Genomic DNA, 72,089 nt, shown 5'->3' with positions numbered 1-72,089 from the left:
AAGACAGTTTTGCAGTTACTTGTAAATCTTAACCTAAACCTCAGAATCCTGTTGTTATTGAATTGGATTTGTTCCATTGCCAAAATGCAGTGCATTAACTCTACAGTAAGTCTTTAAGTGTTACTTAAAGTGAAGTAGGTACAAGAATCTTAGACAAAGACAATAAAATTCTGTAGAACAATGTTCTGAGAACATTTTCTGTGTGCTTATGGTGAGCACATGTTTCATCATAAGTATGAGGAAGAACAGCTATTTATAGCTTGTTTAGCACTTTTATGCTCCTACAGCTGTCTTCTGCTAAGTGTGTTGCTGTGAGTGTGAGGATTGGATTATGTCACTGTTTTGTGCTGCACACAGCACCACCTCTTAAGACACATGAAAGAAAAAGAGAAAGCAAACGAGTTGTTAAGAGATGGATGTATCAATTAACTTGATTGTGGGAATCCTTTCACAATGTATATGTATATCAAATCATCACATTACAGACTTTAAATATATTACAATTGTATTTGTCAACTATACTTCAATAAAGCCAGAAAATTTTTTTTAGAAAGACACACCAATAAAAGTTGCTTAGAAAAGTCAAAGTTAAACACCTAATTCATACCAGTGTTATTTCAGTGAATGAAGAAATTCACCACTCCCTGCTGTTTGTAATACATTCCGAAAAAACACACATATATAAGACATTTCTAAGAGAGCCAGTTACATGCATGATTCAGGATAACATTATTTCTGAGTTGATGTCTACTCTTCCTCCTCTTAAGTGTGAAAAGCATTCACATGATTCACTAAGGTTGAGAAGTCCCAAGATCTGATGTTAACTGGAGATCCAGAGGAGCCAGTAGTGGAGTTTCAGTCTGAGTCTAAAGTCCTGAGAACCAGGAGAGCTGAAAGTTCCAATTTGAAAGACAGCAAGTTTGAGACCCAAAACCAGCTAATGTTTCAGTTCAAGTCTGAAGGCAGGAAAAGACCAATGTCCCAGCTAAGGTCTTCATTTGATTGGATGGGGACCACTCACATTAAGGAGGGCAATACTTTACTCAGTGTACTGTTTGGTTCATACATTAAGTTCATCCAGAACTATTCTCGCAGGCACACTCAGAATAATGTTTGACCCAATGTCTGAGCACCCTGTGGCCCAGCCAAGTTGACATATAAACTTAGCCAAAATGGGGGAAACAATGAATCCTCACTACACATTGACATAAAGATGGAATTTCTAACTCTTAAGCAGTCTACTGCATTAAACATTCTAAGCAATTTTTTTACATTATCAAATAAAAAAGATAAAATCTGCAGTAACTTTTATAAGGATTTAAATCATAAGAAACTAGATATGTATTGGAATGTTTGCACAGAATAGTAGAGAAATATATATAATTTTCTGGGAATTTGAATATTCAGTAATTTTCTGAGATTGTGAAATTCATGCAAAATTGGGCTCCTAAAGGGACCCATGAAAATAGACATGGATTATTTCTCTCCATTAAACATATATAGCAACCCAAACAGTAATGAGTTCATCAATTTACTTCTAATGTATGTAGAAATATTCATCTTTGCAAAAAATACCGTTATATTGATTTTATTTTATTTAACTATATAAATATATATCCTATTCTCTTTCCAGACATTGAGGTAGCTGAATCCAAGCAGAAATTCATTTTCTTATTACTAAATAAGATTCTTAGTTGCAAAAATCTAATAATATGTAGCTGAAGTAACATGGCCACTTCAGAGCCATAATCTCACAAGTTAGAATTTTTGAAAGCTATGTTAACCTTTCTAAGCCTCAAATGTATCATTCAGTATAATGAGTGTTAATTTCCTAAATAATATCCAAGTGGCTTAAAAGAGCACAACTTCTGAAAGGGTTGCTTAGTCTCCCTCGTATAGTTTACTTATTAGCAAAATATAGTAAATAATGTCACAAACTTACATTTTAGGGTAGAACACAATTGTTGCAATTACATTTTTGATTGTTTTTACTAAATAATCCTCAAAGGAATGTATTTCTGATAATGTAGTAAAATTTACATGTGATATGCAATATTAAAAGAATATTTTCCATTTTCATAAGTTTTACCAATAATCTTTATGTTCATCCACAAGCCAATTTTAAGAGTACTTTTAGGATATGAATGGGTATCAGTAAGAAAAGGCCATTCAGGGCAAATTTCTTTAGTGCACATGGAATGATAATTTTCATCATCTCCTATTGCTCTCTGAGACTTTTTTCAGTTCTGCAAACTAATATTTTGTTGTTTTAAACCTTGAAAAACAAATGAAACATATTATTTAGTCCAATGAAATTATATGGAGGCAAAATCCTACTTGTCTTGCATAAACAGCTTCTTTAGCTTTCTTAAAGAAAATATTCCTGTACAAGTCATTCTTTGCACAATAAAGAAATATTTGCTTTATTTGATTGATAGGCAAATCATATTTGAATAAACGCCATGTTGTTCCCATAATAGCACACAGTAGGAACACTAGGAATATTTTACTTGGTTTGACAATGACCATAACCTCTATTACAAGATTTGGAGTAACAAGTTTACATTTAGTAATTCTATTTAGTAATAGAAAACTATTTTTTTCCTATAGAGCCAAGGCTATTTCTTTTAGTCACTCTGCATTGGAAAACTTTGTATTTCTACTTTAATAGTTTCAGGTTTTAACTAGATAAATCTTTGAACAGGGACAAGTTTAATAATAATGAACAAAGGCAGGATTTCTTCTGCACTTGGGGAAAATTTTGGATGGGATAAAATTTCTATATTGGAGGAAATTCTATATTTTGGATTATTTGACATGAGAAATTTAATATGACTAGGATACAAACAACACAAAGAATGAATATAATTATACACATGAGATGACACATCTATTACATGTATACACAGAGACAAAGAAAAATTAATATAATAATGATGATGAATATTTATTGAAAATTCTGTGTTCAAAATTATGCTAAGGATTTTACATGTATTGTTTTATTGCATTATTAAAACAGCCTATGAAACCAGTACAATACAAACCCATTCTGTAGCTGTAGAAACTGAGACTTAGAGACATCAACTGACTTGCCTGCCATAACACAGCTAAAAGCTGGGGTGAATAATTGATTGGAAGCAATACAAAAATAAGTACAGTTTACAATATGTGTTAGTCCATGTGATGACTCATGTATCATTTTTCTTGCTTTCTATCACAAACTAAGATAATGACCTATATTTGAGATATTTTTCATCAGATCTCAACTTAGTGCTACCAAGTTTTATTTTAGTTATTGTAATATTAGATTACTGTAATGTGCAAATGAATTTTAATTTCTCTGTGGCTTACCATGGAAAATAACTTAATTCCTAATAATGAAAAATTCAAATAAGCAGTGACTCCCCTTAATGCAATGGGGGACATTTGGCTTCCAGTATGAGGTGGTAGAAGAAAAGAAAGATGGAAGAAGATGATTAGCTTTTATATGCCTTGGCCTGAATCAGAAATACATCACTTCCAGTCTCATTCCTTTGACCTGAAGTATTTGCATGACTTCAATCCAACTGCAAGGGGGAATGTAAAATGCCAGGTAATACATGCATATCTGGTGAGTGCAGTATCTGTCGAGTGTTTACACCAATTTGTAAATCTTACATGCATTTTATATTATATGTTATTGTTAGACTGGTTTCCCCTTAAAACAAGGAATCAAACATATATACTTAATCCAGTCAGAGAACCCAGGAAACATTGGTAGAGGAATGGGGAATTTGAGCAATAATAGACAGAAGTCAGTAAAGGTTAGACTATAATACAAGTTACAACTGTGGAATAGCTTACTTTTGCTGGGAACTCTGAGAGTAAGGGGACTCACAGTCATCAACAGAGAAGTGAGGAAGGTGGAATGTGTATTCACTATCATCCATCCATCACTGGTAGGATGATATTGTAAGAATGAAGGTTCTAGTTGTAAGAGAAAGCCCTTTGGTAAAGAGATCTAGATATTGCTGTTGGTAGTCATGAAAAAGGGGAATGTGGGTGGGATGTTTATTATAAATACACATACTGTGTGTGTGTGTGTGTGTGTGTGTTTGAAATGCTCCTTAATTTATTTATATAGGTACATACATAGATAAAATGTATATCAATGACTATCACATATATAATTTTATATACTAATAATATACATAATATATAATAATAAAGAAAATTTTTATTAAAGGAATCATTTCCTTTTGGACCAAAAAAAAAAATCTGCAAGTAAGATAAATTCAGTTTCTCTGACTGTCCCAGCAGAAAGCAAAGTTATACTTAATGCTTGCACTCCGTGAAGATAAGGAAATACATGGTTTGACTTGCACACAATCCAGTTCTCACATCGTATATACTGCTACAGGATTTTAAGCTGAACATTTGAGAACTAAGGTTTCTGGGTGAGAAAAAACACTCTGTATGATATGAGTTGCCTGAGATGTGCTATATTCTCGGATCTGTGAACTGAGGATATAGTTGTGATATTACCTTTACCTCTCCTTTTTAACTTATTTTCCTTCAAATAACAACATAATGTATAATTTACATTACTCAGTGATGGATAAAGAATACACTGGTAATTGTGGGTTGAACAAAATATTTACCATTTTATTAAAAGAGTAAAGCATTTATAAACTATTAATCTCTCTTAACCTTAAAACCATGCAATTATAAACTGCTGTTCATGTTATATTCTTAAACAAGATTTAGTTCATCAATTCTAAATGTACACTACATTACCAAATGCATTTTATTCTTTTTTATGCTGTGATTTGAGAAGTTTTGACTCTTTAATTAGTGAATATTCTGTATATCAGAGTTTCAAAGCAGATATAGCCTCAAATTTATATATCTAGAAGAAAGAGAAGTGTTTCTTCTAAAGACCTAATTTCCTCATTTCCAGCTCTAAGTTTCTCACCATTTTCGTCAAAGTCCTACATGATTTGGGACCCAAATGACTCTCCAGTATCGTGTCATACCTCTTTATCCATAGCTTATTTCCCCTTACTTGACCACTTTCATTCCTTCATATACATCAAGAATGTACTGAGCCTTCAATTTTGCTGTTTTCACTGAAATTCTCTCTTACCAGTCATGTGCATTATTCTCTCAATATATTCAGATCTCTGCTAAAAGGTCAGATCATCAAATAGGACTTCCCAGATCATCCTACCTAACATTCAACCCCGATTTATTCTGTCCCTATCCCTGCTTTATTTTCTCACTAAGGTGTATTACTCCTGAGAACATTCGTATGTTCAGTTGCTTATGAATGTGTGGTTTTCTCCTCAATTAGTATGTAATCTCCATGATGGCAGGGACCTTTACCTTAGTCACTCTAAAATCCCTGGTGCCTAGAACATTGTCTGAAATACAGGACACATTCAAAAAATGTATTTAATCAATATAAATTAATAAATGGATGAATTAGTTTTAAAGAGAAGATGATTGAAACATAAAGGGATTGTCTCACAATATGAAATAATTATCTTCAACACAAGTCATGTCAACTATAATACTATATAAATCAAGATTTTTTGATTGTCGTACTTGAATTAATTTATTTATTCCTTTCTACAGCCCTAAGAATTGGATTTTATTATTATTCCTGCATTATTGAGGTAAAATAGTAGCTAAGATCCAGATTCAGTCTGTATAAACAGATAGTTACCATTTCATCATACATTTGTGTGGACTGATTTGGTGCAATTGTTAACTAGCAATTTTTTTTTCTTTTTTTATGAAACCAAACAGGAATTTCTCAACAATAGAAGAGAATTTATATTTTTTGTTTGTTGGTTTTTTGTTTTGTTTTGTTTTGTTTTATGGGGTTGCTTAGTGACTGTGGTGGAGTTACTGATTTAGGACATAATAAAAGGTACAATTATCATATTATATCAATCAGATGCAGCAAAAATGATTCATAATATGGTATTTAGGATATTAGAAAACCATGGGATAATGAGGAATAAGAAAAATACTGAAGGAATTTATCATTCTGAAGGGGTATATAAAGCACTGAGTTTAAGCTTATCAACATCTGGGAGGAGAATGTCTAATCCTCTTAAAATCCTTGGATGGGTAGTGTCTCCTGTAGCAATCCTGTTAAGCTGTTTAACTTGTATGTGCCTAGACTACCTGCTTCTCTAGGTAGGACCAAAGGCCAAGTTTTGTTTTATTAAGCATGATAATGAAGGAAGAATAATCTAAATCAGAAATATACATTATCAAGTACACATCATCCCCAAACCAGTTTCACATCAGCCACATTAGGTTCTCTTCCATTTCTTTGTGAGAGGTTAATGTGTAGTTTGGACATTCTGTTACTTATATTTCCCCATGGATTTACAAAAATATTAAGTCCTGATAAGTGGGGTTCATTGGAGAGTACATCTGTGTTTTGAGTGTGTGTGTTTGTGTGCAGTTTCCTAGAATCAGGGATCAAATTGCTCAATATAAGAAAAAAAGATGCTTGAAATACAAGGGAGATTCTGGAGATGGGAAAACAAAACATTGACAATAAACACTTTATATAGATGCTAAAGAAAAAGAAAAAAAAACAGGTTGTCAATGATAGCAAAGGAACACAGGTTCACTATTACCTTTGTTGGTAGATACGTAATGCAATTCTTCCCTTTCTCTCAGTCTTTCCCCCGTTAGTGTTCTCTCAGGGCAAAATCAGACCTCTATTCATCTGGGATATATACATAGCACATGTCTAAAGAGGTGAGTTTAGGGAAAAAATAGGGCTAGAACAAATCAGTGGTTCTGGATCTCATATCTTCATTACAATTTTTTTGTGGGGAAAACTTTAAAAAAGTATGTCTTTAAATTAGGTCTTTAAAAAAGTATAGATTCCTGAGTTTCATTCTCAGAACTACTAATTTAGAATGGGGAAGGTTGAATGGTATAAATCAATACATTTAAAACACATCCTAGGTTGTTAGAATTATCAGTCAGGATGGGAACAACTTCAGTCATTGACTCTGACATTTCCTCCTGTTCTGAGAGTCTAAGATGCTAAACTCTCCCTCCACATTCTCCTTCTTTTCTCCAGTGGCTACAGTGAGAATGAAATAACAACACTCCATTGGCATTGATGTCACCTATGTGAGCATCTATAGCCTGAAAGACTTATGGGTTCCCAGCACTCTCTGTTCCATAACTGGAGACTGCAAAATATGAACTATGTTTAGAGCTTTTGCTAAACAAGTCACCTTAATCTGAAAACAACCAGGTGCATTTTACCTGCAGTTTTCCTGGCATGCTGAGGATGTACTGCATTGTTTTAAATTGCATTTCAGAGTATCTTGGAATGTCTTTGCTGATCACTCTGCCTTTAGTCTGCCCACTAAATTCTATCTTATTGACATGTACACACTACTATATTTAAGATAGATAACCAACAGGGACCTACTGTAAAGCACAGGTAACTCTGTGCTTTAAGATAGATAACCAACAGGGACCTACTGTAAAGCACAGGTAACTCTGCTCAATATTCTGTAATAACATAAATGGGAAAAAAAAATTGAAAAAGAATAGATACATGTATATGTAAAAATATATATATTTTTAAAACTGCTTTAAGAAATTTTAACAGTTGAGCCTCAGCTGTGTGATTAGTATCAATGCATGTATTTAGTATGTGACATTGGCAGATTAATTCTGTTCTACATCTTGGTGTTACTGATTCTGTCTTTTTTTTTAATTTAATTTTAACTTTTTATACAGCAGGTTCTTATTAGTTATCTATTTTGTATGTATTAGTGTATACATGTCAACTCAAATCTCCCAATTCATCACACCACCACTGCCTCCCACCCCTGGCTTTCCCCCCTTGGTGTCCATATGTTTGTTCTCTACATCTGTGTCTTTATTTCTGCCTTGCAAACTGATTCATCTGTACCATTTTTCTAGATTCCACATATATACGTTAATATATGATATTTGTTTTTCTCTTTCTGACTTACTTCACTCTGTATGAGAGTCTCTAGGTCCATCCACGTTTCTACAGATGATCCAATTTCATTCCTACTGATTCTGTCTTAATGTCATATACTTTGCATAGATTATAATGATGGTGATAAAATGGCACCAAAAAATTTAAAAAGCCAGATTGCAGTAGCTATGAGTCTTAGAACTTGAGTGTTATCATTAATATATATAATAATGTATATTATATATAACATATAATGAATATATTCTTAATATATAATGGAATATTATATTATCAATGTATAATTTATATGTAATAACTATTATATAATATATAGTAAATATTATATAATAAATGTTTTATATAAATAAAGTAATAAATAATTATACATGCTATATATATAATATAAATAAATATATAAAAATATATATATATACTTGATTTAAATGAGAATTCAATAGCATATCTGTACCACAAAATTTACTTATATCTCAGAAGACACTGTAGCATTCTTGATATGGTTTACTTCTTTTTAGAGTTAAATATATTTTCATAAGAGAGGGAAAAGCATTCAGTGATTATTTTAAGATAATAATTTCACGTGAAAATTACATTTTTGTGTTCTATTTTCCCTTTGCTGATTGGTGACATCAAACTTATTTCACATGGTTATCCAAAGCATAGCACTGAATCTGTAAATTAATTCAGAGCTATTGTAATTTTCTTGTGCAACTGTCTTATTTTTTTCTGTTATGTAAATGATCCAGATGGCAACAAGATCTTAAAAGATAAACAATGTAACATAATTTGGGCAAAATTATACCTGATTATGTCTGATAATGGGAAAATAAACGTAGTATGATGTCTTCAACTTTAGGAAATATAATTTCTTTTTCCAAGTTTGAATTATTGCTCTGTCTATTGCTTTGTTGTTGTTGTTGAGCAAGTTTTTGGATCTGGATTTCAGATCTAGATTGTCATTGATAATATAGGGAAAATAAGAGTGATATTTCAAGAGTGTTTTAAGTCCTAGAGAAAATATTTGTAAAATGTCTGTATCACAACTTATACTCAATTAATTCAAGTTATTTTTATTGTAGTCTCAAAGTCAAAAAATAAGGTAATCACACTAATCATATATATATAACTGGATTGTATATACAATATACTTATAATTGGATATATTGGATATACATAATCATATATAATTGGATGTATAATTTGATTACAAATTATAATCAAAATTACATAAGTTCTTCAGGTTTGGGAAGAAAATAGATTTTCTTATACATATTTTCTAGAAATGTGACCTATTGCTTCATCATGACCACAGGTATAACCCTCTCCTTACCCTTGTGTTTAGAGTTTGCACGGTATAATTCTAAGGTTGTGGACATTTTCTTTCTCTTAGGTATTTCTCTGCCCATAAGTTAAGTTCCTGCTGGCCTTGATCTTCAGCAACTCTGGTTAATATAACTTCCTGTGTCCTGAATTCTTTGTTGTAAACACTGCCTTAGTTATCATTTGTAATCCACGTTATGAACAATATCCACTACCACATGTGACAAAGGTCTGTCAGGCCATCTACAAATGTCACCTGTACTTGAATCTTAAAATGCTTCCTTCAGCCAAGTCTGACTGCTATGTATACACATTCACTCTATGATAAGGAGAAAACAACTTTCAATTCCAGTAAGGTAGCAATCAATTTATTTATATCTCTAAAGAAAAACTCCAATCACAGTCCATAATGGCTGTTCTTTAGGTTAGTTCAGTTACAGAATGTGAAAGAACTGGTCAATAAGAGGTCACCCTAAAGTGTTCTTGAATCTGTTTGCTGAGCTTTGCTGCCTCATCTCTCTGTTAGTCCTGCAGGAAGAATTACTGGAGTAGTTTATACAGTGCCTGTGTGTTCACTATGTGTGACTGCTCTCACGCATTTGTTTCACTTGAAATCACAACTATTGCTGTTTACACATCCCTGTTTCTGGCTATCATTATAAGACACATAACAAGGATATTTACTTTAAAAGATGACAAAAATTGATCAGTGGATGAAATGGAAGTATGCACTTTGGAGTGGAAATATAACTAAGTCAGTGATTTTTAAAGGATCAATTCAGATTGTATTACAGAGTGTTTAAAGAAACAAAAACTGCAACATTCACATTGGCAGTATGGATTGTTATACTGATGCTTAGAAGTTAGAGACAAATCTTTACCAAATTCAGACAAATGCATGCAGAATGAACGAATGATTTTTACAAACATTGAGTTAGTTTGACAGGAATGTGTAAAATTAAACTTTACTTACATTGGTAATGTAGGTGACAAAATACTAAGTAGATTAATCAAAAAATTACCATTTTGTTCACATATGCAGATAGGTACACATAAGCCCTCATGGGGCAAGCTTCTTCATAAATATCTAGCTAATGAATTCATTAAGTCAACATATACTACTGTGTTCTAGGCACTAGGACTCACAGGAAATATAACAAGGAATAAGTTCATCTTGAGGAGATATACAAGTTAATCAGTTAATGTATAGAAGTATGTTCTGAGGAACATACCACAACCTTAAAACTTCTTATTTCTGGAAAGACACACACATACACATACATGCACAACTTACATATGCACAAGTATATTTTGTATACTCCCTGAAGAATTTGGAATTTGCACATAAGTCAAGAGCAAAAAAAAAAAAAAAAAAAAATCAACTTTCGAGGAAGGACTTAGGTAAAAATATTAAAGATTAGAACTTTGAACAGGATATATATAAATCTTATATAGAAGTGGTCTGGAATACATTTGTTCTTTGGTTTCAGGAAGAAGGTGTAATGTTTTTAATTCTGATCCAGGTCATGTGGAACACAGTAACACGCACAAGTGTGCTTGAACACATACATATGCATGTGAACACACACACATCTGCTTTTGATCCTCTTGTGTGTCTTCCTCATCTGAGTACTTAGCAGTGACAACCAACTTCAAGGCTAGGCAAAAAACAAAAAAACAACCAAGAAAAGAACATGTTTGTTTTATTAATCTTGCCCCCAACCGTCATCCTCCACTCCCTGAATACTTCACTCTTCTCTGTGGATCCTCTAAACACTCACACACCATTTTAAGTAGTCTGTTCATTAAATTTCTCAACATCCTCAACATGAGTGTAACATTTGTTTAATGATGGGATCTGACTGATTTAGAAGAAAATGTTCAATTTTATAGACTCAAGACTAAACTCATCCTCATCAACATCCCTTAAAAAACATTTCTTCTAATGTTATTTTGGTTCAAGACATTCTCCTTCATGTAGGTCAGTAAGCTAGAATCTTAGCAACATGTGTTATTTTGTCTTTTTCCTCAATCTCAGTGGCTGAATATGTCTTTCCAAATCAGCTTGAAATTCTTAACTCACCAACTTCCTGTTTCTTCTCATCTGCTTTGGATACATTGTTTTCTCTTTCCTATTGCTCCTGATTCAAGAATATTCCTCACCATAATGAAGACTTTGGGGGCTCTTTCCTCAATATCTTCAACTAGGGACCAACCATATCTATAACTCCTACACAACCTTAGCTCTCTAGTCTGGGGAGACCCATCTCTTACACAGCCTGTGCACAAACTTTTAGTCTGGAAAATAATTCAGCCTCTGTGTTTTTAAGAGTATATTTCATTCATGAAATTCTGAGCCTATTCTATGAGGAACCATCATGGTGATCCTGATAAACATGTCCTATAGCTCAACTGCACTTAATTATTAAAAATAACTGCTTATTCTCCCAGTCAGTTAAGATAAAAGGATTAAAGGCTTCAACTCTAGTCAATTCAGACTCATTGATGGAACCTCTTCTAAAGTGACTGAATGATGATTAGTGGCTAACAATGAACTCCTGAGCTTCCTTAGCTATCATCACACCCAGAGACAGACACAAGATCATCTTCCAATGACAATCAATCAAATGACTTGAGGAGACTCTAAGCTGAGATCCAAAACACCTACATCAAAAAGCAACATAGTTGCTCATTCCAGATGCTACAGTATCAAAAACAGTGATGCTGGGAACTTACATTTTTTTCTATTGCAGATCATCTTCTTACAGACCTGTCGGGAACCAGCTGCAAGCTGACACAGTCCTTGCAGCTTAAAGCATGCCGAAGTTCTGCTTAATTCTTGACAAGACCCGAAAGAGTTATTAGAGAAGATATGAGTCTTAGCCTGTGAGGTTGCTTGCGATTTCTCTAACAATAGTTTGTACTCAGTATGTTTCGGTAGTCACAGTCTGTTCTCATGCATGTTTATATCCTGGTTCGCAGAATGTTTTGCACTATAATTTCAACATTAAGGAAATACTGTCTGATGATTCGGTTTGGTGATTTTAACAAAAACATGTTTGATGAGAAATAAAGTGTGTGTGTTTGTACACCACCCTCCTGACCCCATCTCTTCTTAATCCCCTCACCTGCTCTCAGAACTTGTTCCTCAGTCTAACAGTGACTGACACAGACCATCCTAACCTCCAGATTAATAGGGATGATTCCGCATGTTACTGGAAGTCATCATGGAAGTGTAAGTATTGTCCAGTTTGGGAAGGTGGTCTTTAACCATCAGCATTCCTCTGCTGGCTTCTGCTAAGTTGAAGCTCATATTGTTCTGTCCAAATCATTCTGGAAAATCATACACTGGAATCAGAGTCTGAAATCCATGGTCCTGTCATGGCCTCCATTCTCCTGGACCATGTGCTCTGCAGCCTCTTCCACTTGACCCAAGCATCCTCAGGCTTTTTTCTTTTTCTTTTTTTTAAACTCCTGACCATTGGACTGCTCAGCTGAACTCTGCTGAGGTGCACAGGTCTCTGTGAGGCTACTATATGGCATTTTTGTGTCTACTTCTAACTTCACTATTACTCATAAAATAAAAATAATTGACAATGGGATTGAACATTTTGCTAAGTGTGCAGTCACTCCACTTATTCTTGGGGGATGTAAACACAAAGTCTTCTCTTCTTGAAAATCCTTACTCCTTCCTTTTTGCCAAATTTCTTCCCCTCTCTAGTTTTTCAAATGTGTATTTCTTTTCCCTGTGGAAGAAAATCTAGTTTTTGCATAATTTTCCATTGTTCCCCACTCTATAGTTTTCATGGTGTAAACTCTAGGCTATGAGCCCTTTAGTCTCTGGGCATTGTTGGGTTAAAATTCATCTCTAAAACAGCCTAGCTTTCATACTAATAAAGGTGTTTCTGCTTTAAGACTAGTATCTCTTGTAAACATGAAACATAATTTATTTAGAAATCTGCCATTCTCCCTGAAGCAATGAATGCCACTTATTGACATTACATTCATTTTAGGGTATTTTTGCCTGTAAGCAACAGAATTTTGTCTCAAGTTGGTTTAATCAATAATGAAATATATGTTCCAACATGAAGGCAGTCGAGAGTTGTATAGTCTTCAGGGGTGGTTGTTTCAGCAGTTCAGTAGCATTTTAAAAATCCGAACTCTTTCTATCCTGCTTCTCCTGTGTTAGTTCATTCTCAGGCTGGTAGTAAGATAGCTATATCCATTCTAATTTTCACAGCCCCGTGCACATTCACATCAAGAGGAAAATGAGAATCCTATCTCTTCTTGTAGTTTCTCTTTGAAATGAGAAAACTCCCTGAAGTTTCTGAGTCCAGTGCTACCAGTCATGATAGTAGAATTGTAGTCCACTCCTTCACCAGTCTCTGGCAAGATATTGAGGATTACCCCAAGATTGATTACACCACAGGATTCAGCTTCCCCTGAGGCATGATGGAGGTAGAGAGAACAGGTATGTATCTTCAACAAATGGGTTCTATTAGGAAGGATAATGGCATAAATATTTATTGGGTAGGCAGATGGTGAAGTCTGCAGTAATCTTAAAACAATACTTTTCCACAAAAATATACATGTGAGGAATTTAAAGATGTCTTTGTTTCAAATGCTAAAGATTTTAGATTTATCCTATAAAAAAGGGCACCATCAAGGGTTTCTGAGCAGAGGTATAAGATGACCATATTTGCATTAAAGGCTGAACTTAGAAAATGTGTGGGGAAATGGAGTTATGATGTATGTGTCGACTAAAAATAATGTACAACATGAGAGTTGTAAGTTAAGTTCTGTTTGGGGCAAAACAAAGACTAGCCCGAGAGACAGCATTTCCGATAGTTCTGAGAAACAACTTCAAAGAGGTAGTGGGGAAAGGTCAGGATATATGTAATTTTGGTGAAGGGAGAGTACAGGCAATCAAGCACATATTTTTTGCAGAAGGTTGCTGCTATTCTTGTGAAAGTTACTGCTAGTCACAAGGAGCAGACGTCACCATGAAGGATTTTACTGCTTTTCTAGATACCAGGAGATGCAGGAATTTGGCTCATAAAATCTTCTCCTGAACAATCTAACTATCTGAAGACTTGTTCTGCCAATTTGTCCTAGAGCACAGAGTGCCTTATTCCTGATTTCCACCCTGAACTCCTTTCAGGGGTTGTTGAACATCAGCAGCTGCAGCTGTTCATAATTTGATCCTTGTAGAAATAGATGTAAAGTGCCAATTTGGAGGAGACATATGTGTGTAGATTTTGGGGGTGGAGAGGAAGCTACATGCAAAATTCCAGAAAGCCCCAAAAGCTGTTTATAAAGTGAAGTTGCTCAAACAAAAAGAGTGAAGAGGGAAAAGAGAGGTTTTTATATTACTACTTTTCCCACTGTCCCTTCTTCCAAAACAGTTTCTGCCTGGATTTGCCTCTTCAGAGACAAACTTCCATATGAAAGTGGATTGGATAGGCCACCCCTCTAACTGGAGAATGGAGAAGGTAAAAATAAAGTGTATGTTTCATAGAGCATGAACATGAAGTGCAAAGAGGAGGACCAAACACCATATCAACTTAGGCAGGGAGAAAGCAAAAAGTGGATTTAAAAAGAAGATTCAACAATGACAACAAATTGAATGAAACTCTAAGAGAGGAATGTTTGGCATTGATAAGGAAACCAAACTGGTTTAGATCACATACATTTTTTTTAACATCTTTATTGGAGTATAATTGCTTTACAATAGTGTGTTAGTTTCTGCTTTATAACAAAGTGAGTCAGCTATATATATATACATATATCCCCATATCTCTTCCCTCTTGCATCTCCCTCCCTATCTCACCCCTCTAGGTGCTCACAAAGCACCCGAGCTGATCTCCCTGTGCTATGCGGCTGCTTCCCGCTAGCTATCAATTTCACATTTGGTATTGTACACATGTCCATGCCACTCTCTCACTTCGTCCCAGCTTACCCTTCCCCTTCCCTGTGTACTCAAGTCCGTTCTCTAGTAGGTCTGTGTCTTTATTCCTGTCTTGCCCTTAGGTTCTTCATAAACATTTTTTTTTTTTTTTTTTAGATTCCATATATATAGATCACATACATTTTTAGATCCAATTTTTGGCTTTCATTTGAGGATGGTAGGAAACCTAGACTTTGTGATCAGACAGATCTGTGTTTACAACTTGTCATTGGCAATTAAAAGCTAGGACACCCTCTGTTATCTTGGAGGATGTTTTCGGCACAAACTTGGGCTGGAACCCTATCTCTGTGCCTGCTAGTGTGTTACACATAGTGATTCAGGCCATGGATACTGGAGAAACACTGCCAGGGTTTTATTCCAGTTTCACTGTCAAGTGGTTATAGCCATGAGCAAGATGTTAGACTCCTCTGTATACTTTAGCTGTCTCATCTGTAAAATGGAAATAATTACAGTATCTATAACATAATATTGCATGGATTAAATACCAGGTATATTTTTACTTGTGTTTGTTTATACTTCATGATTTTGTTTTCCTTTTTTAATTTTAAAGTTGTCTCCTGGTTAGTGTAGAAAGATAATCATACATTTCATACTCTATTTAAAAATTCTGACAGTTAAAAAAATGAAAACATTAGCCTCCCTATAATAATTTAGATATTATGAGATTTTTAATGCCTTACTTTTGGTTCACCTATATTCCATGCCACTACATTAAATTACTGTGGATGTGTGGCCTTGTCATATGAGTTCTTATAAAGTATGAGAAGAGACTATTAGCTTGTGATATATATACAGTGGATTATGCTCAGTGATCTATGAGTATGACTTGAAGTAAGTTGAAGGTTTGAAGGATATTTAACTTTTTTTTGAGGTCTCTTCTTAAAATCGAGTAGGATAAAATAGCAGCAATATATAAATGCATACATGCACCACTTAAAATGTGCTGCGTGTTAGTAGTGCTAGTGTATCATTAATTTAGCAATACTTTTGCATATATTCTTTTATTACTTTTCTTTGTAGAAAATAATGTATCTATATATTTCTTTTTTCATGGTCTGTTCATAGTAAAGAATACAAGAGAAATGAAGGTCTATGTCTCCACCACTTGGATTAGGAAATAGATTCTTTGTCACCCCTCACGTGGTCTTCCTGATTTCCCCATGTGCAATGTCCAAAGTTCATGTTCAACTCTGTAGATATTGCTAAGTAATCTGAAGTGATGGTACCAATGACTCTCTAACAAGTGATAGATAAAAATCCTAGTTTCTACAAATCCTTAGCAATATTTGCTATTAATAGATTTTAATTTAATTTTTTGCCAAACTTTTAATTATGAAATTGCATTTCTTTGGATTTCAGTTGTTATTTTCCTAATTTTAATGAGTTTGAGCATATTTTCATATGTTTATGGACAGTTTGTATTTCTATTCTGTAAAAGGCCTCTTCATATCATTTAACCATTTTACCATCTTATTGTTTGACCTATGGTAATGACTGATAGGACTTCTTTATATTCTGATGAAAAATTCTTTGTTGAATCAGTATTATCCTGACATAAGGATTTTTTTCTCTTTAATGTATGTTTTCTTTGAAATTTTATATAGTTCATGTTATTAATCACTTCCATTAGAGTTTGCATTTATTTTCTTGCTAGAGCAACCCCTCTCTATGCAGAATATAAAGGTATTCTTCTATATTATCTTCTAAAAGCTTTATAAGCTTTCTCTTTCAAATTATTTCATGCAAATAAAATTGAGTCTTATACATGCTATGAGGTAGGTATCTGGTTTCAGTTTCAGAACTAAAATTGTCCCAAATGCACTTACTGTCTTTATATATATATTTTTTACGGTAAACAATATATTGATAATTTCCAAATTATGGAACTTACTAATTGTTAGTAGCATTGCTGTATAACTTCGTAGATAAATGTTTTCAAATTATCTGAAACACATGTTCTGGAATAAGTCAAGTCTCCTATATGTTTTTTAATATGATCCTGTTTCAGTCTTTGAAACAAATGGGCCATTTTTTTATTCTTATACAAATACATCAGATTCTTAATTACTAAAAATGCTATCATCTACGCTAATATCTATTAAAAAAAAACTATCCCTTCATTGTTCTTTTTGAGTAGTCTCAGTTACTCTTGATCATTTTCTCCTGCATTTGTTATATACTATAAACATCCAGTTGTGATTATTTTTTAAAATTGTATTGATCCTAATGGTCATTTTAGAAGAATTATAATCTCCTTTTTATAAAATCTTTTCTCTATAAGAACATATTTTTTCCCTCTCTCTCTACATTTATTTAGGTATTACTAATGTCTTTCAAAACTATTGTAATTTTCACCACTTAGCATGTTTTTTCTTTAGCTTTTATTCAAATTTCTCTTATCAGATAGAATAGTTTGATAGGAGTTATTAAATATTACCAAACTTTATACTGATTTAAATGGCAATGCTGTTTCTCTCTGTTAATCCCTTTCACTATAAGAAGTCACATTCATCAATTAATTGATACTAAAATATTTTACATTCATGATATTCACCCAAATGGGTCCATTGTGTATTAATATTTTTTCATGCATTACTGAATTCAGTTTACTAATATTTAGATTAAGATTCTTGAACCAATTGTTGTGATTGAGATAAATGTACAATTACCCTTTTTTTTCACTGTTTTTATTTGGTTTTGGTATCAAGAATATTTTCCACTTGTGTAATAAATTTGAGACTGAACTTTTTTTCTATTATCTAAAACAGTTTTTATAGGCTTGCAATTAGCTATTCGTTGATATTTAATGAAATGGGAGACATCTAGATTTGGTGTTATTTCAAGGAAAAATTAATTACTAACTAATTTTTCTAAAAGTTTCTAGAGGACAGGTGAACCATTTTCCCAACTGAAACTTTGTTCAACCATCACCACAAAAGTAAAGGAAGCAGAAAATCTCTTTGACACAGATATTCAAGACATGTTATATTATGTTTTGTTATGTTATCCTATGATGAAGCCATAAGAAATCTTGAATGTTGGAGGAATGTGTAATTAGTTAAGAACATGTTATTCATTTGGGCACTTTTTTACAAAAAGAAAAATATATTAAATTACACATCTTCCTACACTGTTGGTTAGGAAATTCATCCACATTCTCCCATCTGATAGAGGAACCTTCCTCATGAAGATGTGTGTGACCAATAATACTGGTAGATCCAGGGCTTGTGGGCACTCCTCTATACAAAAATAACTGAACTGAAGGTCAATCTCCCAAAGTCAATTTCTCACATATTACATAACCTTATTCAGTCTGGACTTCAGGCCTGCCTGAAATCTCTCCTGCATTAGTTGTATTTACTACTACAGAAATTAAACAATTCATTACTTCCTGTGCTTAGAACAAAAATTATAACCATTGTGTTGAGTAAATGTGGAGAGTTTTAAAGCAATAAATTAGAGAAATGAATAAAAGAGGTGATATTGCAACTGATGTTTCCCCAAATGCATCTTAGAACAGTCAGAGCTAAGATGAATATTAACACATTTGTGCCTGATTAGTACATTTTCCCCTACCATTTCACACCTATTTTAGAAACATAAATGCAAATATTATCAACTAACCACTATTCATGTCCTAGGAAACTATATGAGAGACTTACAGCTGGCTAATACTAATATTTGTTGGGTATAAGTAAAATGAAACAAACAGAAAAATATCAGTAGGCCACCAATATGATAATCCTTCACTGCTGTTAAAAAAATGTTCTTATTCAAGCACCCCCATATGACTACTACTTGCAGCCAGAGGAACTAAAAGGAATAGAGTCACTTAATTAGCCCATGTCAAAAATATAAACAACTTTACAGCTAAGAGGATAAGACCATAAGATTATCTGGTCTTTATCACAAACGTTCAGCATTTTTTCTACTCTAGAATCAGAAACTCATCAAATTTCAGTCCTTTACAAATTACACTTTTAAACTTGCTCTAAAAATGTTAATGTAATTCATTTGCTGATTTCTCAGTACTTTTATACCTGAAAAGGTTAAAATGTTCATCATTCTAATAATTCATTTAAAACTAGTGTGTGAAAACAAACAAACAAAATCCAAAAATGGGCAGAAGACTTAAATAGACATTTCTCCAAAGAGGATACACAGATTGCCAACAACACATGAAAGAATGCTCAACATCACTAATAATCAGAGAAATGCAAATCAAAGCTACAATGAGGTATCACCTCACACCAGTCAGAATGGCCATCATCAAAAAATCTACAAACAATAAATGCTGGAGAGGGTGTGGAGAATAGGGAACCCTCTTGCACTGTTGTGGGAATGTAAATTGATACAGCCACTATGGAGAACAGTATGGAGGTTCCTTAAAAAACTAAAAATAGAACTACCATATGACCCAGCAATCCCACTACTGGGCATATACCTGAGAAAACCATAATTCAAAAAGAGTCATGTACCTCAGTGTTCATTGCAGCTTTATTTACAATAACCAGGACATGGAAGCAACCTAGGTGTCCATCGACAGATGAATGGATAAAGAAGATGTGGCACATATATGCAATGGAATATTACTCAGCCATAAAAAGAAATGAAATTGAGTTATTTGTAATGAGGTGGATGTACCTAGAGACTGTCATACACAGTGAAGTAAGTCAGAAAGAGAAAAACAAATACCGTATGCTAACACATATATATGGAATCTAAAAAAAAAGGAAAAAGTGGTTATGAAGAACCTAGGGGCAGTGCAGGAATAAAGATGCAGACATAGAGAATGGACTTGAGGGCATGGAGGGGGGAAAGGTAAGCTGGGGCAAAGTGAAGAGTGGCATGGACATATATAAACTACCAAATGTAAAATAGATAGCTAGTGGGAAGCAGCCGCATAGCACAGGGAGATCTGCTCAGTGCTTTGTGATCACCTAGAGGGGTGGGATAGGGAGGGTGGAAGGGAGATGCAAGAGGGAGGAGATATGGGGATGTATGTATATGTATAGCTGATTCACTTTGTTATAAAGCAGAAACTCATGCACCATTGTAAAGCAATAATACTCCAATAAAGATGTTTAAATAAGTAAATAAATAAATAAATAAACAGTAGCTAGGTTAACTACCTCAGCATAAGTAAGTAAGTAAGTAAGTAAATAAATAAATAAATAAATAAATAAATAAAAGTAGTGTGTGTATTTCGGTCAGTGAAATTCTTCCCAATTAAAAAAAAAAAAACTTATTTGACTACCTCTTACATTTAACCATCTGGTTATAAAATGAAGTATTTAATGTTTCCAAAAGAATTTTTTAAACAATAGTTTATTTTTCATTGTGTCTTTGATAAATAGCTCCCTTAGCAAGGAATTGCCCCAGCAATTAGCATAGGTATTCATGCAAGATTTTTCTAGTTCCATTTAGATATCATATTATGATTAATTTCTTTTGTCCTCTCTTTACTATTATAAGAGGAATTATCTATATTCAGAACTCATGAATACAAACCTCAGAATATGGTTCCATAAGAATTATAAGCTAAATTTAAGTGATTTGCCATTCTAAACAGATTTCTATACTTGCAAATTTAAATGAAGAGGTGTATTGCTTCAAACATAAATTTTGTAAAAATGCAAACTGTTCAAATATATTTTTAAAAAAGTAGAAGAAAAAAATTTTTCATGCCTATCATTTAGAATTTGACAGTTAAAAGTGTATTTCACTAGACTCTCTTCTTTTACATTGTTGTAATACATGTGAAAACTCTGGCAGAGCAAAGACATAGAATGGAAAACCAAGAAGTGATGGCTATAACCAAAATAATCCCAAATGAAAAGGCATTTGGAATCTCTGTTTCGAAAATAACTATTATTAAAGGTTTGACATTTGCTGGTTTGGTTTAAAAGGTTTAAATAAAATAATATCACTGAAATTTGGAAATTTTGGAATCTCTGGTTAAATATTTCATTCTTCTTAAAGTTAACCATTTTTTAAAAATCAAATACATGATTTTAAAAATGATTGGTCCATTCATTTATATGACATGTAAATTAAACAAATACATTTTGGAAATTTTATTATCATGTAATTATAACATTTATTAATTTGTCACAAATATTAATTTTGTCCCCATGGCCCTGTGGACTTTTTGCAGGATATTAGTATTGTTAGATAATTTGGCATTACTGTTAATAAGGGAAATACTGGAGTTTATCTCTGGATATAGTCCCAGAGATGCAAAATGACTTTCCAGTGGTCAAACATCTTGTGAATGATAGATCTGGATGTAGAATCTCAGTCTCCTGACCTTTAGACTGGTGGCACTTTATTACCCCCACATAGGAGGAAAGAACCCTTACAGAGCAGTCAGCAGGCTGGGATTCTAGTGTCACTTCTGTTTCTTAATATATTTGTGACTTTCAGCAGGTTCATTACATTTTCAGATTTTCATCTTTTTCATCTACTTAGTGAAGACTATAACAATTTAGCATTGTCATGGAGACGTGATTGTATAATATATATTAAATTGTTTTTAAGCTTTTCTAGTGCTATTAAACATCAGTTATTTCAATATCACAAACTTTTTTTTATTGTAAGTGTTTCTGATATAAAGCTGAAAATATAGAAGTACAGCTCCATGTCTTATTTAAGTAAAGATATTTTAATTTTAGATATATCACTGTAATGGTACAACGTGTGATCTATGTTTAACCTCAAAATTGTATTAGCCATCCTGCGTTTAAAACTCAACTTAGTATTGAGAAGATTTAAACAGTATATTCTATCTAAGCTAGAAGAGATAATACCCAATTCTTATTGCTTTGCTTCTCCTTAAGCAGTAAATTGCCAGCTCAGCAAATTAAAAACAACAACAACAACTATGTCTCTAAAATGGGAACTTCTGTGTGTATCTCTTTCACAAGTATTTCCTAATATCATTAAAGGTCTCAGTGAGGATTACGAGGTAGTGTCAGATGCCAGGAAGACTACCTCAATCTCTTGTGCCCAGTTTCAGGTCCTCTGCCATCAAGTCCTGCCTATGGTGGGGTCATGCTCATTGGAAGCCATGGTCAAGTGCAGCAAATCTCCAGCTAAGCATGCGAAGCTTGTTTCTCCCTCTGAAATACATTCACTGTTGTTTTCCCCTACAGCTTGCATCAACACTGTATCTTCCTCGTAGAACACATAATCAACTATTAGAAAAAGAAAATAATGAAGAGAATAGTTTCTCTCAGTGGGGAAAAAAAAATTCTTGCATAAAACAAGGAAACAAAATTGAAAAATAAGGCAAAATAAATTTCTGGTAACAGTCAATGAGAGTAACAGCTGCAGTAGAGATGGTAATAAGAGAGAAAGCATAATTAAATCAGAAGTTTTAAAACGTGTAATTTTAAATGATATACAACAGTAATTTAAAATATAAATGTAAATAAAAGTGGATGGATGGAAGCATAATTAAAACCAAAAGAAACAAAAATAATCTCAGTGAAAACGAAATTAGAATGATAGACAATAACTGACTTTGCTTAGCCAACAAAATATTACCTAGTGAAGAAGATTTTTCTTGATTTTAATTTTAGTGCTGCTTAATCAAACATTCATTTACCAGGGTCTCAGTAGGCATGTTCAAGGATGATGAACTTCAGAGAAAATGAAACAGGGAAAATGTGTTTTTTTTATATAACATTTTAAAATACAGTTCATGTTACTGTATATAATGCTCTAAAAAATTCTACTCTCTGACGTACTGGGGAAATCTCAGTAATGAGACTAATTTAACAATTTATTTAAACCCCAATTCACTTCATCATCTCACCTTACCTTAAATTCTCTTCTCACATAGACTAGCAGTTTCCGTTCATCTTGAAACTCACTTCAACCTTATTATGAGGAAAGCTGCAGACCTGTATCTGTCTCTTCTTGATCTGCTTCTCCCCCATTTTTTTTAAAGTGTCATTCCCTACTTGCACTTCATTGTGCTAACTGCTGTCCAGTCTGGTAACAGTCACACGTCCACACATACTACTGCCTAGGTTATTCATATCTGGGATTGTCATTAAGGCAAAGAGCAGCTACTGAAGTCATTGAGGGAAGAGGGGAAGGGCACGTGGAAAAGCAGTAATTGTTGGAAGGTTGGGTTGGCTTCAAAGAAGGTAGTGTGAGTGCATCCAGAGGTGTGAGGTGGAATGCACATTGCTGCAACCCTGGGACAGCCAGAAAACCCCTGAGGAGGCAATGGTTTCTTGCATGAAGCTTGGTGTTAGGAATATAATTTTGAATTACCTAGAATCTTCATATATATATATATATATATATATATATATATATATATATATATATATACACACACACACACACACACTAAGGAGAATCAACAACAACAATAACAATCAAATACAACAATCATTTTATAAGCATTAAGGTTTGGAGAAAACCAGTCGCATACCAATCATATGAGAATGTGATATAATATTAACTGTAACACAAATTTGAATATTACAAACAATAGAACACTAAAAACTGTATTATACTGCTAAAAGTGAACAAATAGATCACAAAGAGTATACTGAGGAAGCCACTTGCAAGTTGTCACTACAAACATGGGGACCATGGAGTGGCAAAATAGAACTGTTCTAAAATTCCACCTGGGGTTTAATTTTTTTTTTTTTTTTAGAGGTATGGCTGATTGACAACATAGAGAGACCAATGCAATTGAAAGGAGCATTTATTGGTGCTGTATGGTATTTCATTTCTTTTTATGAGTAATATTCCATTTTATATATATATATATATATATATATATATATATATATATATATATATATATATATATATATATATGCGCCACATCTTCTTTATCCATACATCTGTTGATGGATATTTAGGTTGTTTCCATGTCCTGGCTATTATAAATAATGCTGCAATGCACATTGTGGTACATGACTCTTTTTGAATTATGGTTTTGTCAGGGTATATGTCCAGTAGTGGGATTGCTGGGTCGTATGGTAGTTCTATTTTTAGTTTTTTAAGGAATCTCCATACTGTTCTCCATAGTGGCTGTATCAATTTACATTCCCACCAACAGTGCAAGAGGGTTCGCTTTTCTCCACACCCTCTCCAGCATTTATTGTTTGTAGATTTTTTGATGATGGCCATTCTGACCGGTGTGAGATAATATCACATTGTAGTTTTGATTTGCATTTCTCAAATGATTAATGAAGTTGAGCATACTTTCATGTGTTTGTTGGCAATGTGTATATCATTTTTGGAGAAATGTCTGTTGAAGTCTTCTGTCCATTTTTTGGATTGGGTGGTTTGTGTTTTTGATATTGAGCTGCATGGGCTGCTTGTAAATTTTGGAAATTAATGCTTTGTCAGTTGCTTCATTTGCAAATATTTTCTCCCATTCTGAGGGTTGTCTTTTGGTCTTGTTTATGGTTTCCATTGTTATGCAAAAGATTCTAAGTTTCATTAGGTCCCATTTGTTTATTTTTGTTTTAATTTCCATTTCTCTAGGACGTGAGTCAAAAAGGATCTTGCTGTGATTTGTGTCATAGGGTGTTCTGCCTATGTTTTCCTCTAAGAGTTTGATAGTGTCTGGCCTTACATTTAGGCATTTAATGAATTTTGAGTTTATTTTTGTGTATGGTGTTAGGGAGTGTTCTAATTTCATACATTTACATGTACCTGTCCAATATTCCTAGCACCACTTATTGAAAATGTTTTCTTTTCTCCACTGTATATGCTTGCCTCCTTTATCTGAGATAAGGTGACCATATGTGCATGGTTTTATCTCTGGGCTTTCTATCCTGTTCCATTGATCTATATTTCTGTTTTTGTGCTAGTACCATACTGTCTTCATTTCTGTAGTTTTGTAGTATTGTCTGAAGTCAGGGAACCTGATTCCTCCAGCTCCGTTTTTCTTTCTCAAGATTGCTTTGGCTATTCGGGGTCTTCTGTGTTTCCATACAAATTGTGAATTTTTTTGTTCTAGTTCTGTGAAAAATGCCAGTGGTAGTTTGATAGGGATTACATTGAATCTGTAGTTTGCTTTGGGTAGTATAGTCACTTTCACAATGTTGATTCTTCCAATCCAAGAACATGGTATATCTCTTCATCTATTTGTATCATCTTTAATTGCTTTCATCAGTGTCTTATAATTACCTGCTTACAGGTCTTTTGTCTCTTTAGGTAGGTTTATTCCTAGGTATTTTATTCTTTTTGTTGCAATGGCAAATGAGAGTGTTTTCTTAATTTCACTTTCAGATTTTTCATCATTAGTGAATAGGAATGCAAGAAATTTCTGTACATTAACTTTGTATCCTGCCACTTTACCAAATTCATTGATTAGCTCTAGTAGTTTTCTGGTGGCATCTTTGGGATTCTCCATTTATAGTATCATGTCATCTGCAAACAGTAGACAGATTTACTGCTTCCATTCCAATTTGGATTCCTTTTATTTCTTTTTCTTCTCTGATTGCTGTGGCTAACACTTCCAAAACTATATTGAATAATAGTGGTGAGAGTGGGCAACCGTGTCTTGTTCCTGATCTTAGTGGAAATGGTTCCAGTTTTTCACCATTGAAGTCGATGTTGGATGTGGGTTTGTCATATATGGCCTTTATTATGTTGAGGAAAGTTCCTTCTATGCCTACATTCTGGAGGATTTTATCATAAATGGGTGTTGAATTTTGTCAAAAGCTTTCTCTGCATCTATTGAGATGATCATGTTTTTTCTCCTTCAATTTGTTAATATGGTGTATCACATTGATTGATTTCCATATATTGAAGAATCTTTGCATTCCTGGGATAAACCCCACTTGATCATGTTGTATGATTCTTTTAAGGTTGCTGTTGGATTCTGTTTGCTAGTATTTTGTTGAGGATTTTTGCATCTATGTTCATCAGTGCTATTGGCATGTAATTTTCTTTCTTTGTGACATCTTTGACAGGTTTTGTTATCAGGGTGATGGTGGCCTCGTAGAATGAGTTTGGGAGTGGCCCTCCCTCTGCTATATTTAGGAAGAGTTTGAGAAGGATAGGTGTTAGCTCTTCTCTAAATGTTTGATAGAATTCGCCTGTGAAGCCATCTGGTCCTGGGCTTTTGTTTGTTGGAAGATTTTTAATCACAGTTTCAATTTCAGTGCTTTTGATTGGTCTGTTCATATTTTCTATTTCTTCCTGGTTCAGTCTCAGAAGATTGTGCATTTCTAAGAATTTGTCCATTTCTTCCATGCTGTCCATTTTATTGGCATATAGTTGCGTGTAGTAATCTCTCATTATACTTTTTATTTTTGCAGTGTCAGTCGTTACTTCTCCTTTTTCATTTCTAATTCTATTGATTTGAGTCTTCTCCCTTCTTTTTCTTGATGAGTCTGGTTAATGGTTTATCAATTTTTTTTATCTTCTCAAATTACCAGCTTTTAGTTTTTTTTATCTTTGGTATCATTTCCTTCATTTCTTTTTCATTTATTTCTGGCCTGATCTTTATGATATTTTTCCTTCTGCTAACTTTGTTTTTTTTATTCTTCTTTCTCTAACTCCTTTAGTTGTAAGGTTAGGTTGTTTATCTGAGATGTTTCTTTTTTCTTAAGGTAGGATTTTATTGCTATAAACTTCCCTCTTAGTACTGTTTTTGCTGCATCCCATAGGTTTTGGGTCATCGTGTTTTCATTGTCATTTGTTTCTAGGTATTTTTTGATTTCCTCTTTGATTTCTTCAGTGATTTCTTGGCTATTAAGTACTGTATTGTTTAGCATTCATGAGTTTGTATTTTTTACAGATTTTTTCCTATAATTGATATCTAGTCTCATAGTGTTGTGGTTGGAAAAGGTACTTGATATGATTTCAATTTTCTTTAATTTACCAAGGATTGATTTGTGACACAAGATATGATTTATACTGGAAAGTATTCCATGAGCACTTGAGAAGAATGCGTATTCTGTTGTTTTGGGGTGGAATGTCCTATAAATATCAATTAAGTCTGTCTTGTTTAATGTATCATTTAAAGCTTGTGTTTTCTTATTTATTTTCATTTTGGATGATCTGTCTATTGGTGAAAGTGGGGTGTTAATGTCCCCTACTATGATTGTGTTACTGTCAATTTCCTCTTTTATGGCTGTTAGCCTTTGCCTTATGTATTGAGTTGCTACTATGTTGGGGGCATAATATTTACAATTGTTATATCTTCTTCTTGGAAGGATCCCTTGATCATTTTGTAGTTTCCTTCTTTGTCTCTTGTAATAGCCTTTGTTTTAAAGTCCATTTTGTCTGATATGAAAATTGCTACTTCACCTTTGTTTGATTTCCATTTGCATGGAATATCTTTTTCCATCCTCTCACTTTCAGTCTGTATGTGTCCCTAGGTCTGAAGTGGGTCTCTTGTAGACAGCATATATATGGGTCTTGTTTCTGTATCCATTCAGTCAGTCTATGTCTTTTGGTTGGATCATTTAATCCATTTACATTTAAGATAATTATCAATATGTATGTTCCTATTACCATTTTCTTAATTGTTTTGGGTTTGTTATTGTAGGTCTTTTCCTTCTCCTGCATTTCCTGCCTAGAGAAGTTCCTTTAGCATTTGTTGTAAAGCTGGTTTGGTGGTGCTGAATTCTCTTAGCTTTTGCTTGTCTATAAAGGTTTTAATTTCTCTGTCAAATCTGAATAAGATCCTCGCTGGGTAGAATAATCTTGATTGTAGTTTTTTCTCCTTCTTCACTTTAAATATGTCCTGCCAATCCCTTCTGGCTTTCAAATTTTTTGCTGAAAATCAGCTGTAACTTTATGGGGATTCCCTCGAGTGTTATTTGTTGTTTTTCCCTTGCTGCTTTTAATATTTGTTCTTTGTATTTAATTTTTGATAATTTGGTTAATATGTGTCTTAGCATGTTTCTCCTTGGATTTATCCTGTATGGGACTCTCTATGCTTCCTGGACTTGATTAACTATTTCCTTTCCCATATTAGGGAAGTTTTCAGTTATAATCTCTTCAAATATTTCTCAGTCCCTTTCTTTTTCTCTTGTTCTTCTGGGACCCCTATAATTCGAATGTTGGTGCGTTTAATGTTGTCCCAGAGGTCTCTGAGACTGTCCTCAATTCTTTTCATTCTTTTTACTTTATTCTGCTCTGCAGTAGTTGTTTCCACTATTTTATCTTCCAGGTCAGTTATCTGTTCTTCTGCCTCAGTTATTCTGCTATTGATCTCTTCCAGATAATTTTTAATTTCATTTATTGTATTGTTCAACTCTGTTTGTTTGCTCTTTTGTTCTTCTAGGTCATTGTTAAATGTTTCTTGCATTTTCTCCATTCTATTTCCAAGATTTTAGATCATCTTTACTATCATTACTCTATTCTTTTTCAGGTAGACTGCGTATTTCCTCTTCATTTGTTAGGTCTGGCAGGGTTTTGTCTTGCTCCTTCATCTGCTATGTGTTTCTCTGTCTTCACAGTTTGCTTAACTTACTGTGTTTGGTGTCTCCTTTTCGCAGACTGCATGTTCGTGGTTCCCGTTGTGTTTGGTGTCTGTCCCCAATGGCTAAGGTTGGTTCGGTGGGTAGTGTAGGTTTCCTGGTTGAGGGGACTGGTTCCTGTGTTCTGGTGGATGAGGCTGGATCTTGTCTTTCTGGTAGGCAGGTCCACATCTTATGGTGTGTTTTTGTGTGTCTGTGATCTTTTTATGATTTTAGTCAGCCTCTCTGCTAATGGATGGGGGTGTGTTCCTGTCTTGCTAGTTGTTTGGCATAGGGTGTCCAGTACTGTAGCTTGCTGGTCTTTGAGTGGAGCTGGATCTTGGCATTGAGATGGAGATCTCTGGGAGATTTTCACCGTTCGATATTACGTGGAGCTAGGAGGTCTCTTGTGGACTGGTGTCATGAACTTGGCTCTTCCACCTCAGAGGCACAGCCCTGACACTTGGTTGGAGCACCATGAGCCTGTCATCCACACAGCTCAGAATAAAAGGGAGAAAAAAGAAAGAAAGAAAGAAAGAAAGAAAGAAAGAAAGAAAGAAAGAAAGAAAGAAAGAAAGAAAGAAAGAAAGAAAGAAGATAAAATAAAATAAAGTAAAATAATATAAAATAAAGTTATTGAAATAAAAAATAATTATTAAAAATTTTTAAAAAGGAATTTAAAAAAAAGAAAGAAAGAAGAGAGCAAGCAAACCAAAAAGCAAATCCACCAATGATAACAAGTGCTAAAAACTATATTAAAGAAAGAAGAAAGAAAAAATAATAATAAAAAAAATACCCCCAGTCATACAGAACCCTAGGACAAATGGTAAAAGCAAAGCTATACAAACAAAATCTCACACAGAAGCATACACATACACACTCCCCAAAAGAGGAAAAAAATATATATATTGTTGCTCCCGAAGTCCACCTCCTCAATTTGAGATTATTCCTTGTCTCTTCAGGTATCCCATAGATGCAGGGTACATCAAGATGATTGTGCAGATTTAATCTTCTACTTCTGAGGCTGCTGGGAGAGATTTCTCTTTCTCTTCTTTGTTCACACAGCTCCCGGAGTTCAGCTTTGCATTTGGACCCGCCTCTGCGTGTAGGCCGCCTGAGGGCGTCTGTTCTTCACTCAGACAGGATGGGGTTAAAGGAGCAGCTGATTCGGGGGCTCTAGCTCACTCAGACCGGGAGGAGGGAGGGGTATTGATGCGGGGCGAGCCTGCGGCAGCAGAGGCCAACATGACGTTGCATCAGCCTCAGGCTCGCCGTTCGTTCTGTCGGGGAAGTTGTCCCTGGATCACGGGACCCTGGCAGTGGCGGGATGCACAGGCTCCCGGGAGGAGAGGTGTGGAGAGTGACCTGTGCTTGCACACAGGTTTCTTGTTGGCAGCAGCAGCAGCCTTAGCATCTCATGCCCGTCTCAGGGGTCTGCGCTGATAGCCATGGCTTGCACCCGTCTCTGGAGCTCCTTTAAGTGGCGCTCTGAATCTCCTCTCCTCGTGCACCAGGAAACAAAGAGGCAAGAAAAAGTCTTTGCCTTTTCGGCAGCTACAGACTTTTTCGCGGACTCCCTCCCGGCTAGCTGTGGCACACTAGCCCCCTTCAGGCTGTGTTCATGCCGCCAACTCCAGTCCTCTCCCTGTGATCCGACCGAAGTCCGAACCTCAGCTCCCAGCCCCCGCCCACCCCGGCGGGTGAGCAGACAAGCCTCTCGGGCTGGTGAGTGCTGGTTGGCTCAGATCATCTGTGCAGGAATCTCCCCGCTTTGCCCTCCACACCCCTGTTGATGTCCTCTCCTCCACGGCTCCGAAGCTTCCCCCCTCCGCCACACCCCGTCTCCGCCCACGAAGGGGCTTCTAGTGTGTGGAAACCTTTCCTCCTTCACAACTCCCTCCCACTGATGCTGGTCTCATCCCTATTCTTTTGTCTCTGTTTTTTCTTTTGCCCTACCCAGGTCTGTGGGGATTTTCTTGCCTTTTGGGAGGTCTGAGGTCTTGTGCCAGTGTTCTGTAGGTGTTCTGTAGGAGCAGTTCCACGTGTAGATGTATTTCTGATGTATTTGTGGGGAGGAAGGTGATCTCTGCCTCTTACTCTTCTGCCATCTTGAAGCTCCTCTCAAATATAATTTGATCCATAGGGGGAAAAAACAAAACTTGTGCTTGCTCGAATTTGATTTATTTATTAGTTTATTAATTTGTCAATTATTTCATATTACAATCTGCTTTTGTAGAAACATGGCTCAAGTATTTTGAGTCATATGTATCTACAATCACAAATCATCTCCTTACATTTATTCTACTTAATTTCTCAGCAGTTTTTTCATAATAGGTTTCTGTAATTGAAAAAAATAACAAAATAGTCCTTTGAGAAAGATTTTTTTATAAGATGCTAAATATTTAATCCTGAATTATTGCCTTTTTCTTTTTTAATTAAGTTCTGGAAATTAACTTTGTCCATCTTTATCTCCTGGAAGGCTCCACATATAAAGTTGATACAGTAATATTAAATTATATTCTTTTAGCCTAGGTCAATTAGTAGAACACGTATTTAAAATAGGTTTTTAAATAATCATATAGTGTACTTTTTTGGGATGTAAAGAGAAAATTATATATTCATCAAATGACAGATGAATACTTTATCTAAAAATGCTGTAGTACATCAAAATTTTTCATCCTAAATAAATGAGAAAGATTGCTAACATTTTTTATCATTTTACACAGATAAAGAGACATAAGGCCATTGGAAATTTATATAACCTTATATTTAATGTAACAATAGCCAATTCAAAGTATTCTACGTCAGAACATACAAACATTTACTCCCTCTCTGTAGCCTCTTGACTGCTTTCAATGATGAAGTCAAGATTTAGTATCATTTTTTTAAATGCTATTTGCTATCACTCACAATTTATAAGTAAATAAGGTATATTTTACTACCTGAAATATTAATATATGTCTAAACAAACAAGTACACAGGCAATATACATATAGATGTATATTAATATTTCTCCATGCACATCATTTTCCTTTCTTTATGGTATAACATTTTTATATTATAACAGAGGATAAGTTTCTTTCCAATTATTTTTTCAAAGAATTAATTTTATGTCTATATAAAAGTCAAGTTTAAAGTGGTTTTGTTATAAAAAATTATTTAAAAAATGTGAAATAGTCCTATTCTAATTTTCTTTAAAATACATTAAAATGACAAAAGTTTTAAAAAATCAGTCACTCTTTGCCATTTAATACCACTTCTGCCATTAGAAGTCTATGAAATATCTCTGCTAAAGGGTTTACATTAGCCTTTTTTTTTTTAATCTTTATGATATATTTGGGCAAGTATTCATCACCTTATCTTCAAGACTGATTCACTGTCTCTGATTCCATTCCATAAAAATTAAACAATTTCAAGGCCTTTGAAATATATATTTTGTTATTCTTCATAGAGGGAGCCCTTTAATAGCCTACAATACTTAAATTAATAAAATAGCTTCTGAAGATACATTGTGGTCAAAAACGCATATATGTATGCATGATATATATGTGTATGTATAATGCACATACACATATTATTTTATTATGTGTTGCAAAATACATATATAATACTTACATGATGTGTATTGTATTTATAATTATGCACAATATATGTACATAATATATTATAGATGGTGTGTATATATATATATATATACATATATATATACAACATTTTGAAGGAACCAAGGAGTAGTCACCTTTATTATCACCATTTCCTGTTCCTTAAGGCTGCATGTTCCTTTTAGAATTCAAGTGATTTATCCTTGTGAGTTTTTTCAGCTGAAATATTCTAGAAATATTTTAGTTAAAAATGCCTTGTTGAAAATATATCTTCATAGTGAATACAGTCAAAATTATATTTAATTATAATTAGAATAGAAATATACTATATTAGGCAAAGCTACATACACACATACACACACACACACACACAATTACCAGGTCTAAACAGCCCAGATTTCTTCATTTGCAAGCACATTACTGGTACCTGAAATAATATGATTAGAATTTATTTAGGATAAGTCTTTTCTCCTTAATTATTGTAATTTCTCATTTAAGAGGTGACCCAGTAATCACATATTAATCATATGCATCTTAGACCGAATGAGTTATATCATTTTCAGTAATTTGACTGTTAGCTGAAATCTACAGTTCAGCCATCTACATAACTTGTTAAATTGGACAAAGAGTGAAAAAAAAACAATTGACATCCCTTTATAAGACAGTGGGAATTGAGACCAAAAGTGAGACCAAAGTAGCCAAGAGAAGTTTGAGGACACTAGGTGTTTTGTCCTACATATTTGCTTGGAGACAAAGTTATAAGAGCAAAAATCTCCATTTATTTATTGTTTAAAAGTTTGAATGATATTTCCAGGTGACATTTTATAGTCAGTTTAAAAAGATTAAAAATTCCTTCAGGAGTCTGATAATTTTATGGTTGGTTACTGTGTTTTAAAGTTAAACAGTTTAAAAGAAGTTTTCAAATTTTTTGTATTGTTAGTTTTCAGTAAACTTGAATGAAAATAATGGGCAAAACATTTTAAAATGATGTATTTATGATTAGAATCATAGAGGATACTGTGAGCTTCTTTGAACAGAAGGAATCACATCCTTCAGGTGATTTCCCTCAGCAAGAGTGGATAGAATGAAAAATGTTGTTGGAGGGAAACCTGAACAGCAAGGCCATTTCAGAAGAGCTATGACACAGTTACTTTCAGGAACCCACAGTCACTATTCTTCTTATGGGAAATGTCTATACCGTTGTCTCATGATTATTGTATTTATTTCAGTGCTTGTCTGAGCAGGGCATTTGAAACAACTTCATCATAACTTACCTGAAACAAAAAAGCTAAAATTCAAATTTCTAATTGAGAAAGGCTGGGACTTGGGAACTGTGACCCTTTGCTGCAGTGCTTGCACCTGGACAAATGTCTCCTCAAGCAACAAAATACAAAGAAAATATAAGGCACTAAAAATAACTGTGTGTATGCATAGTTGTGGCAAATTATGGACAACAAGATATAAAATAATATCTAAAAGCCCGGCTACCACTTCTGAAGAGCTGGGAGCTAAAGCAGGGTAGTGCACATGCCCACACCACCACCAAAGGAATGAGAATACCACCTAAGCCACCCTTCCAGCCAATCCCTGGACACACCCCTATCCTCACGCCATATAAGGAACAAGCTCACTCCCTCCTCAGTGAGAGAGGAATCAAGGGAAACTGTTTCAGGAGAATACATTCTTTGAGGATAAAACAATGCACTCCTTTTGACCTTATTCTCTTTCATTCTCTCTGGCTTTATTTATTTGTTTGTTTGTTACAACAGTAATTCCAACTTGGGTCTCAGGTAATATTTAACTTGAGTATGACATTAGGACAACTTCCTTAGTCCTTTTTCCATCTCTGATTAAATCCCAGGGAATATTAATGCTGACCTGCAAAGTGTCCCTGACAAGGTTGGGACCATCTCCTTGATTCTGCCAGCAGAGCTTTTAGCCTATTACACAAATTTATCCAGGGCTTTCAAGTGCCTAGAAATTATATCTCCCCATATGTTCCAACACAGTATTCTGTCCAGAAAATTTGACGTAGAAAATGTATATAAGCCCTTGAGCTATGAGAGAATGGTTCAGGTTTGTCATTTTAAACTGCATATCTTTGCCTAATTATATAGAATGGCTGAGAGACTTTAAAGATCCTCATCAAGTTCTTATATGTAAAAAATGTTATGGTAAGTGCCAAAGAAGTAAGGATTGCTGTCAAACTTACACCGTCTGATTCAAATCCACTCTGCTTATTTAACAAATTTAATTGCCATTCGGAGATATTGGCAGATTTGCTCAGGACCACAAAGGTGATTTATGGCAAAGAGAAAGCAGAGTTCTCAACTTCTAGCCCACTGTTTTTTCCATCATGTCACATTAATGCTAATGCCATCTTTTGTTTTGAAAAAATCATTCCTTGACATAGTTTCTCTTATTTTGATGCAAATACTAAAAGATAAGACATGACATTGCTTTATTAAAGCTAAAATTAGAAAACTTAAAATATGGTGGATGTTAGATATTACGCTCATAATCATGGAGGTATTTCATTCATGGAAATATCAACAAAGCAAACTATTAGGCAGATTCCAGATCTAACCAGTGAGAAGAGGTATCTTTTTAACAGATAAGGCAAACATTTGCCTCTCACCGCTGAGGCCTCTCCCACCGCGGAGCACAGGCTCCGGACGTTCAGGCCCAGCGGCCATGGCCCACAGGCCCAGCCGCTCCGCGGCACACAGGATCCCCCCAGACCGGGGCACGAACCCGCGTCCCCTGCATCAGCAGGCAGACTCCCAACCACTGTGCCGCCAGGGAAGTCCAAGGTAAACATTTTTATAGGACACAGAAATGAGCTTACTTCTCTATCTTCAAGAAGAGCTGGCCTTTCAGATTTCAATATACATTCTGATTGTTTTCAAGATAGTGATTCTGTTTAAGGTAATGTTCAATTTGCATTCCTGAGACAACATATTTTTGAGTGGGACCAGTTTAAGTTGAAGAATCACTTAGATAAAAACTTTCATTTGACTCAGAAATGTGACCAGCTGAAAGAAAATAAATCTAGCTTTAATCACATATTGAGACAAAGACAAAACAGCACAGATCTTAATTGCTTTGCTTCACAAAGATGCTGATGCTCATTTAAATCCTTTGCTGGAAATGACAATCAGGACACTTCACATGGACTCTTTTTGGTACTTTATAGGACAGTCATTCTCATTTTATACATTTGTATAGTTTTTCTTCACCGAAAAATCAAAACATTTGTCTGCTAAATAGTTTATGCTGATTATTAGGATAAAGCCAAAAATATGTGGGTTTTTTATTGGGGGGTGAAATTATAAAGTCATGTGAGTCATATATATATATATATATATATATATATATATATATATATATATATATATATATATATATATAGCTGTAGTAAAAATACATAAAATTTACCATTTTAATCTTTTTAAAATATACAGTCCTAAGACATTAAGTACATTCACATTATTGGGAAACCATTGCCACCATCCATCTCCGGAATTTTTTCATCTTCCCCAACTGAAACTCTGAACCCATTAAACACTAAATCCTCTTTTTCCCCTCCTCTCAGCCCCTGGCCACCACCAATTTGTCTCTATAAATTTGACTATACTAGCAACTTCATGTAAGTAGAGTCATACAGTATTTGTCCTTTTCTGACTGGCTTATTTCACTTAGTATAATGTCTTCAGAAATCATCCATGTTGTAACATGTGTCAGAATTTTCCTTCTTTTTTAAGGCTGAACAATACTGCATTGTATATATATATACCAAATTTTATCCATCGATGCACACTTGGGTTGTTTCCACCTGTTGGCCATTGTGAATAATGCTGATTTGAACATGTGTGTATTAATATCTTTTCAAGTCACTGCTTCAGTTCTGCTGGGTATATACCCAGAAGTTAAAATACTGCATCATATGACAATGCTATTTTTAATTTTTTTGAGAAGTCACCATACTCTTTTCAAAAATGACTGCACCATTTTGCATTCTCACCAGCAATGCACAGAAGGTTCCAGGTTCTTCAAATCTTTGCCAGCCCTGGTTATTTTCTGGATTTTTTGTTTATGTTTTTGTTTCTATTTTTGTTTGTTTTGTTTTTGGCTTTGGTTATTTAATAATTGCCATCCTAATAGATGTGAAGTGGTATCTTATTATGGTTTTGATTTGTATTTCCTTAATGACTAGTGATGATGGGCATTTTTTCATGTGATTACTGGCTATTTGGATATCTTGTCTGGAGAAATATCTCAAGATATTTGCCCATTTTTCAATCAGCTTGTTTGTTTTATTGTTGTTGACCATGCCTGTATCTTAGAAAATAAATCCTTGGTATGAACACACTTTTACAAATAGATAATGATGATATCTCAACACCAATTCTCTATCTTCAATTTTCAGAAAATGTCTCTAATATAATCCTAAGGTATGTATGTATGTATGTGTATATATATATATACTTTTTTTTTTTAAATTTTTTTGGCGGTACGTGGGCCTCTCACTGTTGTGGCCTCTCCCATTGCGGAGCACAGGCTCCGGACACGCAGGCTCAGCGGCCATGGCTCACGTGCCCAGCCGCTCCGTGGCACGTGGGATCTTCCCGGACCGGGGCACGAACTCGCGTCCCCTGCATCGGCAGGCGGACTCTCACCACTGTGCCACCAGCGAAGACCCTAAAGTATATTTTTATGTGAACTTACAGATGAATACTAAATGTTGCCTATATGCAGCATAATGTACTATTTTTCAAAGACCAACTGAAAATATAAATGACTTGACTGTTTTGAAGAAACAGCTGGATAAAGAAGCAGGAAAGATGAGTTCTAGCCCAAGCTCTGTCCCTGACCAGCTATCACATTCTTAGAGAATTTACAGAACCTATTTCATTTTTAGTGAATTAATATGTTTAATTGTTTAACTTGTATAATATTTAAAACGTTTAACTTGTAAAACTTGGAACTGCCCACATTACATCTGATGCACCCCATCTTTGTTTCATTACTTTACACCTTTTATGACAACCTTTTAGAAGTGCTACACAAACTATTTATTCAGATATGGATTCAATACAAATATCACATGTTTTAACATTTGGAACTTAGAATTTCTTTCAATGTCATAAAACACTGTTTCAATTTAAACAAACAGAAATTTTTAATGTTGTATCAATTTATTTAAAGTGCCAATACAACTACATTGCATGCCTTGTTTCAGACTGCTTGCCAGTCTGGAGAAAGCCAAGTAGTTTATGCCAGAGTCTGTGACTTTCATCCTGTAAGGAATAAGATTGCTCCAACCCTTTTGCAAATTAAATTACTTCAGTTTGAACTGTAGCTACATATATTATTAAGACAATGAGTGGTCAATATGCTAAATCTTATCCAATGTTTACTCTGAGAATGAAATATCTGGGAAATGCAAATTATATTTTTGAGGTCATTTACATAGCAGGCTTATCATCATCATTATCGTTGTTATTATTATTCTCCATTTGGAAAATAATTTTCACATTATATAAATCAAAGTATTAAAATCAATTACCTGCTTTAGTATGTTTCTCATCATATCTTTGGAAAGCTATTTAATTGATGGAATTTGACTTGTGCATCTGCAACCTTCCAGTGAGTATTATGTAAAATATTTAGATACAAGCAGAATCTGAAGATGCATTTTGAGATGACTTTATTTTAGCTGGAGTAGGTATATTATTAAATAGCATTTCATATGCAATCCCTTTTTACTGCTTTATTGCACCCTTCAATGACTACCAAATTATATACAATGGCCATGTTTAGTTTAGTGATTAGACAAATGAAAACAAAAAGAATAATCTTATTGATCTCTTCTTATCCAAAATGTAATGTAGATAATATATCAATAATAGAACAGAAGTGTGAACCTAAGAATGGATATTTTCCCCTAAATATGATTACTTGAGAATAGGTGTCATCAAGGCTATAAGAGCAGCATTATTTTCATTACAAATAACGAGCCAGGGTAGCTACTGAATTTTCTTTTGCTTACATTCTCTTGAAGGGGATTTGATTAAGATAGAATTTGCTTTTCATCTCAACTCTGCAGCTCAGAAATTCCACTGTAATTGCTACCTTAACACTCTGCTGGGAATCTTCATTAACTGTTAACTCAGAGGAGAAAAAAAAAAGGCCTGACAATTTCAGAAGTGAAACGATGAATATAACAGAGTTCAAAATCTCTCAAAATCATGTCATTTTGAGAATGTTTCAAAAGAAGTATAGGCAGGACTGTGAAAGGAAAATGAAGGCAGAATTGGCTCCATTACAGTCAGGCAGGCCTCAGTGCATTTTTAAATTACAAATGAGTAGAGTAATTTTAATAATGGTTAATATGTACTAAATCATCTTTGTGGGTCAGTCATCACACACACACACAAGAGGTTTGCATGTGTTAGTTTATTGAATACCCACTGCAAGCTTGTAGATGAGCAAGCCAACTTTCATAGATTAAAGAGCTTCCTGAAAATATAAATGATAACTGTGTAAGTAAAAAGGAATATGATGCTTTATCTAGTAAAAAAATATTTTTGTAAGTTATATCTCAGACTTTCTAAATAATGATTCCAGAAAACCTAACATCAACTAAATTTCTAGGACTTGAGCATTGTCACTCTGATATTCAAATTTGCATTTTAGATTTGTACAATTATTGTTTTCAAATACTGATTGTCATATTATGATTCAAAAAGCATAAATCATTATCACCATCTTGGAAACAATAATTATTTGTATAGAAAATTCTAGATGACTGATATATCAAAATAAGTATGAGATAAATTACATTACTACACTATTAGCTTTATATAAAAACATATATATATTGTTCTTTGCTTAAATATTCTCACATATTTTTAAGTTTCTTTTTCAAGGAAAAAAAAGTTAATAGGAATGATTCTAAAGCACAGTACATAGACTACAAAGAGCAAAGGCAAAGTGAAACACGTAGCTAAGTTAATGGCATCCCATCAACACTTAAATTCTTATAAATTAATCAATACTGTAAGTCCAAAAATAATTCACATTTTTCTTTCAGTATTGCTATTATATGAAATGATTTTTGCACAAATATTAGCTCTAGTATTCAAACAAAGAATTGCAGTTTTACTTATCATACAATGTATTTATTTAATATAGGCTAGCAGAATCATAGCCTCTCATCGCTGCGGCCTCTCCCGTTGCAGAGCACAGGCTCGGGACGCACAGGCTCAGTGGCCATGGCTCACAGACCCAGCCGCTCCGTGGCATGTGGGATCCTCCCGGACCGGGACATGACCCTGCGTCCCCTGCATCGGCAGGCAGACTCTCAACCACTGCGCCACCAGGGAAGCCCTCTTGTCAATTTTTATACACAGATATCACTCCTTGTTTAAACCTTTCCAGAAGATTCTGAGTGGTAAGGGCAGTGCAGGTTTTACATCTTAATAAGGGTATCTCCATATAGAGTTCTTTTATAATGGTTCCCTTAAAGTGTGTTTCACATGCTTGATATAAAAATTGGTATGCTCCGGGTTTGCAGACACAAAATCATGCAGGTTTTTAGCAACTAAAAGCAGTAGCTTTGTAAAAAGCAAATGTTTTAACCCACCTTGAAAATAGATGTAAGTAATTAAAACATTTATGTACCATAGATGGCAGAAGCTTGATGAATTGCATCTGGAGATGTTCAAATGGCCAGTAAGGCTTTGGTTTCTGGCTATGTGCCACCCTTAAAGTTTTCTTTTCAGAATTATGTGGTTGGCACATCTCCCAAAACTCAAAAGTGATATGAGTTGTCCTTTCAATGTTTTCCCATTTTGTTGATTTAAAACAGTAACTAATTTGCCTGTACCATGATATATACTTTTGTGGAGAAATTTAGCTCATATCTGTTTGAAATCACCTGGTGCCAACAAGCAGAAATCTTGGGAACATTAGAGACGATCTGAGTGAATGGTGCAACCAAATTTTTTTCCATCTGTTCTTTACAAAATCAGTAGCTACACGGTGCTATTTTATAATATCCTGAATCACTGGAGACATTTATCCTTTAAGTATTTAGTTACAACTTTATCTTGATTATGGCTATGTTTTTGGTATAATATCCTGTTAGTGATTTTTCTTTGCCTTCCATATCTTTTTTTCTTTCTTTTATCTTTTCCACATTGGCCTCAACTTTTTTTTTTTTTTTTTTTTTTTTGCTGTACACGGGCCTCTCACTGCTGTGGCCTCTCCCGTTGCGGAGCACAGGCTCTGGACGTGCAGGCTAAGCGACCGTGGCTCACGGGCCTAGCCGCTCCGTGGCATGTGGGATCCTCCCGGACTGAGGCACAAACCCATGTCCCGTGCATCGGCAGGCGGACTCTCAACCACTGCGCCACCAGGGAAGCCCTGGCCTCAACTTTTATAATAGCTCTCTCTCTAGGATGCAGTAGTACATTTGAAAGTTCTTAATTTGTCTATTTCTGATGGGGTTTCCAGCAGAAATGAGAAACTCCCTTTTGTTTTCCAAAGTATAACGGGGCCATGTACTACTCAAAAAGCCTGTCTACTATTTGTATATATGTGTATTCATGGCTGATGATTAGTTGACAAGTCCTAGTTTGTAAAATTATTTCTGCCATATGGACTGATTTTATCTCAGATATAGGACTGCATAATAGAGGATAATTTTTGTTAGCTATAGCACAAGACTGTTATTAGCCTCTAGTTTCAGTATTGAGGCATGAAGTATTAACAAATACTATTAGGTCAGTGCTCTTAATGGGAATCTTTAATAAATCTGAGTGAGATCAACTTCCCTAAATGACTAATAATGAATATCCTATTTTTCTGGTAAGGCCCAGAAAGTGGTGAGATTCAGGGTGTAACAATGGGAAATAATGATGCTAGAGAGAGCTCAATGGATTCTGATAAAAGGTTAATCTACTGGCTTAAAAGTGTTGTGTTTCTCTAGTTAGTAGAGTATATACTGTGTGAAAAACCATGAGGTCAGGTGCGGAGCCTAAAACTCGTTCAGTAAGAGCATCAATAATTTTTGTAGCTATTGCCCTAAAACAAAGTAGAGATAGGCTTTTGCAACCTGGTCAAGGATGAAGCTATAATAAATAGGGCATTTTTATGTTTCCCCTGAAATTGAGTTAAAATTCCAAGGATTCCAGGTTTCTCATGTACAAAAGCTTTTTGTACATGAGAAAGGGATATCTAAGATATCAAGTTCTAAAAAGATTGTTTATATTTAGGTTCCCAAAACAAAGTATTTTAATGTGAACTTAGCCAGTTAACTAAAGAGGTTTTGGAATCTCAGAAAAAAATTGGCATTCATGTCTACAATATCCAGTTAAACCTAGTGCTATGGACAGAATATTCATGTCTCCCCCAAATATTTATTTTATAACCTCACCCCCAAGATCATGGTATTTGGAGGTGGAAACTTTGGAGGTGATTAGGTCATGAGGGTGAAGCCCTCATGAATGGGATTGTGCCCATATACAAGAGCCATGATAAAGCTCCTTTTTCCCTTCCTCATTGTGAGGTTATGGTGAAACGATGGTCATCTGTGAACCAGGTAGCAGGCCCTCACCAGACAAAGAACCTGATCATAGGGGCACTCTGATCTTGGAATTTCAGCCTCCAAACTCTGAGAAAAATATTTCTGTTTATAAGCCACTCAGTTTATGACATCTTGTTCAGCAGCCTGAATGGTCTAAGACTCCTAGAAATTTTTCTGTTTGTCATTTTGTGAGGATCTAATATAAGTTTGGAGACACTCTAGTCTATCAGGAGAGACTATTTTCTTTGTCTTTAGGTAGGTCATGCCCTAAATTATGGACATTAAGTTTGTTGTTGCTGTTAGATTCTTTAAATTTTGTTTTGTCCTATTTTTCCTAGAGGTATGGGTAAATTGTAGTGGAATGTGTACTGAGTAAAGTCTATTCTGTTCTTGAGAGTGGGGGCATGATTAACACCCCATTCCTACTGGTATATTTGAACTGAGCACAGAGCCCCTGCATTCCCACTGCCTCCTCTGCTTCTCTTTAATTATATTAGGTTACTACTTTCTTGGTTAGCTTCATTCATTTACTCCTGTTTCTATCATCCAGGTACTTGTTGAAATTACCAGCTTATTGGTGTTTCTCTTTGCCACCCTGACCAGGAACTAAAGGTACCTATTACTTTTCAATAGAAGTAATGATAATTCACTGTACATTCAATCGTATTTCCATTCTTATTACCAATGAAACTTTTAAATTAGTAGCTACTGTATTAAATCATTACTAAATCATTCACATTTGACCATAACAGAGGATGTGCTTATCTGACTCTCCAGCTTGGAGGAGGGCAAAATGCCAAGTACAGAAGAAAATATTTTGGCCCACTCTTTGTAAAGGAGTGTACTTTTGGATAACAGAAGGAGAATTGAGCTTAATGAGTGTGAATAGTAAAAATATCTTTAAAATTAAGTTCATTGAGTATTATACCTATTTAAGATAGTCATTGCGATAAATTTATTACAGTGTTATCCCATTCTGCACTCCTCTACTTTCACTCAAAAATCAGTGATTAGGGCTTCCCTGGTGCCGCAGTGGTTGAGAGTCCGCCTGCTGATGCAGGGGACACGGGTTCGTGCCTCGGTCGGGGAGGATCCCACGTGCCGCGGAGCGGCTGGGCCTGTGGGCCATGGCCGCTGAGCCTGCGCGTCCGGAGCCTGTGCTCCACAACGGGAGAGGCCACAACAGTGAGAGGCCCGCGTACTGCAAAAAAAAGAATCAGTGATTAAAATTTCTGTAACATCAACATTTCATGGAAAATGAGGTCTTAGTCTTTGTCATGTTATCACAGTCTTTCTATTAAAAAAGGAACCCTGGCAATTATTATGAATTTTCCACATTCATTTTATAATATATATTTAGTCTTTCAACTTAGAATGTCCAAAGTTTACAAACTAAGAGAAGAAGTTAATATAATTGTAGCATTCAAGGAATAAATTTGAAGTAGCCATCTACTACAGAGGCCATCTCATAAACTTATATGCACACAGTGTACCTCGCACTGACAGATTTATTGCAGTGACCTTGTTGCTAAACTATGGGTACACATTTGTCAAGGACAAAAAATTCTTAAAGGTGAATAATAACAAATAGTGATATGGTCATAAACAACTTCAGATAAACTACAGAGGTTTTGCAGGGAATATCAGAATTGTTAAAATTAAGCACTATAATTATTGGATACATTTAAGACAAGGGTTTTCATATGTATAAAAATTCTCAAAACATCAAGTTCAAATGTTCATCAAGTTCAAAACATTATGTTCAAATGCAGTCATGAAAGTTAGCAAACAAAAACACATCTACAAAAGAAATTTTTATTTTTTGAAATTAAAATCTAATACAGTAACCATTCTTTAACTCTTTTATAAAAGGTAAAGGTAATCTGGTTTGTTTAGCATCCTCTCCCTCTTTCATTCTGTGTGTTCTGATTTTGCTTTGTAAGGAAACATTTTCCCCTGAAATTTAACAACTTTTGTTCAAAAGAGGGCAGTGTGTCTTCACAAATGTAATATATATATATATATATTCATATATGTTTTTGTATTTCAATCTCTGGGAACTATTGGGTGGAAATGAATTTGAATAAAAGAACATACTGCTTAATTTGAGAATCTTTTTGAAATGAACATTATTTTTACCTAAGTTCTTTTAACATCATGTTAACTTACATAAACATGCAGTGTAGATGATTGGTTTTAGACAATGATCAAAGATTAAAGTCTTAGCTAATCAACAGTATTGTCAGTGTAAAATGTGGTAAAATACAATTCAGATATTTTTAGATTTTACTGTGTTTTAGTATACATTTAATTTTCAAGTAGAGTGTTGGGACAACTTACACATTTCTTGACTTTATCATTACTCTTTTTCTACACTACATACTCGAGTTTAAACCAAAATTATTGTTTCTGAAAGCATTATTACCATCTTCTGAAAGATTTATCCATAATGAGATGAAGAAATCTGAACTCATAGTGATCTAGACAATGTTCCATCATTCTAACCTACAATGAGTTGGTCCAAATCTTACTATCAGACCTACCCTGTCCAGGACAGAATAATGGAAAAGGGACATGCTTAGCTATATTGAAAGATGGATCATTTAAAAAGGCTTTGTCTTCAAATGAACTACTGCAATGCATGAGAGAAAAAATGTCTGAAATAACAGTGAGCCTCATGATTCACTGGAAGGAAGTCCTGAACTGGGCATTATGTGACCTTAAACTCATGGATTTTGGCCTCTTGGTCCAGTGTAGCATTTCCTTACAGAATGTATTATTCATACAAATAAATAGATAATTTCTATGTGCAGTTTAAACAACAACAATAAAATGAATGTTAGTGTATTCAGCATCCAAGTTAAGAAACAGAAAGATGTCATGTCTCTATCTCTAAAACACCCTGTCTTGATTACTGATTGGATTCTCATCACTCCCTTCTTCCCTTTTTCCTAGGAGAGCTATCACACTGTGTTAATCACACTATCTTATTTCATTAGAGCTCACGTTATGATGTCCCTAAATCACATTTTATTTAATTGTCTAAATTTGAAATTTAGATAATGTTTTCTCATATTACTGCAACAATACAAAATTATTGGAGAAGAGTTCTGAGTGGAAGTGGTGATAGCATCCATCTTTGTCTTTTGTCTGATTATAAAGGCAATGGATTCTATATTTTACCATACAGTATTTTTACTGTTGGTTTTTGTAGATGCCTTATTAAGGTTTAGGGACTTATCTTCTATTACTGAGTTGAAAGAATTTATTTTATGTTTTTTAAGTCATGAGTTTAAAATAATTTTGTAATGTTGTGTTAACATTTTATTCCTAAAATTTCCAATCTGGCCGTAACCCATCCTCATTTTCAGCCGTCTGAGATAGACACTTTGCATCATTGATCTTAAATGATAGTGGCCTGTAATTTTATTTACTCATACACTCTTTAACTGATTTTAGTATCAATGTTAAACAAAGTTTACAAAATTACTTGCGGTTGTTTCTTCCTGTTTTATTTGTGCCAGTTTTCTCATTCCCTCTGCCAGAAGCCCAAATGTTTCCCAGAATTACTTTTATTTAGTAGTCCATAAATTCTGGTGTGTTTTATTAGTTTGCTTTTATTTTATAGCCCACACTAATGCCTGACATATGACAGGCATCCAGGACATAATTTGTTTATGAGAAAATGTGTAAATAACTTACTAAATACCAATGCTGTACTAGTAAGCCATCATTTATTTTTGTTCTCCCAAAAGGTTTTTTGTTACTCATTACAGATTCAAATAAAAATTCCTTACTGTGGCTGTAATACCTGTAAAATGTTTCAATATATCTTTCTAGTTTGATTTTCTATCCACTTTTCCATGCATAATGCTAGTAATCAATACCAAATACATATGCCTTAAATATTCTCACCATAATGGCTTTTTGAGAGTATTTTAAATACAAGCATTGAGTTTCAGAAATCAGACTCAGTTAATGTAGCTTGTATCCTGGCTTTATGATTTGCTAATTTTATTCCTTTATGTAGGGCTTTTTCAGTGCATTCATAGACGTGAAGTATTTAAGATAAAACCTGACTAACTATAAACACCCAGTGCATTTATTTATTATACACTCAACCTATAATGTCTTGTGTAATATATGATATATAATATACCAAACTAGTTTGGAAGCTTCCAAAATTTGAGGATAGATAATGTGTCCTGTATTTGTTCAAACTCCCACAATGTTTATAGTATAATATCTTAGAAGTCATAAAGTAAATTTCCCAAGTAGTATAAAGAAAAGACTCTGAAATGATTTGAACTGAGCTGGTCTTTGAAAATAATTTGAATTCCACATGAAGGGAAATAAATAGCAAGATATTACAACAGCCATAGATATATGTCCTTTAATTTCTTCATCAATCTCTATGCCTTAGAAATATTCCATAGGCATTTGCCTTGAAACATGTCGTCCCTCTAATCACTCTTGCCTTCTAACTCACTTCTCTCTCCGCTACCCCCATGGAGAATCTTCTGATATTTATTACATCAGTTAGCAATATATGTAAATGTTGGCAACAGTGTATATATGCATTGTCAACCACTAAAATGACTTTAATGACTTTCAATATAGAACAAAATGTACAAGATAGGTGAGGATTGTTTTCAAGTATTCCATGCTATTAACCTGGCAAATCCAATTAATTACTTATAGAGAATTTTCTGAAGTATATTTCTGAGAGATATAAAAGAAATGGACAGCAGATTCTTTTTAAAAATAAGTCTTAAACTACTAAATAAAGGATAATGGAAGATGGAATTACACAATATTTTATTTATATCCACTTTATTTTTTACTATAGAATAAATATTTGTGTCCTCCTAAAATGTATATGTGGAAATCCCAACATAATGGTATTTGGAGTTGGGGGCTTAGGAGGTCATTAGGTCATAAAGGTGGAGCCCTTGTGAATGGGGTAAATTACCTTATAAAAGAGAACTTAGAGAGCTCTCTTGCCTTTTCTGCCATGTGAAGACATATCAAAAAATGGCCATCGGGCTTCCCTAGTGGTGCAGTGGTTGAGGGTCCACCTGCCGATGCAGGGGACACGGGTTTGTGCCCTGGTCGGGGGAGATCCCACATGCCGCAGAGCGGCTGGGCCCGTGAGCCGTTGCCGCTGAGCCTGCGCGTCCGGAGCCTGTGCTCCGCAATGGGAGAGGCCACAACAGTGAGAGGCCCGCGTACTGCAAAAAAAAAAAAAGGCCATCTATAAACCAGGAAGAGTGCCCTCACCAAACACTGGGTCTGCCTGCACCTAGATCTTGGACTTCCCTGCCTCTAGAACTGTAAGAAATATATTTCTGTTGTTTATCAGCAACACAGACCACAGTTGTTAAGAGCAGCCCAAATGGACTAAGATATTGTTAATACCAAGACTTCAATAAACTGTTCTGTGTCCTTAAAAGTAATTTTTGAATTTTGCGTTATAGTAGGAAAAAGAATCAGTTGCTGAATAAAAATATCCATTTTTCTCTCATTCATAAATTACAAGAATGGCCATTGCCATATTCCTAAATCAGAGAAAATTGATTTCTCTAAGGAAAACCTTGCTCCATCAACAATGCTTTATAGTCCTTGACTACTTGTTTTTTTTGAAGATAAAAAAGTAAAACATACATATCAGGTAATCAACATTAAAATTATTTGTTTTTGCTATAAAGTGGGAAGATAAACAATTTTCATCAGCGGAGACTATATTATTTGTTTTAGCCCATAAAATATCAAACTATACAACTATGAACATCAATAGTTAATTTATCTTTTATGTTTCTTCTGGTGATTACATGTCTTAGAATCATCGTAATACAACAAGGGCCACTATAATGAAAAAGAAGAAAGAAAGAGAAATTAGTAATGGTGTCCCTTCATAGCCAATTGCAAATGCAGATAGATAAGAACATTTAAATGTCTCCAACAATAAAGTAAGTAAAACAGAATATATTAATTAATAGTAAGTAATAAAAATAAGACTATTTGTTATTATGCACCCATATTATACTATATATATAACTTTGCAACAGTAAATACTAATCTGACATATATGATTCACTATTTTTAAAAATATGATACAGATTTCAAGTGTTTATATTTTTCTAATACAATAAGTTTATTGTAGTAGCTTTCACACAGAACTAAATTTGAAATAGTTAAATAAAATATAAGAATTTACACCTTTGTAATATATGTAGAGTTATCTTATTATCACTTATAGCCACTGAAAAGATACAGAACATAAATGGAACACTGATTTCTCTAAGTTGTTTTCCTGAGGCACCAATCATCAGAAACTACAGACAAGCCACCAAGGACCTTCAGGCAAAAATAGAATCAATGCTGATGGCTTTTATTGTGATTTTCATCTGCTTGTTTCATTATTTGTTCATTTCCTTTGATTTGCTGCCAATTTTCTATCAGATTTTACAAAAGCACTGATAAAATTATTAATAAAACATCTATTTGTTTGTTTTGAGTTAACTGAAAAATCTAGTGGAAAAAAGTAGAGTAAGAGGAAAATTGGTCATATTTTATATTCAATTTGATGCCTTTCTTATCTACTTAGGAAGGAAAGAGAAGCACTTCTATTGGTATTTTGAAGAGCACACAGAGTACAATACAAATTGCCAAAGGAAACAGATGTCACTTGATTCTTTCATAATTGTTGGAAACAGTTGGGCTGATAATTTATATCAAAATAATTTCAGGGACTCCAGTGGTAGATAATGTTTGATTTTCCATTCATATATTCAGATTTCTAGAGCAGTACTGGCATATCAGAGGGATGTTTCCTCAAAAAATACAAAATTTTAAAAGTTGAGATTGTTACTGTATGCTAAGTAATGCCTGATTTATAAAAAGCCTCACACAAAACAAACAAAACAAAAAGTTAAGGCCATGCTTCAAATTTGTGTCGCCTATTTTTATTTTTATTTGTTATTGTTTTTCCACTGCTGAAGCAGTCAAATTCCCAGGCTATCAATTTCTATGTAAATAGTCTTTTGCAAGGCACAGAAAAAGGTACTGCACTTCAATCCTTAAGCTTTTGACTAAGGTTATGGACTGAATTGTCCTCCCCGCCAAATTCATCTGTGGATGCCCTAATCTTCAATGTGATTGTATTTGGAGATAAGGTCTACAAGGAAATAATTAAGGTTAAATGAGGTAATAACGGTGGGGACCTAATCTGATAGGACTGATAACCTTATATAAAGAGGAAGAGACACCAGAGAGCTTTCTCTTTCTGTGCACACACAAAGGAAAAGACATGTGAGGACAGAGGGAGAAGGTGGCCATTTGTAAGCCAAGAAGACACATCCTATTAGATACTAATCCTAGTGGCACCTTGATCTTTGACTTCAAGCCTCTTGCATTATGAGAAAACACATTTCTGTGGCTTTAACTACCCGGTCTATGGCATATGTTTATCTTGTATGGCAGCCCAATCAGACAAATACACCTAATATAATTTCCAAAATAGGAGAATATTTTTAATCCCCATCTGTGAAGACTGGGATTTCTAGCAAAAGTTGAAGTGATAAAAATCGTAGCATCTATCCCCATTTCATAAACTCTGCTCAACAGGCAAACCCAGAGACCAAATCTTGATTGCCAATAAAGGGAAACAAGATCCCTAGGGTTGGGGAAGGCAAAATACAAGATGGACCAGTAGCATTTGTAGTGGCAGAAAACAAGGAAGTGAACAAAAGACAAAAGGATGGGAACATGTCCAAGTGACACAGAGGCCAACTTGAAAGATCTCATTCAGTTTGGTTCCACAAAGCAGAGAAAGACCTACACAGTGAATCTCACAAACAGGCTAGGTTTACAGGGAACAGTCTTAATACAACTTGGAACAAGGGAGTTTTTAGATTGTGATGACTGGAAGGTTACCATCACTCCTCCTCACTCCTAAGGAATCTTCCCCATTTTGCTGGTCTGACAAATTTTGAATCAATCACCAATGAATAATTCTAAAGGAACTTGAACTGTGTTGACCCAAAGATTCTTTAAGAAAAAGGACAATGTAAACTCACAAAATATTCCTATCATGTATCAGATGAAACGAAACAGTCATTAAACATTCCAACCTGAAAAAACAAAATTCAAACCTGAAATGAGCATGTGTGTGTGTGTGTGTGTGTGTGTGTGTGTGTACAAATACACACATTTCAGGTATATAAGCTATACACATGCAAATTTCAGTGGATCTAAACTAAAGCACTAAACACATATGTACATATATATACACAGTACATATATAGATACATATATTTAGCATCAATATGCTAATTTAATATATTCATAAATGTGTGTATGTACTGTATATACATATATATGTACATGGATACACAAAGTAGACATAATAAATCTACTGGAAAAAATAAAACATGAGCTATCAGAACTTAAGAAAAAAGTAGAAATTGTTTTAGATTACTGAAATATTCAGTTTATTACTAAAATATAAAATAATTTATTTTGAAATAGAAATATTAAAGACCAAATAACACATAGTAGAGAAAGACAAAAATGATCCAACATCACACAGTCCCAAATGGAAGAAAATGTAGCATAAAAATGGGAGAAAACAAGTATTTGAAATTATTATATATGACAACTTTCCTGAAATAAATGAAGTCTCATATTTCTCCAGTCACATTTGCCATAAAATATATTCAAGGAGAGAAAGCGTAAATCAAGTATTTTTATTAAAGTAAACTGCACTTCAAGTATAAATCCTAGAGAAAAACTGATTTGAAAGTGTAAGAACTCAGAAAATATTTTCCTTTGATTTTTAGAAATTTCTACAGCTCTAAATCAGACAAGCAAAGTGCTGGGTAACAAAGGAAAATATACTGGTAGCAAGTATGAAAACCCACAAACACACACACACATACACACACACACACCAGGGAGTTAAAAATACAATCTATAGATAAAATGCTGGAAGGTTTATAAAAAGCAGATGTTTATTTCTCATGGTTTTGGAAGCTGGGAAGTCCAATATCAAAGCACCAGCATATTCGGTATCCAATGAGACCCTACTTCCATACAACAGAAGTTGAATGATATACATATACATAAATTGCTGTATGATATATAGAAAATTTAAGTGGGTAAATCCTAAGATAAGGATAATTTTTTTCCTGTATTCTTTTCTTTTTTTTAATTGTAGCTATATGAGAAGATGGATATTTGCTGAACCTATATTGGTAATCATTTTACAATATATGTAAATCAAACCATCATACTGTATGTCTTAAATTTATATGATATATGTCAATTATTTCTCAAAAATATTGGAAAAAAATAAAATAAATGAACCTGAAATTTCTGTTTCCAAATATTCTCACAAGAAGAAAACAGATACCCTTGCCAAATTATATGAAAATTTAAAAGAAAGAAAGAAAAATTTTAAGAAAGAATCACCAAGGCAAAAATATTATTATGAATGAAGTTTCTCTATAGAATCTCCCTTATTTTTATTTTTCCTATTGAGTTGCATACCTACACTATAGTGAAGGTCAGTGAGCACTCTGTAGGTTGAGAGACAAATCTCAATAAGCCTCTCATCGTCCTGAATGTCTTCTGAAGAGATTCATTGATATTACTGAACATTTGTTTCATTATATATGTTTAAGGAAGTTCATATAGCAAACAGCCTTGAAGGATAGAAAGGTTATTTCTCTCCAGGACAAAGAACAGATGTTCTGTTCCTCTCCAGAATAAAAAAGAAAATGTCTTTCTCTGGAGAAAAGGTTGGACACATTTTTCAGCAGCCACAGTTGAAAGACTGAAATTTCCTAAACTTGGTTCTCCTCATCAGTCATGCAAGTGTACTGTCTGTGTGGAATCTGAGATGCTCTGCATTGTCTAGTGGGACTTGGTGATGAGGGAAGCCATTGTGAACATAAAACTTATGCTTTGTCACGCAATCAAATTGAAATTCCTACTACTGTTCTAGAAAAAGAATCTATAATAAAGGTCAGATAATCTTCTATTTGCATTTTAAATAAAAAAAAAATACTTCCATAATTAACAGCTCTGTCTGTCATGCAGGGATGACGAATGAGTGTGCACATTTGTCTGAATGATTTGATGTGTTAACTTTCTGAAGGAATACAGCTTTTGAAATGAGTGGTTTTGACTGCCATAATGTATCCTCTGCCTAATGCTTCTGAAGGGGTTTCAAAACAAACCTCCCCAAAATATGCCACTTTGTAGCATGTGGATTATTTTGAGCTGAAGACAATCAATGCCCACAAGACTGATGAAGAGCTTTTTACATCCCCCTTAACTACCTAAAATAATTTATATGTGAGTCCTGCTCAGAGAAAGAACTACTACCAAAGATAACTTTCATCTGAATGACCTACCTGCATGTCACAGCAATTATCTAATTATCAAACACCTGCTCTTCTTATTGTCCTGTGAATTACCTTCTTTTCCTTTGAAACCCTAGGCCCCTACCCCACTCATTAGCTCAGAATCGCATATATGCCTCAACTACACAACTTACCCTTGGGTCTCATATCTTTGGGACTCCCGAATGTATGTAATTAAGTTTGTTTTTCTCCTGTTCATCTGTCCTATGTCAATTGAATTAGAATAGCCAAAGAACCCAGGAGGTTAGAGGAAAAAGTTTTCCTCGCCTACACTTCCTTTTGATTTGTCCATTTCGTAAAGAATATGATCTGAAGGAGACTGTAAGTTTAAGTGTTTTTGCCTGGCAGAAGTTTGCTTAACAGCTTATCTTGATATAAAGAAAATTATCACTGTTTATAGTCTGATTCTCAGCTTACTGTGACTGCACAAATAAAATAGGTTCAGTCTTTTAAGAACTGGCTCACATTAATAAAGCTTACAAACTGATATTAAACAGTATGCCAGTTTTTGAATTGTAATGAGCAGTGTAAATTCCATGAGGATAACCAGCATGTTTCTTCATTATAGGAAACAAACATTTTGAGACACATTTTAATCACAAGTTTGTTTTAAGAGGATGACATATAACATAATGACATCTGGTTGTCAGAAGTACTGAAAGCCTCCATCTCTAACATGAGAATATATGCCTTCTAAGCAGACTTCATACTAAAATGAGGCTGTACATCCCCTTGGATTTTTCTAATTGGAGAATGCTATTTTCCCCTCTAATACTTCAGTAATGAATTTTAGTAAGTATTTAGATGCTCTATACTAATTATTAATAAAGTCTCCTTTCTGTCAAATTGTATTTAAGGTACAGAAATAGTTCTAGCAGAATTTTGTGCACTCCTTAGAATGTGATTCACTAAAACTTCTAGAATAGCTGTGGATATGGCTTCTTCTCCTAGCTACTGAAAGAATATCCATGGCAGTTATATAAATTGTATAAACTAATCACACTTAGAGGACATTTTAATCCTTGGGGTCTCCTTAATTTCCATCATTTTTAATAAAAGTATACAATAGGGCATTGTGAATAGGGAATACAAATGTCACAACATTCCATAGAGGTTTATGTCTCAAGCTTTGATTATCTTGTGACAGTTTTAGCTCATCTGTACTATCCTAGCACTAGAGTTATCATTAAGGCTGAAATGTGGGCAGAAGTTGTTTGCCACTTCGAAGAAAGATGTAAGGAGGAATAATCCTATTGATTTTATTTCTAGCTCTTCACTTCAAACAAAAAAGAGCAAAAAATCCCTCCCAAGAGCCCTAGCTACTTTGAAGGAATGGTTTTATAAATAATTGAGTTATATACCCTGGGAGAAAATTCTTCTTTCTTTCCTTATATTTTGTGACTTTTCTTTGAAATTTTCTTTTGACATTAATACTGTTTACTTCTAAATAAGTTAAGGATTCTGAATAAGTGAGTTAACTGTACCAGCTAATCTACAACAAGCAGAAATATTATTAATTTATTCTTGACTTATTATGTTTGGAAAAATGTCTATAATGAAAATATTCTCATTGTCTAATCTGGTTATATGATGGATTATTATGTGGTTTCTAATGGAAAATAGAAAAGTATGCTATCCCTTTGTCATGAGAACTATTTTGAGCTAAAAACAATTAAAACAAAGCAAGTATGAGAAAAGCTTTCTGTCTTCCCCCTATTTACCTAAAATAAGGATATAAATTTTTAAAAAGTGCCCCTCTGCCCCTCTCTACAAGGAAGGACAGAAGATAATCACTTGAAACAACTCTAGGCCCTTATCAGCTCAGAGTGAACACCAGAGGAGTCTAAATAACAATTCTTGCTTAACCTACCCTTAGCTAGCATCTTTACCTTCCCACAATTTTCCACCCTAGAAGCTCAAAGTCCGTTTCCTTTGCCTTGTCACTTCTCTAAAATGGATTCTTCTTTTATTATGATGATGCTAGGTAAGCCCACTTTCTAATCACTGCTGGATATATGTCTGATGCCCATGTTAATAAACTTCTGTATGTTAATCTATCAATCTCTTGTTAGTCTAATATACAGGGCACCAGCCAAAGAATGAATGAGGGTAGAGGGGAAAATCTTTTATTTTTATCCCCTACAAAAGCAACTGTGGATTTCTAATACATTGACTCGTTTCTACTTTCACCATTAGAAAAAAAAAAATTAGATGCTTTTGAAATCTGGAGTAATTAATATTAAGTATTATTTATATAATAGCACAATGGTATTTTAAAATTTTCATGCTGATAGGGCAGAAAATTATTTAAAGAAAATTTCCAGTTGGTCAAGGAAAGAATTGTGTAACCATTTTCTATATGTGTTTATTTTTTTAAATAATAAAGCATTAATTTTCATTAGTAAATAATTTTCGCCTCTTGGGAACTTAAACTTGTGACAAATATGTGTAAATGTTAAAGCTTAATGAGAAATTTTAAAGCCATAAAAACCAGCTGCTATCTAAGTCTCAAAAGAAACAGTGTCAATATTTAAAGACTATGCACTAAAATGTAGATAAATCAGGAGTAGGAAAAGAAAAAGAAAATCAATTATTCATTAGTTATAAATTCCCACTTTTTTCTGATGGATGATTTCAAGTAACTTCAATAAATTTGGGGTCTATCCTTTGTGACTCAGCTCAACTGCCTCCTTTCCTGCAGGTCCCACTGAACTTTGTTAGACATCTCTCTTACTGATGTGCACCCCTGAAGCACAGACACGCTATCCTTTCATGTAACATGATTTCATTTATAAACCACCTGTTTTATGCCTGGCCTCTCGTGATGGCATATACTCTATTGTTATTTATTTTCAAAACACCAGGATCTGGCATAATTGATCTAGTACCTTTTAAATAGATATGTGTTTAATATATTAATGTATTAAAAATATATTATCGAGGAGACATGTAGATAAAAATTGACTTTTATTTCAGTCATTCTCAATTCCAGCTTTAACAGGCATGCATTGTGAGATCTTGAGTAAGAATAAACATATCTAACTTTTAGTTTTCGTATTTGTAGATTACAATAATTAAACTCATTACAACACACACACACACACACACACACACATGCTTTTGGATGCATATCCAAGTTCATCTTTCTTTATCCATGTTAGTAAAATCCTAGATTTGAGTGGGGAATCAATATTTTCCCTGAGTTCGGTTATTTAGGAAAGTGGAAACTCTCCTTAGGCCCTGGAAGTTTATTTTTCTTTGGTCTGTAACAATGGTTCTCAAAGTTAAATCTCCAAAACAATAACATAGAAATTATGGAAGTTCCAAAAAGAACAGAGAAAAAGTAAGGGAAGAAATTGTATTTAAAGAAATAATGATCAAAAACATTCTAGATCTTAAAAACAAACATCCAGATGCATGAAACTCACAGAATTACAAGTTGATGGATCATAAGAGGTGATCATCAAAACACATTATAATCAAATTATCAAAAGCCAATGACAGAGAGAGAATTTTGAAAACAGAAAGAGAAAAACTCTTCATAAACAAGGGAACCCCTATCAGACTATCAGCAGATTTCCCATCAGAAAACTTGCAAGCCAGGATACAGTGAGATGACTTATTTAAAGTGTTGAAAGACAAAAATATTATACCCAGTATAGCTGTACTTCAGAAATGAAGGTGAGAAAACGACTTTCCCAAACAAGCAAAAGCTGAGAGAGTTCATTAACACTAGACTTGCTTTAGAAGACATGCTAAAGTAAATTCTCCAAGTTGAAACCAAAGGATTCTAATTAGTAGCATAAAAACGCATGAAAGTATAAAACACATCAATAAAGGTAAGCATATAGTCAAATTCAGAATACTCTTATACTGTAATGAGGGTGTATACATCACTTTTAACTCTAGCATAAAACTTAAAAACAAAGATAACTAAATAACTACAGCTACAATAACTTGTATAACAATGTATATGCAATATAAAATGATATAAATTGTGACATCAATAACCTAAATTGTGTGAATGGGAGAAAAAAAAGTACAGAATTTGTAAGTAATCAAGTCAAGTGATTATTAGCTTAAAACAGACTATTCTGACTATAAAAGTTTTTATGTAAGTCTCATGTTAAACACAAGGAAAAAAACTGTAGTAAATTCACAAAAGATAAAGGGAAAGGAATCAAAGCATACCACTACCAAAGAAAAAAGAAAAAAAATCAGCAAATCAAGAAGGAAAATAACAAGAGAGAAAGAAACAAAAAAAAATCTACAAAACAATCAGAATACAATAAATGTCAATAGTAAGCCCTTATCAATCAATAATTACTTTAATGTAAATAGATTAAATTATCCAACTGAAAGACAGAGAATGGCTGAATGGATTGAAAAAACAAGACCCAGTTATAATATATGCAGCCTATGAGAGTCTCACTTCAGCTATAAGGATATGTATATATATATATGTTAAAAGTGAAAAGATGGAAAAAGATATTTCATTCAAATGATAATCAAAAGACAGCTGGGGAGCTAAACATATATCAGGCAAAATAGATTTTAAATAAAAATTGGTCACATAAGACAAAGAAGGTCATTATACAATGATAAAGGAGTCAATTCATTAAGAATATATAAAATAGAAAATACACATGCAGCCAATATTAGAGCAGCCAAATATATAAAGAAATATTAACAAACTGAGGGGGAGAAATAGCAATACAATAATAGTAATGGACTTCAATACCTAATATTCAGCAATGGTTAGATCAAACAGGGAGATAATCAATAAACAGAGTACTTGAACAATACTATAAAGCAAAGAGACCTACCAGATGTATACAGAACATCCTATCCAATAGCAGCAGAACACACATACTTCTCAAGAAAATATGGAACATTTTCCAGGACAGATGATATGTTAGGCCACAACACAATTCTTAACATATTTAAGAAAATTGAAATCACACCAAGTATCTCTTTGGACCACAGTGTTATGAAACTAGAAATCAAAAATGGACAGAAAACTGGAAAATTTACAAAAATGTGGAAATTAAACAACATACTCCTGAATGTCAAATGAGTCAGAGAAATCAAAACATATATTGAGACAAAGTAAAATAGAAGCACAATAAACTCAAACTTCTGAGATGCAGGAAAAGCAGTTCAAAGAGGGAAGTATAGTGAGATATTACTTCTCTAGCATTAAGAGAAAAAGAAGAATCTCAAATAAACAACATAACTGTAAACCTCAAGGAACTAGAAAAAGAACAAACTAAATGCAACGTTACCAGTAGGAAGAATTTAATAAAGATTAAAGAATCAAATAAAGATAAATATGAACTAGAAAAACAGTAGAAAAGATAAGAAAATATAAATTGATTTTTTGAAAAGGTAAGCAAAATCAATAAACCTTTAGCTAGATTGATTAAGAAAAATAGAAAATTCAAATAAACAAAATTATAATGAAAGACATTACAACTGATGATACAGCAATAAAAGTGTGAGACTACTATGAACAATTATGTGCCAACAAAATAAATAACCAAGAAGAAATAGATAAACTATAAACATACAGCTTACCAAGACTAAATCATGAAGAATTAGGAAGTCTGAATAGAAATATAACTAATAAGGGCATATAATATAAGGCCACATACCTAGCTGCCTCCCCTAGGTCTAAACCACTGGAGGGCCTCAGGAAGGCAGCATTAAGTTTTTATATTTACTCTCCTTTATTGTGAACATATGACTGGGAATAATCTAGACAATGAAGAAGGAACTGGGGCTGCATTTTATGGAGAACAATCAGGACTCAGAACCATCACATAAATTCAATAAAGACTGAAACTCTATTGAGTAGAGTCCTTCTTGATTACCTTAGGAATAGGCTAATTTACCTCAGTAATCCACAAGTTCTATGAGTAGGCTGTCCTGCCTTAAAGCACAGGTACAGAATGGACACCAGCATGTTTCAGTAACATTTTGAAGACTGTGGAGAGGGACTTTGATTTCATTATTCCCTTAATTACATTCTTTCACTTTAAGATTTTCCTAATTTACCAATTGACTCTCTCCTCAGTTAGTGTCTGGTGTTCCACAGGATTTTTTCTTCTTGCCAACTTTAACACACGTTGTTTCCTATTTTAATATTAGTAATGTATAAAAAGAAACCAGATAAATCAAATCATAGTAGGGTGCTAAAGTTGACAAAAGAGGCAAGTGTTTAAATTTCACAAGAAAAACTTCTAGAAACAATAATAATTAAAATAAAGAGGGAGGATTGAGTGGAAATGTAGACTAAAATTTATCTCAGACAAAGCTAGCTTAGTAATGGTCATCTTAACTCCTGGCTTTTTAATCTCCAGCCAGCTTTTCACAATAATAAATTATCAGTATCACCAAAAATTTAAGATTTTCTCTCACTTCCTACCATAATTTTAAAATATTCACAGTTTTAAAAAAATCTATGCATAGCTGAGACTGGGAGTTTCTTCCTACTTTTCAAGACCCTTAATAATCTCTCATCATTCAAATTACACAGCTCTATTCTTCCCTGATTTTCTGATTTTTAGTCCTAAATTACAAACAACTTCTTCTGGAACATATTTCTCTTAGAGAACATAACACATTCTGACCTTGATATTGTCATGCTTTTGTTTCTTTTTCTGCTTTCTGAAACACCTTGCTCCTTTCATTATCCCCTTTTTCCCATCATATCATCAATTGATGAACTTTAATGCCAACTTTCCTTATGCAGTGTTTACACAGGGATCTTTATTCTCTGAATCTTGAATAACATTTTCTTTCAACATCACACATTTGAGCATATAAACTTTATTAGGTTGTATAGCTAGTTATGCATATCCAATGCCATTACGGGTCCAAAGCCCAAAGCCTCAGCAAGAAATAGAACCAGGACACAAATAACTCTGCAAGATCCATGAGGGTTGGGGCATAATTTACACCTCATAATTCCCCTCGGAGTATCCAGCATTCCACAGGACACAAATTTTGGGCTGTTTTTATTTGTTTAAAATAGTGGGATGTTTCTGACAAATGCAATTCAAAGAAGATTATGGAGTGCATAAAACGTGTCTACTCTCTCATTTAAGCTGTAACCACTCATTGCCTGTCTGTGCTGTATCTGATGGCATGACTCACATCTCCTCCTCAAGGACTATAAGCAGGGAGAAGTTCAGTTTGTAACCTAATGTGACCGCACTGAAATGTGGTCTCATTAGAGCTAATGTCATTGAACCTGTCAGAGTCAACATGAGTTCCTGTCATTGCCTCTGGAGGAATTAGGTATTACTTTGATTTATCTGCATAGTTGCCAACTGCTTGACATCACTCAGCTCTTCTCTGTGCTTTGAATGAATTCATGGCTATCAATCAACATGTACACATATATATGGGAAATTCATTTGGGAAGTCTCTTGGCATTAATATGCCAAATCCTTGTGATTTAAGCCAAATGTGTTGGTTAAGAGTACATTATTGGTTGATATGGGCAAGGGATATTTGCACTTCAAGTTAAATATGAAAGCCAAAGCATTAGCTCATACTTTAGGTAACCAAACATAAAATTATATTTCTACAACTTAACTTCCAAAATTGTGATTTTTGCTTTCTAAATTAATAAAATAGCAATATAAGAATAATTATGAAATTACAAAGTAGTTAACTGAGAACTCATGATTTAATGTTAGTTATTCTACATAAAACAATGGCTTAGGAATATCTTAATAACTTGTAACACAAATGAATGAATTTTTGCAAATAGGAGATTTTTCTATGAGGTTTTTAAAATAATTGTTAAGAAATGACATTTAATCCCTGAATGGATGATGCTATAGACTGAATATTTGTGTCCCAAATTTACCTCCCAAGATTCCTATGTTGAAATCCTAATACCTAAGGTGATGATATTAAGAGGAGGAACCTTTCTGAAGAGACCAGGTAATGAAGGTTGAATCCTCATGATTGGGATTAGTGCTTTTATTAAAAAAAAAAAAGAAAAAAAAAAACATGGGGATCCCTTATCCCTTCCACCATGTGAGGACACAGCAAGAAACACCATTTATGATCTAGAAGGGGGTCTCACACCAAATACCTAATCTGCTTGACACCAGCCTCCAGAACTGTAAGCAATAAATTTCCATTGTTCATAGCCTATCCAGTCTATGGTGTTTCTGTTATAGCAGCCTGCATTGGACTAAGACAAATGATAGGGGCAGGGGGGTTGATAATAAACTTTGAGGATGGAAGTCTAAACAAACTTCGTCCTCACTTATCCTGGCCTTTTGTGAATCTACATATGACTACATGACTGTATAAGAAATACTGGCACTTGAGTCTACTCTCTTAATCCTAAAGTATCCTCATTGTTTTTATCACCAAATCCTAGCCACTTCCTCATAGAATTTAGCAGCTGATGTAACTTTACCAATTCTTTGTCATAATACAAGTAACTTTAACCAGGTCACCATGCACGGGGGTTGGGGGGGGGTCATTCTGTAGGCCAGAGTTATTTTATAGCAGTACTGGGAGATATCTTTCCATTTCTCAGGAGGTCTGAGAATCTGGCTTTAGCTCTTGGCTAAAATAAATATAATTGGATTAACTAACACAACTTAATGTTTTTTGATGTGCTGTTTTTATTTTATTTTTTGTGTGTGTTTGTAATTTTTTAATATCTGTTTTGGAGTATAATTGCTTTACAATGGTGTGTTACTTTCTGCTTTATAACAAAGTGAATCAGCTATACATATACATATACCCCCATATTTCCTCCCTCTTGCATCTCCCTCTGACCCGCCCTATCCCACCCCTCTAGGTGGTCACAAAACACTGAGCTGATCTCCCTGTGCTATGAGGCTGCTTCCCACTAGCTATCTATTTTACGTTTGGTAGTATATATATGTCCATGCCACTCTCTCACTTCATCCCAGCTTACCCTTCCCCCTTCCCAGGAATAAAGACACAGGAGTAGAGAATGGACTTGATATGCTGTTTAAAAGTCAAGACTCCCCTTGTGGCATCCAGGCTCAGTATATTTATGAGTGGTTTTCACCTGACAGACCAGAGAGCTATAGACAACTCAGCTGGAAGTTTTCATCAGAAAACTGCTGAAACTAAGATTCATCACACTCATCTTGACAGTTAATGTCCTTGAATGAATGAAAAGACTCTGGGGTGAATTGCTCCTGAACGTCCCTCAGAATTCTGATGCTTTCCTGCACTCCTTTTCTCTTGCTCTATCATATTATTTTTTATTTTATTTTATTTAAATTATTTTTTATTAAAGTATAGTTGATTTAGTTTCAGGTGTTCGACACAGTGATTCAGTTATATATACATATATATTTTTTTCAGATTCTTTTCCCTTATAGGTTATTAAAAATATTGAGTATAGTTCCCTGTGCTATACAGTAGGTCCTTGGTTGTTATCTATTTTATATATAATAGGGTGTATATGTTAATTCCAAACTCCTAATTTATCCCTCCCCCATCCTTCTCCTTTGTTAACTGTAAGTTTATTTTCTATGTCTGTGGGACTGTTTTTGTTTTATATATAAGTTCATTTGTATCATTTTTTTTAGATTCCACATGATATCAAGTGATATCACATGATATTTGTCTTTCTCTGACTGGCTTACTTCACTTAGTATGATAATCTCTAGGTCCATTCATGTTGCTGCAAATAGCATTATTTCATTCTTTTTTATGGCTGGGTAATATTCCATTGTATAAATATACCACAGATGGCCAAAAAGCACATGAATAAATGTTCAACATCCTTAATTATTAGAGAAATGCAAATCAAAACTACAATGTAGTATCACCCCCCACCAGTGAGAATGGCCATCATCAAAAAGTCTACAAATAATAAAGGCTGGAGAGAGTGTGGAGAAATAGGAACCCTCCTACACTGTTGGTGGGAATGTAAATTGGTAAAGCCACTGTGGAGAACAGTATGAAGGCTCCTTAAAAACTAAAAATAGAGCGACCATATGATCCTGCAATCCCACTCCTGTGTATATATACAGAGAAAACCATAATTCAAAAGGATTCCTGCACTCCAATGTTCATTGCAGCATTATTTACAATAGCCAAGACATGGAAGCAAACTAAATGTCCATCGACAGATGAATGGATGAAGAAGATGTTGTTCTATCATATTCTTTGTTTTTGTTACAAGTCATACATGAGTATGCTCTGTGGCGTCTGTGAGCCTTTCTATTTATTTGAACTTGTGAGATCATTACAGTCATCAAATATGATAGGTTTTGTAATACTTGGCCTCTTCTTCCCCTATGGATCTCCTAGTCACATTAGCCAACTCCTGTGTGTGCATACAGAACCTTGGTATAATTTGAAAAGGTGCAGTTTTCACAATAAAGACCCAAACACATCCTCTTATCCCTCCTTCTTTCTTGCTGAAACCTGTTCTTCTATCTGGTTTATTAAACCATGAATTGTTTACTCCTTATCTATCAATACAATTCTGAATTCATTTTATATATTTGATGTTTTGGATTCTGTAATGTATATTTCAAGCAATCTTTTGGCAATATTCAACTGCTTTTTCTGTTTTACTCTGTTAAAACTATATGGCAAAAATCCCAGGCCTGGTTTAGCCAAAGTAAATATTGTTGGCTTAAAGACAATTAGTGATGGGCTGAAGAAGATAAACTGAGTACAATAGAGATATTTATTCTTTGTTATTTCATGGTCAATCATTTTATCTGAGTCTCAATACTTCCTAAAATTTTTACTTTATTTATTTATAGCCACTGATATCTATATTTTTTTAGAGGGTAGCTGTAGAATTCATGAGAGAGTTTATTAGATGTCTAAGTCTTTAAGGGAAAGTTTGCTGAGCAATAGCTCATCTTAAGAAAAAGAGAATAAGGATATCAACTTTTTCAATAACATTAGCTTGATCACCAGAGGGAAAGGGCATGTTTAAATAAGCAATGTGTCACTAAGATTGTTCCCAAGATCAGCCTTGGTGGACTTTTGTTAGACATGGTGGTGGAATTAAGGTTAAGGGCTTCCATGAAACAAACAGACAATTTAAAAGATTGTTTAAAAAACTTAATATTGAAATGTAGGATTGCTTTGAGAACAAGATCATAGAAAAACATACATCAGGGAAAGTGGCATTACCTCTTCTTAGGTACAAGAAGCAGGATGACCTCTGCACATTGCAGTTTCAAGGAACTAAGTGTAGTTGGTAAATATATGCTAGTTTTCATCAGTGCTAGTTAAGAAGCCTCCAGTCCTGCCATACCTAGAGCTAGTGTTTGCAAAGACTGTGACAGTGGTCAGCTAGGGCTCCAAGAACAATACCACTTAGTGCCACTAGTTTCAGCAGCATGGCAAAACAGTTGTTGCCATATCAGACTAGAAGGACAGCAATTTGGGGAGCAGTAGGCAGTAGTGCCCATGGCACATAGTTCTGGGCTTTGGATAATGAGCAACACAACTTTTTGCAGAGGGTGATCTGAATACAGTGGAAAGGAATTTAAAAGTAGGCAATAAGTCCAAAGAATAAATGGAGCAAGAAAAGCAAAGTGCTTTCTTTACTGTTTAATGTTACACCTTTTTTAGGCCTATGCTGTTGCATTACAGAAATGTTTATTCATTCTTGTACAATTACACAAATTAATCTAAAAGTGAAGCATTACTGCCCAAATTGTACCTTATTCTTTAATTCTCATTATCTTTCATAATATAGCTATGTCTGATATAACTATTAAAACTTTAAACACATTAAATCATTCAAACATCCAAACACAAACATTAACTAACTTCTTTATATTCAAAATGTTAAAATATGATTTTAAAAAGCCTGGAATTTTGAGTAACAAAATTATTCATTTAAAGAGTTTATATTATTTCAAGCATCTCTTACAAGATTATGAGTGTTTTGACATATTAATATTCAATTTGACACAGATTATAGTCAAAGACTAAATATATGAAATGATATATAACTGAAATCTGATGTATTATTAGTGACTCAGATAAATTTAAATGATGGCATGTTTTGATTACTGATATGACTCAGGTACTATTTGTGATATGATTATCATTAAGGAGATGTTTTTCATTGCTTGCAATGAGAATATTCAAATATACTTACTTCCTGCCTTTTGCTTTTCTATATGGTGCTGTTTTTTTACTTTACAAGCATCGGTTCTTATCTGTGCCCTGTTCACTCTCATGAGGTCAAGTGTTTATCCTACCTGCAAATGGAAACCAATGCCATTGAACTGTCAATGTATTTAAAACCTATGTTTTATGCAAGAAATTATTACTTACAATCTATAATAGTAAGTAATGTAAAGGTCACTCAGTAACATATAAGACCAAATAGAATATCAAATCTAAGATCAAAATACATAAACATTTTCCCCAAAATTATTTGTTGGAGCTCCTATCTGTTCATATTAACTGAAGCAACATTCTTCTCTTCTCTCTTCTCTCTTCTCCCTCTCCTCTCTCTCTCTTGGGTTCCCACATTTTAATTGTCCAGGAACCCTATATATTTACTCAACACCAAAGGCTCACTGTTATGACCAAATGTCAGAAAAGAGAAATATTAAGTATGTTATCAATGTATTTGCAAACCTCACACTACAGTTCTCTTTTCTTCATTCATTGCATGATACAGCTCTCTTGGAAATGAGGACCAGATAGCTTTACTGAATTTGTTTACTACTATAAAGAGTCCCTCACTTATTGCAATCCCTAAATTAGTAACACGGCTCTTAGAGGGATGATAATTCTACTGCCTCCAATGTTATGCTCAGTGAAGCATGTCTAGTATGTAAAATTGCAGGTTTTATTTTTTAACAAAGTTTTAATATATATTCTTATACTCATACACTCTTCCCAAATTATTTTTCATTGTCTTGGGTTTGCAGGGTAAAGAGGTACTTCTAGCCTCCTTTAAGTGCTGTACCATGGGCAGATTTACCTCCACAGTGATTTAGACCAGTGCTACTCTAAATGTGCTTTTTTATCAGGATGTAATGCAATAGCTAAAAAACTGACATTATACATTTAGAAATTATTATGGCAATGTGTTATTGTGGCAATACCCAAGCACTTATCAGTAGAGTCCTTTCACTCAACAAGGTATAGATCATGTTGGATATAGAGGAACTCACATGGTGAGTTTCATGAGATATGCCAGTAAAATGCATGTTCAGGATTTTTTTTATTTAGTTTGCCAACTATATAAATGTATTAAAAGATGAGAAACTATGGACATTTTTATAACTTCTTTTCATAATCATTCAACTTAAATCAAGGCATGTTTATTTCTTCTTTACCATTATTAATTAAAATAGGAATTAAATATTTATATTATTTATTTTTATCTTAATTTACAGATGAAAAACTACTTTCCTTGTTCTTTTCTGTCAAGAACGTATATATATTTTCTGAATGCAATGGTAGTCATAAGCCAGATGATGACTATGACATTGCCAGAAAATTAAAATAAAATAAAGTGTACCAGTTTAACTTAGCAGTATGATTCCCATGCATTTCAAGTACAGTTTTATTACCATAGATTGTGGTAAAATGCTGACCACGGCATGTTATTTTCAGAGATGTGTTAATGAATTGAACAATTAAATTGCCAAAACGTGAGTAATATTTGCTTAAAAAACTAAGGAAGGTCAAAACCACAGTAATTACTTGAAATGTTGGATCAAAAAGCTGATAGAAGCATTTTTTCAATATTTTGCATACAAAGATTTGTGCTTGGGTCTCTTAGAGAATTCCAAGTTGCGTTAAAAATGTGTGTGGGGGGCTTCCCTGGTGGCGCAGTGGTTGAGAGTCCGCCTGCCGTTGCAGGGGACACGGGTTTGTGCGCCGGTCCGGGAAGATCCCACATGCCGCGGAGCGGCTGGGCACGTGAGCCATGGCCGCTGAGCCTGTGCGTCTGGAGCCTGTGCTCCGCAATGGGAGAGGCCACAACAGTGAGAGGCCCGCATACCGCAAAAAAAAAAAAAAAAAAAAAGTGTGTGTGTGTGTTTCAGCTTTGTTTCTAGCAAACACAATTAATTCTGAACTGTATCAAATTATAAGGTATGGCATCATCAATAGATGTGGTATGGAGTTTAATTTTTTTGTTAAATGGCTTAGCTGCAACAACAGGAAAACCTTCAGGATTAATCACCCATCACAGGAGTTTATATCAGAATTTAAAGTAATACATTGCTTTTTACTTCAAGAAAGTCTAACTATGAAACAAACAATATGTTAACTGAAATGTGAAGAATGAGCTTAGTAATATAAAAATTGTGAAATATATAAAGGTTAATATTTTAAAATTGAAATCATTCTCTTTGTTGTGTACTAGTATGGATGCTGATTACAAGCAATTATACTTGTATGCTGAGATTTAATGGTTACTGAGAGAAAAAAAAAAGTAAAGATTTGAACTGTAGACAAACTTGGTTTTTCTGTAAGATGTGAAACAGTATTGTCCCAACTTCTTAAGTAAGTAAATAGCCAGCCCAATTCACTTATTTGTCTGAAATCTTCTGAGGAAAAATTTTTAATCATTGTTATTTTCTTATATATTTTTTGTTATTATGGTTACAGGTAGTAAAATGCAAATTTTATGCCTGGTTATTCTAATAAACAATATTGTGTGTCTTTTATGTCATTTTTCTAATAATTCATTTATTCAGCATTCAAATATGAAAAATTTCAAACATACAGCAAAGGTAAAATAATTTTATAATAAATACTCATATATCTACCATGTAGAATCACCATTAAAGTTATACTACATATCCATCTTTCTAACTCTTTATCCATCAATGGTACTTATCTTTTTTTCAGTTGTAAGAGACCTTTATATATACTGGATTCCAACATTTTGTCAGAAAATGTATGTTTCATGAATATTTTCTCCTTGGCTTATATATTCTATTTCTTAATAGTTTCATACATTTAAACAAATCAAGAGTTTGCTTACATTTATTGAATGGGGACAGAAAAAAATAAAAGGGACACAAATATAGTATTAGCAAATAGAAAAAATAGTTGGTAACCTAAGGATGGGTTCTTTATTTCTCTGGAGAGTTTCCATGGTCAGAAAAGCAATGAGAAGGCTGAAGTGCAGGTAAATAGGTCCACATTTGCTCAATTATTTAAAGTATCCCGACTTTTTAAGAGGAGAAGCTTAGAGTATGCTCATGATGTTCAAAAGACAAATATGAATGCACTTAATCTTAATACAGCTGATGGAATTCCTGTCCTAGGTTTGTTCTCTATATAAACCTCACTAAACACCCAAACAGACATTGGTTTTGGAGTCGAAGTGGAAGTACTGGTTTAAAGAAATGTAATCTAAGTATACAAAATAGGATCACTCCAGAGGAAAATTGCATGCAAAGCACTGGAGATGATGTTTCTGCTATTCTGAAAAATAAGTACAAAATTTTATGAACACATGAAATTTATTCATAATTGCATGAATTGTCTTTGGGCTCATTTGTTGTTAGTGGAGATATGGGAATCTTCACTTACCTTCCCAGGGCATGTATTATAGCTAGAACCCCTACACTGGAATAAACTCAAAAGGTGTGCCAGTGGGGTAAGGAGCAAATACATCTACCTCACTATCCTTTGAAGGGTTTATTCCAAAAGGTTATCTCTGAAGACATAAGCACAGATATTTTAAGTAAGAATCCATATACTGGTAGAGGAGATTTTATACTGTCTCCCTTCATCTTCAAGGTGAAATGAAACAAATGTATGAATTGGGGACTATGAGTGCAATACAATAAAACTGAGGGAATACAGAAAAGTTCATGTCTGATAGAGTCTATTATCTCGGTGAAAAAGAGTAGAATAGGAATAATGGAGAACATTTGAACTAATACTCATAACATGAAGAACTGTTTACAGCGAGATTAGAAAGTATGGGTTTCAACTGACATTGTGGAGCAAGGAGTGTGTCAAATCCAACATCAACTCTGAGGCTTGTGAAAGAAAAAAAAGAAGCCTCTTCCAAGACCCTTGGTGAAAGGTGCCTTGAAGGAAGTCGCAGATATCCATGTCTATTAAAGTAAGGAGTCTGTGCTATGTGCCGGTTAAATAGACACTGGAGTCAAATAGAAATGACTGAAATTTTTGGTCCCAACAATTAATTGTTGAATGATCTCAACCTTTCTAAATACTGGTTTTAGAATCTGCACATTGAGGATAATAGTAGTTGCATTTTGAATATTTTTGTTTGTTAAATGTTCAACTTGTAAAATATTAGTACAGGGACCTACAAAGAACAAATACACAATTTGAAAAATTAAAATTAAGATTATTAGAAGAATAAATGGAATATGCTCCAGTGTGGACCCAGTAAAAAGTATGAATTTATAAGGGAGGAGTTGAAGGTTGGGTTAAGGCAGAGGAAGCTAGAGCATGATGAAGCCAGTAGTTTAACAGTGGAGAGAAGAGAAGAAAAAAGAGGGTTATACCACCATGGTTACCAAGATAAGAGGGCTATGTGCCATTCTGTGTGTTTCTTGTCATTATATTTTCCCAAATGAATTAGTTTCTGAAGTCTTTTAACTTTTGAATCTGGGAAAATCTTTTGGTTGTGAATCTGGGAGAATCCTAATCTAGAAGCCAGGCTAGTCATTGAATGTACAGTTTTCTAGGACACCTATGATACACTGAAATAGGCAAATTCTGATGGATGATGGAAGTTAATTTAACTAGAAGGGTTTTTCTTAGTGTGAGAAGGCATCCCTTTCCAGAGGAGCAAGGGAATTCCATAATTTTCTGGCAAGTCTGTGAAAGTATGGGCAGAGATATATCCATAATGGAAAAAGTCAATGTAAAATCATATATTTGTTTGCACACATCCATTTTCTCTATCAATTTGTCTTACTTCTCCTAAAATAATTTGCCCATTGCTTCCACATTCGAATTCATATATCAAGTCAGCAAAGTAAATGATGTTCATGGTATGGATTATTTTATGCTCTTAGTACAGATGGAAGATCTAAACAGTTGCTTTTCCTTGGCTGCATCATTGAAAGCTGTCTAACCATTAGATGTTCATACAACAACATCCTTGGAAAGAAGCTTTTTTTTTTTTTTTTTTTTCTACCATGTCCAGGTAAAGTCACCACTCTTTCTCTCTGATAGGCAATTTCATCAATGTTTACCTTAGTGTTGTTAGCATTGCTAGAATCTTAGACACCAGTGATGCTCATATACAAGTTATTCTGAATAAAGAGCTTCTGTATTTTTGTTTTTATCAAAATTTTGTCAGAATTTAATAGTGCAAAAAGTGGGGTCCTTAAGGATGATGGCCTAGGAAACAATAGTTGTCTTGGTTACTTTGAATGGATGTGCCACATTCTCAACAACATGGTATTCCATTGTGGGAGGAATGTGTCATTTTTAACTCGAGATTGATATATTATTCTAACTGTAGTTTACAGAGAGGCACTACAGATCATTGGTTATTTCTGTTACATATAAAAACATACATTGATATATGTGAAGTGTCCCATTGAACTATCACTGTAATGGGAAAACATAAAAAATACAGGTTAAGTGAAGATATACATAATATTCTATTAGACATAAAAGAGTAATGGAACTGGTATCCACATACATGTATATAACAAACTATATACTATAGCTTTAAAAAATATATATAGCTATACCTGTCTTTGTGACTCTATCATCCATTACCTATCTAATACTTACCTTTGAATCTATGTGTTATGTATTTTTCAGACATTGACTATAAAAACAAACCATGTGGCATGTTTGGCTATGCACATCTTGGTTCTCTCCATCTAACCAACAACTTTGCATGTTCTCTTCATTTATAATTAAGTTCCAACCACACTGACTTTTTTTCATAGCATCTGAAGCATAGGAGGTCATCAACAACAACTTGATGACTAATGAACATCATGTGCTACACCATAACACTTTATTATTGTATATTTTGAATACTAACAAAAAACAAATATAAATTACCAAATGTTCCCTAGGTAAAACAATTTAAACCATTTTTAATTAACTTTTAATTGAGAGACTAAACAAACACAGAAACAAATAGTTGAGGGCTAAAGAAGAATGCAATTTTTTCCATCATTAAACAAGAAATATTAAACGGAAAACTGCACATGTTGGTATTCTAATTGAATGCTTTTCTCAGATGTAAGGTGATGATTTTTACTACTCCAGCACACAAAGATGATAATAAATCTGCACTATGAAAGCTAATCAAAATCAGAAATTACATTTAGAAGTATGAGGTGATCTAAAGAATATTTACACTTCATTTTGGTGTCACCAGTTTTATAATAGTTCAAAGAATGACATTTTAGTGTCAATATTTTTATTAGTTTAAAGTATGTCATGATACACATTGAAACACTTTCTTATTTTTTTAAGTTGCAGTAAAATCCATTTTATAAAACTACAAGATAGTGAGATATGGACCCTTTTGTCCAACTATTTGAATTTGCCTCTTCATGTCACCACTTAGTAATTAAGTGACTTTGGGAAAATTACTCTCTCTAAGCCTCACTTTCTTTATTTTTATTTCTTTAAATATTGTGATGTCTGTAGATACCTCATGGGTCTTTTTGAAAATCAGTGAGATAATCCACTTAAAGCACATAAAACTGTGCCTAATGTACAAACATCATTCTAAAAATGTTAGCCATTTTTGTTGTCATTAATATGATGCTGCTTTAATAGGATTAAATTATATAATGGTTTTAGTATTTCAGTACTAAGTTATTATGGCAAAGCTTTTGCCTACCTACCTGCCCTCATGTTTCCTAAGGTAGAGATTTCTGAACTGTGAGTTTCTGAATTAATAGAAATTAACTAGACAAAGTTTAACCATGAGTAGTACTTGAGTCTAGAGGGTGTGTGGCATGTTAAAACATGGATAAAAGGCCACTGGGTCTGCAGTATAAAGAGTGATCGAAGAATATTTATGCAGCATGACACCAGGAAGACCTACCAAAGCATTTAGGGCCATGGTAGAAATGTTGCTACTTAGCACATGAGGTATGGGAGGCCAACAAAACAATTTGAATCTGGGATGAATCATAATCAGCTCAAACATTCTTATTCTCTACAAACATGTGATTTGAATCTCTGATTCTGTATATCACCATATGGACATATGAATCAAGGAATTATTGTAAATCATATTCTAATAAAAAAGAAAATTAATAAAATAACCTCATTAAACAAATTAAAATAAAGCTAAAAGATGTTAATTCTCATTTCAGAAAAAGAAAATAACATTTAAGATATGGAAATAACATGATGGTAGGAGAGACCTTCAAGATGGCGGAAGAGTAAGACGTGGAGATCACCTTCCTCCCCACAAATACATCAGAAATACATCTACATGTGGAAGAGTGCCTATAGAACACCTACTGAACACTGGCAGAAGACTTCAGATTTCCCAAAAGGCAAGAAACTCCCCAAGTACCTGGGTAGGGCAAAAGATAAAAGGAAAGAAAGGAGACAAAAGAATAGGGACAGGACCTGCAGCTCTGGGAGGGAGCTGTGAAGGAGAAAACATTTCCACACACTAGGAAGCCCCTTCGCGGGCAGAGACTGTGGGTGGCGGAGGGGGGAAGCTTCGGAGCCATGGAGGAGAATGCGGCAACAGGGGTGCAGATGGCAAAGCAGAGAGATTCCCACACAGA

This window comes from Pseudorca crassidens, chromosome 5, assembly GCF_039906515.1.
Source record: "Pseudorca crassidens isolate mPseCra1 chromosome 5, mPseCra1.hap1, whole genome shotgun sequence".
In the NCBI taxonomy this organism is placed as follows: Eukaryota; Metazoa; Chordata; class Mammalia; order Artiodactyla; family Delphinidae; genus Pseudorca; species Pseudorca crassidens.
Note: the sequence above shows the minus strand (reverse complement) of the source record.